General features: G+C 41.0%; 1 protein-coding gene across 1 annotated transcript; it reads right to left on the reverse strand.

Moving 5' to 3' along the window:
- Window positions 1–24,939: 24,939 nt before the first annotated feature.
- Window positions 24,940–51,182, reverse strand: ngfra (nerve growth factor receptor a (TNFR superfamily, member 16)). Its single transcript, XM_026362864.1, has 6 exons — window positions 50,783–51,182; window positions 48,042–48,204; window positions 40,412–40,774; window positions 33,589–33,829; window positions 32,463–32,686; window positions 24,940–28,013 (listed from the first exon to the last, which is right to left on the reverse strand). Exons 1-6 carry the CDS (start codon window positions 50,819–50,821, stop codon window positions 27,961–27,963), a joined length of 1,083 nt encoding a protein of 360 aa, XP_026218649.1. The 5' UTR covers window positions 50,822–51,182; the 3' UTR covers window positions 24,940–27,960.
- Between the last annotated feature and the right edge of the window lie 11,517 nt (window positions 51,183–62,699).

Consider the following 62,699-nt stretch of genomic DNA (forward strand, 5'->3'; position numbering starts at 1 on the left):
GCTGTGTCATGATTAGAAAGATTTGTGTCCCAGTAACACTGGCATATGGGAAGCATCAACGTCTCCAAGCTGTCACTTCCTTCCTCTTTATTTTCTCAGCCATGATGGAGAACTGATGGCCATGTCCATTCTTCAATGCCCTTGCCCATTAGAAAGGTCACCTCGGGTCATTATTGGAGCTGCCTGTGGAGCAGAGGTACACTTTAGGCCAATAGAAAGTCAGCAGGATGTGGACTGCAAATGTGAGAGGGAGTTTACCTGTATTTGTACTTGATCTTTACAAGGAAGGAAAGGCTCATTGGTAATGGCTTGTTTACACTGTTTGGAGAGCGCTGATCTTTTGATTCATGTAATTGGCTCTCGACTCAATCAATCAAGGTATCAATCAGCACTCTGTGGTTTAAGTAAACATATTAATTGTTTTAGAGTCCTGCTCTCCCGATGGTGCCCCAAAGAAAAGGTCAACAGCAACTCTGAGTGAGAAGATTGTGGAGAATCTCATCTAGAGGTAGTGTTTCCGTGAATAAACACACTAATTAGTTGAATAAGCACTGCAAGTATCATTCGAGGCAACATTGCAATAGAGAGGACAAAAATCCAGCTTGGTCGTTCTTCCATCACCGCAGGAAATGATAGGTTATAATAGCAATGCCTCCCGGATGACTCAGGAGCACAGTATCTGTTTCCATCAGTGAGAGGAGCGTTTACCCCGGCTCTCCTTGTGTGGTTTTCAGTTTTCAATGCAGAGACTAACTGTCTGTCTGCGCTGTGGTTGGTGGAAGTAGACTGAATCTTGTCACGGAAACTCAAGAGACGAAGAATAACTGTCATTGTAATTGTCATTATCTCATTTTGTTTTGATTCGGGTTTGATTCAGATGCCTGGTTTGGGGATTTTAAACGAAGGATAATATAAAGCAATTTTGGGGATGGGATGAGGTCACACCTTGCTATTATGACTTGGAAGAATTCACATTTAAGCAATTTGGACATCCACTATTACAGTTGTTTCTAAATTGAATTGCATGCTGTTCTTTTTGTTTCTTCTCAGTCGCGGTGTATGCGCCCTCCTGAAAGCTTTCACTGTCTCCAACCACTGAGGTTCATCTCAACCACTTAGATTATTTCTGTCTCTAGAGCCACAAATCAAATTTTAATCTACTTCTCTCACTTTGACTCTCTGTCACTGATGTTTGGCTGCACACTATATTTTTTGAATTCTTTAAACGAAGGGCAGCAAGCTCCTGGTGGTCTTTCACTCACCTAATTGCCATCCCTCCACCCCTTCTCCCCGCCCTTCTCCAACCTTTACTGCTGCACTATTCTTCCCATCGTCAGTGGATTTACAGCCCAATCACTGTTGCCATGGAATGCAGCATCTCATGTAACAATAAAACAAGTAGTTTTCATAATGGAGGTTCAGTCAGACCTTACAAGCGGAGCATAATGTTGCATGTCAGCAGCCTGCCAGCTCTGCTCGGTGTGGCCCGTTGAGCTACAGTTAGAAGGATTTGTCTCTGAAGTGTTACACTTATCCCTGCTCCAACTAGGTTGAAAGGACACCTTATAAAGTCAAGCTGAAGATTAAGTAGCTCCTGCATTCATTACAGTGCAGCGACAGGCAACTCCAGTCATTAGACTGAGCCCTGCACTACTGTAACCGCACAGAGGCTGGCTCAGCTCACACACACCTCCTAATGGCTTTACCAGAGCGGCCTCTGGCTGGCTCGAACTGTAATAAGAGGCTGGTATCTTTAAAATGAAACAGACACGCCATACCTCCAGCTGGGCACGATGTTGTACAGTACAGCCACACAAAACCAGGGGTCCGCGTTGGATTTAGTGAGCATATAATAGAGAACAGGTACTGTACTGGAGGGAAGTTTGGGGATTTTTTTTTAAAGACACAGCTCATGAGAACATAATCTTGGTAACCGTCCAGATATCCACTCCAGTGCTTTCAACCACATGCACGTACTTCACTCCCTTCTTCTCAGCTTCCCATGTCTCAAACATGGGCCGTCTTCATGCTCGGTTGCAAGGTTAAGAGTTCGATTTCAGCCTCCTTTTTGCCCTCACAACAGGAGTGGTGGAGTGGACAGCAGGCCTGTGCCACGGAGAGGGATTAAACACTGTCATCACCCTCTCCTCCTCCGGAGCTCAACACACTCTATCACATTGACAGCAGGTCCCCGTCTTTCTAAAATAAAGCCAAACACAGACTGCAAAGAGACAGGCAGGTAACTCCTCACTGATCCGCAACATATGTCGTCCTTTTTCCAACCTCAGTTTCCCCAACTATAGAGGATATAGTAATATTGGACTTTACTTTATTGGACTCTTTACTATGTCTGTGCATGGAAATCATTGACCTCTCATCAAACTACACCATAAATTAAAGGGTTCCCCTCCATATCACAGACAGAGATTTAATGGCCCTCTGAGCCCTTGAAAATGAACCCCAATATTAAAAATGTTTCTTTAAAGAGACTAAATTAAAATGTTTTGAACCACAGTAATGACCTTGGGTCTTTTCATGTGACTTGGTGGGTGCAAATATTTGAAGCCAGTCCTGAAACATGAGGAAATGAGCAGCCACACTTTTCACATCTTTAGTGCTTCACACCTTTTGCCTCATGTCAGGGAATCTTTCTCCAGCACATTTCCAGATTACTGTGGTATTAGTGTACAATAATTGCATGGTGGTTGCATGACAGGGACATTCACCATGTGTCCATCATATTGCTATTTAATTCAAAGAGATTTAAAGGCATCAAAAAAGCTTCACAGAAAATGCCTTTCATTCATTTTAATTAGAGGAAAAATACATCTGTTTGCTAGAATTAGAGTAAATAAGAGCACAAACTCTCAAGAGGGTATGTCCTAAATTCTTCAAGGAAAACCTGAATCCATACACACAGACTGATGGCAGTGGTGAGGAAGGTGGTCATGATTCGTGGTGCCCACAGATGAAGATTACCCACAAAGATTCTAGGAGGTTTATTTCAGTAAAAGTCATGGGGGTATTTTGGGGGGGAAGGGCAAAGCCTTATTTTGTCTGGGACCCAGAATCCTTAGCTACCAATCTGGCTGGTGGTCCATTTAAAATCATAAAATAAAATGTATTTCTGTGTGAATCCCCATCTTCCATCACATGCCCTCAGACGAATTCTCCTCCTAGCCTTTTGGATCTTCTCCCAGGTTTTTTTATTTTCCACGCTAAATCTATCTCTCTAAGTTGAAGAGGTTGATATTGGCAGGCTATAAAGACATGAGGTCAAGTCAAAAAGAGAAATGCAGATCTTGGATAGAAGCTTGTTTCATAATTTTAAATCTCAGGAGATGAGTAGGAGTACAGTTTATTTTTGACACAAGTGCATTGCAATGAGTGCAACATGTTCGATTGAGGTTTGGATCACTGGTCCTATAAGTTTGATGTTTTGGTTCAGGGAGTGAAGCAAAAGAAAAAAGTTAATGTGCAAAATTAATGTGGGAAATAGTGAAGAAGAATAAAAATCAGAGCTGTTTGTTCAACTTCTTTCACCTCTCTATTTTGATGTCACAGTTAGAGGTCTTCAAAAACCAACAGACTACTGGAGCAAATGCATCATACAGGTATTTAGTGGAATCAAACAAATGTTTAAATCAATTAAGTTAATTTAATTAAGTTAATTTAATGTGGATGTGTAAAGTTTTACTAATTTCAAGTTCATTCAATGTTGAATGGCCAGGTATAATTTAAGACTCATTTACAACTTACAAACATGAGTTGTTTGAAATGATTTGAATGAATGAACTCCTGATAGTTCGCTCAACCTAACAACTTTAAATGAGATTTTAAGAAACAAAACTGAATACCCAGCATGCATTGTTAAGTTGAGTTAATATCTTGTTTTAAATTGATGTGTTTTAAATTTAAATAACTCAAACATTTTCAGAACTCAAAAAGACATAAATACATGAACAGGAAGGAAGGCTGTACCTCTCAGAGAGCAAGTGCTGGTTTAGCCTTTAGCTGAGGTTTAACACAGTTGTAACCACTGGCTGCATGCTGACTTGTCTGCCCCTTTTATAAGGCAATTATATAAACTTAGCATTTAAAAGGGAAAACAATATGGTTTTAACTTAGTTTCTGCTCTGAGCTGGGTGTCTGGAAATTTCTGTGGCTCTCATAAAGTGGTCAAACACTGAAAGTTTTTTCTGAAGGACACAGGATTTTGACTTCGTGAAATGCATTTCAACATGCATTTTTCATTATGTTTTCTGCAGTGGCTGTCATTGGAAATCATACAACAACATTTGGTAACAGTTTACTTGATGTAAGCTGTACTTCTTTGTAAGCATTATTCAATTATTATTATTATTATTATTGTTCAATGGGACTGTTTTCTGAAAACATAATCATTGTTGATGTGTTTATAACAATATTTAAATTTCTATAGTAGTTAAAAGATTTGTCTTTTAATGCTGTGGTTACAGAAAACTTATATATCTATCAGTCATCTCTTGAGATGTAACTTGTTGTTTCTTGTCAAAGGGCTGCTTTAATTTTCTGTAAACCTCTGCCTCACTTTGGTTGATAAGGATTAGTTAGTATATTAATCAAGTTAGATAAAAAAAAAAAATTAAAAAAATAAATAAAAACAAATTCATGTGACTAGTCTACTAGCAGTAGGTTTTTTATTAATTAGTTTTTTTTACAACTTACTGCAATTAATTGAGTTAACGCTTGGAAATTCATTTATGAAGTGTTAATATTTCAAGTCAGAACAAAAAAAGCAAAAACGTTATTTTAAATTAAAAAATTATTTCTAAAACTTATTTGTTTACATTCAGTTACACAAACAATGGTAGATGATTCCATAAGGTTCATGAATGAGACTGTCTATTGCAGCTTTCTTCTTAACTTCGGCTTAGGGGCATTCGACTTTCTCAAATTAGGGAAAATGTCCACACACACACAAGCTGTGAGATCCACGAGGGACCGTCTTGCAATACTGTATGATCTCTGAGCACCACTTAAAGCAAAGTGACTGAATATTGTTAAAAGAGTGTTGGCACATTTACTTTGTGAGATTGATCAAGGCTGTCACAAGGCCATGGATAACTAGTATTGACCTCTTTGTTTTCTTCCTCTCTGCTGGCCCACTGTAATGGCACTGTAACTGATCCTGGTTGGCTGATATTGACCCCCTGTTGGACCGGCGCGCTCCTCCTTCTCCTCCCCTGCTAGATGCACTGCTTCTATTGATCTCATTCTTTAAGTGTTACCATAAATTCCCTCCCCATTAGTTTAAACTGGACAGCGTTTCGTCCACCCCATGATTCATCTGGACAATCCTCCACAGAGAAAGAGGAATCCTCTCTCCTTTGTAGGCCATTTTCTCCAGACTGCTGCTCCATCCTTGTACATTCCCTCCTCTTGTATTACCTCTTTATCAGCCACTCTCTCACTCACCCTCTCCATTGTTTAAGTGTTGTGCTTCCTGGATTCCAGCAGTACAAAGTGCTTCTACAGGAGATATTAAATTAACTCCTAATTCGGTTTTGATCCTTTTTATCTGCATTATTTTTCCGTTGGAAGTGTGGCCACTGTCTTTGTTATTGATATATGAAATATACTCAGTAAAAATGTATAATTCTTAAAGGGGAATATTTACACTTTACAGTAAATAACCCCCAACAGAAAACCTTTGCTATGAAACTGAAGTACTCCTCCTGAACAGGCTGTTTAATGGACTACAGATGAGTTTCAACAGTACACACAAGAGGTGGGTGACGTTGCATTTGCAAATACATTTTGTGGTTTGTGTGAGCTTGCACGGGTGCCAGGTATATATAGTGCTTGCCAAGTGGTTGATATATGTCTTTTCTTTCCTTTTATTATCAGGTTACCTTACACTATCTGGTGTTTGACAGGGCTGTCTTCTAAAATTGATTTAAAATTTTGCTTTAAATGAGGATTTGAAACACGCAGCAGTCAGCAACATGTGCACCAACCAAACACAACAGCAACACCGTCAGATATAGTTCTGTGCTAATATCACACACGTTGTCCCATCATTACACTCTCCTCTATCAGTCCCAGATCATCTGATCTATTATGTGATCGTGTTGCCCTGGGTTCAGTTCCCCAGGTGGGTGTTTTTGAAAATCTCCCTGAATTGAAGTGTTCAGAGATCTGAAGTGTGAAACTCCGTGTCCACAAATCATTTTTGGCTGCAGCCATATGTGGAGCTTTAAAATATAAAAAACGGTAATAATAATGTTGGTCTGGAGCCAACGGTGGAGCTGTTAGATGGATGTTTGTAAGAGCCCAATGGAGAGAGTATAAGTTTCAGTGGGCAGATGAAAATACAGCATTATTTCCAACAGAAGTTTTAGGGGAGCTTGTCAGCCCTTGGGAAAACAACCCTATATTCTTTGTATATTATTCTTTTATCCCTTTGTGAGGTCATTTTTCTTCTAAATCCTAAATGTTTAACATATTTGTACAGCGCTTACTGTGAGTCAATAAGCGTGATTGTGCATTTGTCACATGCATCTTCTGTACGTGTGTTTGTTTGCCGACATACATGAACTTGTGCATGTGGGCAGGAAAGGCTAAATTGGCTTCAAGAGATCAAAGTAGTAATTTAATCAGTCTTTCAAACACACGGCAATTTCTGCAGGGAGTTTTGATTAAAAAGCTTGTGCATCAGTGTAAAGAGCCTCACCCGTCTCTATGGCAGCGAGTTAGCTGATTAATACCCAGAGGACCCAGTAACCAACAGTCGGCCTATCACTACTGCTGCAGTGCTGTCCGAGAGGGTGAGCAGAGAGAGGCCGGAAAGGAAAGAGGGGCGAATAGAGACCTGAACCCGATGCATACACACGCACACGCAGCATTTGAATACCATATATAAACTTCAGTAGCCTGCTTGTATGTTCTTCTTCCAAAATATCTCCATGCAGTTTATTGCACACGTCCAGCTCATGAGGTTAAACCGAGCAGCAGATAAGCCACGGCAGATCCTACGGCTTAACAGGAAGCGACCGGCGCCTTGACTAGACTATTTATATACTAAGAGTTTCAGTTTTATTTCGTTTTTATATTCTGAATAGTCGCATGTACAGTGGTTAAGTAATGAATGGAAACACTCAAGATTTGGTTTAAGGAGTGTAAAAATGATATTTGTAATATTTTGTTTTACTGTATGTCTAATGTTTTATCTTATATCCAAAGTGTGCTATCTCTGAGGTATCTTACAAGAAAATAAAACCAAATTACTTGTTTCATTAAGATCAACATAATTTCAAGTTTCATTTGTGAACACACAGAGATAATTCAAGCTAAACAGTAGTGGTATTAAACCAGGGAAGAAAAAGGGAGTGCAAACAGACTATAGTATTTACTCTAAGAGCCAGTAAAATATCAGACACTCAAAAAACAAACTTTAAAAACTATTTCCTTGTCTTCAAGCTTATTTTCATCTTTTAACACTGGCACTTGAAATACTATAAATCCTTTCCTACACAACAGTCTAATCCATTCATAATAGAATAGATATCTTAGGGAATGATCACGTCCGGATTATTAAATAAAACTATCTTCAAATAAAATGAACTTAGTTTTTAGTTTAAAAAATTTCTAATAAAAAAATAAATAAAAAAGCTGCTGTCACACATTGTTTTGGGTGTAAAACAGAAATGTGTACCAGTTTTCACAGAAACTTAGAACATGCTGAGTGAGCTTATGAACCCCAAATAGCCTCCACCCAATGTTACATATCCATCTAATTAGGTCTATTAATCCAGTTCTCCGCCTTTGCTGCTACTCATGAGCCTTCTTCATTATCTCCCTGCTATACTGCTCATGGTCACTGTATTCGAGAGCCACTTGAACAGTCTCCAAGGTCAAGGAAGGTGTTTAATTCCTGATACAGAGTGACATCTTTAGTACGCTGTGGAAGGGGACAGTTGTTTGACTCACGCTACACAAATCCGAGGCTGTCAGCTTGCTGCGATGTGGTCCAGCAATTAAATTTCAATGACTATTTAATTTACCGGATTCTGCACCAAGGTGTTGGTGGATAAGGATAAGGTCGCATGGAGTCTAATGGAGTGTTGGTATATCCACTGCAATGTGTTTTAAGTGGGTTGTTTTTGCACAAGCAACTTGGCAGCAGTGGTAAAACTATATGCATTACCACAAGTGCAATGGAAAAACAATTTTTACATCTGCTAACAACTTGTGCAATAACTGTTATATTCAAAGTAATTTGTTAGCTGTCACTCTTGGCACCACACAAGAGGTGGAGATATAATCGTTTCACATCGCTGCATCAGCCAGACTAAACACTCCAGTATTTTTAGGAGGTTAATCAAGAAAATGTGGCATGGTGGTATGGTGACACAACCCACTGTAATATTGCTGTCAAGTCTGAAGAATTACTTTAAAGGATGAGATAAGAACACGTCATGTAACCTAACTATTTTATAGGATTTTATGCACTTGCACTACATTCATAGTCTTAATATGTATTTTATGGAGTGTTTTATTGACAACCATAAGGCTTCTGGTCCATTTGAAAGGATAAGATCTGACAATTTGCTCTGTTCCACGTGTACACATAGTGTAAATACACACACACACACACACACAGTCCATTGGCTGACCCTGTTCACCAACATCTCCATTAGCAAGAGCACGGTGCGATTTCATTACATCAGGCCTAATTGTGTTCATTACATCTCAGCGTGCTCTGTTAGAAACAGTGGCGTTGGGGCAGCTGGAGGAAACAGAAGATGAGATCGGCTGCAGGGACGCAGGGCAGAGGAGATGTCAAAGCTTTTATTCACTGGCTTTTAAAAAGCTCTCTATTCCACACCACTGCACCCCCGCCCCTATCTACAGACTGAGAACATGTCTGTGCTGAGAAAATAACCTCTGGCCCCAGTGCCGCCTCACAAACGAACCACACTGACTGACATGCATGGGTCTGTGCACCACAGGCCAAATAAGATATAATGTGTTTTTCTAAATTAGTGATACAGGAGAGTCCTAGTAGCATGTGCTTTTTATTCTGTTTATGTGAAATAAAATGTAATGCTCTAAAACTCGATAAAAGCTTACCAATAAATAGAGGAGTATTGAAAAGTGGGGTTTAGTTATAAGTTAAAAGAAGTGCAAACGCTCCTCAAACTCACATTTAACTGAACTTATTCACATAAATACCTTAAAAAATTGTAATATGTGTTTTTAGATCGTCTGACAGCTGGTGCTTAACAACTATTGCATAATCAGTTTAGACAGCTGCAAAATAACAGCAATAAGAGCCGGACTTGGTAGACACCTCATAGTTAAGTGGAGGATTGGCCCCACAAGGGGGATAAACGTTGTGGTATTTCTGGGCTCGTCTGTGGCCGACACCTGACATGGTTTGGTTTCTTTTCCCCCCAAACTGGAGCTGAAACACCTGCTGTGATTTTGTGGAGTCTTGTTCTCATGTCAGCTCATCCACCCACCCACAGCACCGCAGAGACTGACTGCTAAATTAATGTCGGAGAACTTTCAGAAGGGGCGTGACCTGTTGTCGGCGTGTGTTCGGATACATCTATACGCTGGCGTGTTCACCTTATGTGGTACTTTGTGTTCATGTGTACCAGTGTACCTTTGGAATGAAAGGAGTCTCAAATGAGATTTATGAAAACACCATTTGGCAGAGTTTAGACTTTAGTGACCTCCCGACTTTTTTCTGACACCACCAGCAGGTTTTCATTTATTTGCTGAACTATCCAATCTACGTGAGTGCCAGAAACTTTTGTGTACACACATTAATAGTTCTCACAGTGATAAATCCTAATGACTTTGATGATGATTTGACTTTATCTAGCACCATCATGAAGTTCACACTTAGAAAAATGTTATCTACCAGATGTAATGCAATGAATTCTGGCACAGACACTGATGTTCTCTGCTATTTTCAAAATAAACACAGTTTCCAATGCTTTGGTCGCCAAACACATCCAAAACTAATGACATTCCCATGAGCCTCAGTTGGATTTGTGCTGACAACTAATTACCACATGCTGAACTTAAGTTTTTGAACTTTTTAATTATGATACATACTAAACATTTGCATATTAGCAAATTATGTGTTTTCACTGTCTTACATCAGCATTTGACTCAAATGTCAAAGCACAGCCTTATAAGGCAGCTAGACCTCCAAAACAGTAGTTCTGGTCCAGATTTCTTTTATATCCTACACCTATGATTTACTAATCAGCAGCACCTGATCAACTCCTGCCTGCAGGAGAAAAGCAGGGAATCATTAAAAGATGAGGAACAGCTGTGGCTGAGAAACAGGAAAGAGGACAACGAAAGAAACGAATGGAGTAAGAGAGAGGATGAGATCGCCTCATAAACAACTAAAGCAGGTGAGTTTGTAAAAAATCTGAGGCTCCGACATGCACATATATTTATATACATATTTATATATACAGTGTCTATATAATAAAGATAACGGCTGAACATTCTACAACTGCAGCATCTGTTCTTTCCATTGGGCTCTTACAGTAAACATTTCTGTGTGCAGCCGTTTGTGGGATCACATACTGTTCCCTGATCTGCCGTAAAACAGGAATCTACCTCCAAACCAGTTGAAAGGCCTGTGGTTAGCCGATAGCTTTGATTGCACTGACTGCTAATCCAACGCCACAAATGTTTTCAACCAGATTTTGAGTTTACAGTTCGGAAACTATTTAATAGAAATTGCATCCAGGCAGGTTCAGCGTGTAGTACCTTTGAAGAGACGATCCAGGAGACTTTATGATGCTTAATTTGGTGTTAAACTGAGGCAATGATGAAACCATTACCGATTATTTTCACATTGTGTTTTAAATGTCCTATCGCTTGTAACTATGGTTGGATTAAGAATCCTTGTGGGTGTGCAATCAGGAAAAACACCTGACCTTTAACGACACAGTTCATTTCAGGTAATATGTTTGGTGGGTTTGATGCTCAAACCTTTCCCAATTGCATTTAACCTAGTTCTCTCTCTCTCACACAAGTGTGTAAACCTTGGACATGCTTCATACCTGGTGTGATTACAAAATCCTTTTTTTTTTTTTTTTTTTTTTTTTTTTTTAATCTTTAATTGTTATAAAACTGTAAAAGTTTTAAGTAATTGTGGGCAAACTAGTACGGGGAGTTTCTCACTAGTTAAATGCCCAACACCAGAATTTCCACTGAACTGTATCCAGAATATCTTAGTCAGGAGAACATAGTGGTACTCCGGTCCCTATATAGTTCTGCTATATCTGTATAATGTTTGGCTGATGGGTTAAAGTCAGTTCATGGACAGTTTTAATGGATAGAGGTGGAGGTAGAGATCAGCTTGCCCTATATCAAAGGCATCACTCAGAGAAGAGCATCTGCTGTATTTTGGAGCTGCAGAATACCACAGCTGTCATGAGAGCAGTGGACGCAGACACATTTGAACCCCACATGCTACATGTTGGAGCCTGGATGTTGGATGGAAAGAATAATATTGGTAAACCTGCAGCACTACGGTCAATCAAGAAGAACGGAATATATTTCAGTAGCAAGGTTTGTGGGTATATCAGCTTTTGTTTGGTCTGTGGCTTTAGTTTAAGTTTATTGTTCAAAATCCTCAATGACCTTCTTGTTTTGTTTTTTTTTTTTTTTTTATGTTTCCCAAATCCTAATTATAGAGCCACAGTAATGCAAACAGCTGAGTGATGCCAAACAGAAAGTGCAGTTTACATAACTAACGTGTTTAACTTTGCTATCACTGAGCTCATTATAGACAGAAATAGAGAGCTCTGTGCTGTACTGATGCTTTCATCCAAACCCATTAATGCACTATTTGCATTTATATGCAGCCTCACTATGGAGATGGCGAGCTATCTACAGTTGTGATGTATTTGAGTGATATTTTGAGAGGTGGCATTTATAATGAACATGTCCACTCTCCTGTATGGCCGTGCAGGCAGGAACTCAGGTCTTTGTTTTTGATCTTCCCTGAATGTCAGACGCATTAACTCACTTCTTTCAACAGATGCACTCGTAAATAAGTCCCTTAATTTGAAATGCTGTGGAGAAGGATTGTAAAAGCTTTGACTCCTTAGTGCATGAATCAACAAATCTCCATGCAGACACATTTAAAAGCCAGACTGCCAGATCATTGTCATGATGGTGTTGTGAATTAGAGATGCATTATGCTGCTCTTAGCACATAATGTTACTTTAGTTTATGTTGAATACAGTTTAATAAAGTTGAAATAGTGTTAAATACTTTGCAGCTGTTTAAAGCTAAAAAAAAATCTCCCTACCTTACACCCCTCTCGAGGTTTCGAGGTCTTACGTAGTCTGCAGTAACAGTACTCTTACAAATTTAAAGCATAGCACACTATGTAAGATGGGTCTGATAAAATTTGCTTATAGACTATATATTTCATCAGTGTTGAAAAAAGTTAGGTAGGTTAGAATGAATTAAATAGCACACGTAGCCTATAACAGTTCTCTAAACCTGGTTAATACAGGTTTGAACAAAAGAACCTGGTTCAGTTTAGAGAAGATTTATTGTTTTGGATTGAAATGTACATTTTGCCGAGGTCATCGTGTGGTTAAGGTTACATTTCAATTATCGACGGGGTCAACAATGTTGACTTTAAATTGGGGAAGGCACAGTGGTGTGGTGATTTAGCACTGTCCCCTCACAGCAAGAATGACCTGTGTTTGACTCCAGGGGTCGGCCGGGTACCTTTCTGTGTGGAGTTTGCATATTCCCCCCGTGTCTGTGGCTGCTAGAAAACGTAGTGGTAACATCACTGGTGGTTCGAATCCCGGCTGTGATCTACCTACTGTAGGGGCTATTAGGCAAGACATCCTTACTAAGCGTAAGGCTCTGTCTACCCTTGTAAGTCGGATAAAAGCATCTACTAAACTAAATGGAAAGGTAAATATGTCTTCTCTCCTCATGTCACTCTAAATTGTCAGTAGGTTCATAGGTGTGAATGTTGGTCTGTCTCTGTATGTCAGCCATGTGATAGACTGGCAACCTGTCACTCCCTTGACAGTGGTTGAGATAATGAATGGATAGAAATAAAAATCGTTACTTGAAGGCCAATTGATGCTTTTTGTGTCAGGGTCAAGAGTGTAATATGTTTTATTTGCCCAAGCCCATGCCAGATGCTGTGCTCCTCATGTAGCCTAAAATGTGAATCTTCATGGAGTGTCTGCACTCCAAGTACCGACTGTACATGCCCGGGTTACAAAAGCTATTCAATTTGTCCACCATAAGTACTGTTATTTCCCATCCCCTGTTCTACTGCTGATCTCTTCTTTGTGCTGCCAGGAGGTCACCATTGTGTTTTCTAGTGCAGGTGTGGAGCACATGCAAACTGTTGATACCAGTACAAACATACAATATGTATGCATTTCAATCTGAGGACAAGTGGAAACCTTGAATGGGCCTTGACCATACACATGTTGTTTTGGGGCATTTGCTCTCTCACACGACTGTGACATGGAATTTGCAAGTCAATAGAAGAAGTAACCAGCCCTGAAACACATGGCAGGTACCCCTAAAGTGCACATGAATGATATGGGCCAGCTTAAGGGGAAAGGTCAGAATATAGAAAACTGAAGAACTGAAACTGTCCAAGGTTCCTCAACATTTAATTATGAATACAAATTAAAATACAGTTACTGCTTTTGCTTAGTTTGACTTAGAGCTTCTTCAGTCTGACCTCGACAACCTTGTTTTAAATGAATTTCTGTTGCCCATGAAGTCCATTTTGTTGTCGGTGTCAGACTGTGTGCCAATACCACCAGTGTAATAAAGCTAACAAGTGCTCATTTAGTTACTCTCCTCACAGCACTTAGTACAATAATGCAGTTTTGATGAGACTCTCTAAGCACAACCTAACTATATATGTTTTGTGCTCTGAATAGGGCCTCTGGGTGTTTTATAATGTTTACTGTTATAATAGAGTGTCTATTATCTCCCCGCAGCCTGTCACACCCATTATTAGCTACAGACACAATGTTTGTCCAGTAGCCCAGGTCCTGCTATGTTCAAAGACAAAAAGATTCTAAGAGTCTGTCCTGAACCATTTGCCAAAGACACGGTTGCTCTGCTCTGGCTGTTAAGTATCAGCCAAGTGCTGCTGGAGAGGAGCGTGAGACCAGAGAGGAAGGGAGGGGAGGAAGGCTGGAGGCTAATATAATACAATTTAGTAGGAGCACTTCCATAAAGATGGTGAGTGGATCCACGTGGGCTGACTAACGACAAGCACAGCTGCATCTGCAAATTCGCCCAGTCTCTCAGCTGAGTAGAAAATGATTGTCTGGCCGCTGTTTAGTGCTCCTCAGGTTTGGGTTTGCTGGATGTGCCTTCTTGGCTTGTTAATTCTGTTTTTCTTTCTTTCTTTCTTTTCATTTTCAGATGATGTTTGGCATTAAGACCTCAAAAGCAAAGTAATATATTTATCCACTGCAGCGTCTGAGAGGTGGTTTCAAGATGGGGGGGAAAAAAGGTTTTCCATGGATATCACAGACGCTTAGCTTGCACAAACTGTGAGATATTTTCGTGATATCAGATGACAGTCTCATGAATGTGTTATGAAACAATAACTTCAGATAGTTTACTGTGGCAGTGCAGTTTCAAATCCCAAAATCGGATGCAGTGTCGTGCCTTTAAAGAAAACACCAACTTTCCATCTGTCAAAGAGAGTTTATGTTCAAGAGATCCCACAATAAGTGGTATTCTTTTACAGGGAATCGTAACTAAACAGACGTTCATTAATTCAGTTTATAGATGAACCTGTTCATGCAAAGTCAGTACGCTACACTGAAATCCATTACACCATGTCACTACTTCATTAGTTCTCAGGCTGTAACAACACAAGCTTTTTCTGATCAAACTGGGGGGTTCAGGGAGTCCCTGCAGGTTAATATTAGGTGGTGGTCAGCTGGGGGTCTTTAGTTTCACACCCTGAATTTTTACTCAGAGGCCTGAAGGGAAACTGGCAGAGCTGTTCAGGGATCCAGTGACGCGTTAGGAAAACACAGGGTGAAAAACGGATAGGAACACTAACGTCTCCAGACAGATGTGTTGATAAGCCCTCAGAAGGAAAGGCTTAGTGTGATGCTGTGTGAAGCAAGAGGAAGCAGTGGAGGTAAGAGAAAACGGGAATGGATGGAGCTGGAAAACAAAACAAAGAACAAATACAAGAAATAGAAGCGGAATCAAAATAATCTGCTCAGTTTTAGTAGCAGCTCAGTTTTACGTATTCTCTTTCAGACCATTCCTTCACCTGTCCCTCTAAATTAGCAGCTGTCACACCCCCTCACACTACAGTGCTGATTGATGACTTCACCTGGGACTTAACTTGAAACACTTTGTGTCAACCTTACAGACGGCCACACTCATGCTCTGTATTGTCTTCTCCTTTCAATACCTCGAATCTGTCATTACTCTGCTGCTTATTGTTAACTGATCTCTGGAAAAAATCAACCCTCCACCGTGTAGCATGTGGTGAACAGGCAGAAGCACTTCTTATTTAGTGTGTGTGTGTGTGTGTGTGTGTGTGTGTGTGTGTGTACATTTTAAATGCATGTCTCTATTAACGAAATAGTCCTATGTCTGACTCCCTGAGGTCTCAGCGAGGGAGAGGTTAGGACTGTGCAGTCCTGATACTTCTCAACACACCCATATCCTTGTGGTGTTGGTGAAGCTGCAGAGCTCTGATTGATGACTGCACATTTACTCCAGTACTCTGGGGTTCATTTATAGTATGTGGGTGTCCTCTGAGTGAAAACTCCAATTTCCTGCAAAGACACAAGGGTAAGGAACACGGAGGTGTTTTTCTTTGTAGTTTCCACTAATTTCCACTACACAATGAATCAGTTTTAGCTCCTTTCTGCATTGTCAACTTTCTCCTTGTAATGAATCCTGTGGCCTCATTTTTTTTTTAATCTCCACTTTATCTCTCATTAAGAAGAGTCAGCAATAAGAGATTGGTCAACAGAGGATTTAAGAGGGAAAATAAAGCTTTTTTTATAGCAATATATCGATGTGCCAAGTGCATTGTGAAATTCAGCATAGTTTTAGCATGGCTTTTCGGAACAATAAAAGGCACTGTGGTTAGTGTGTGGTTTTTCACAGGAGATGTAATTATCCATTAGATGTAGCAGATCTATTAGATGATCACTGAATGGTCAACTAAAATGCTTGTCTGGGAGTTTTGTTGTTCTGCTGCCCGTAATGACAGGTAATGAGTTTTCATACATGACCCACAGTAAGTGTAGGTAATGAACACCAAAGCAATTAACTGCACATCCAGTCTTCTTCTCAGGTGATTACTTATTAGTTTACATAGAGTTATGTATCGTTTTTGGAGCATTAATTCTCTATACACTGATGTGTTGGCTGTGCAGTTAAGACTAGTTATCTTTTGTCATGTGTTCTGGTTTGTTAGCAGGTTAGCATGGCAGCAGTCTGAGTTGGTGTCCAACACCTTATCAGTAAAGCCACAGATATTGGAAACATGTCATAATGTAGTTCTAGATATGTTTGCAGATCAACAACCCACGTGTAAATCGTCCATATACCACTCAAAGAGAACAGAGGTATGCAAAAAATATACAGAAAATATTAATAATTATTCATTTAGAATTGGTAAATTGTATATTTATTATAGTAACTTATTATTTAAATTACTATTTGTAACTCAATGAAAATGATCATGCAGTAATTTGCAGACCAGTTTTAAAGCCTGCATGCTCATTTTGAATTTGAGTTTCAGTTTCTAAAGAAGTGTCTCTCTTTCTTTTCAATTTGTGATGTATTTTGTACTAGCTAGGAAAAATAAATTTGATTGGACCACATCTTGGTCTACGTTTACCAACCACATATTCACTCTTCAGGTTTTTTTTTTTTTTAAATATTATTTTCACACATTTTATAAAACTATTAAAGCTGTTCAGTCATCTGTCCTTATTTGATGTTTTTACTCCGATCTCCAGCAGAACATGTACAGGACTTACATATGATTATGTCTCTATAAAATTTTCTCTCCGTTCAGCTACATGTCAGCAATAGTTGCCCGCTGGGTCCTGCAGCAGGACTTGTTTTGGTCAGATGACTGTGTTAATATAGGAAGTAAAATGAGATTTATGCTAATGCTGTGCTGCCTACCGTTTTGTTATATATTGTATTCCCCATGTCTGCATGGGTTTCTTCCCACAAAACATGCAGTGTGGATGAATTCTCCAAGTTGGGTTTGAATTTGAGTGTAAAAATGTTTATCTCCCATTCATGCTGGAATAGGCTGAACAAGAGCATTAGACTAATTCCAATATTGATCTGATAGTGGCACTGGATGAAGTTAGGGATCAGTTAAGTGATTACAATTCATCTGGAGGGGAACATGAATGTGTGAACTAAATGTCATGGGAGTGGGGAATTTTCTTTATCACAGACAACACATGCCTGAATGTATTCAGTAAAACAAAGCACTGGCTGGATGAAAGACAGTTGAGTATGGAAGATGTACACCTTAACACATTTTCTAAATCAGAAATCAAGTGGACATAACCAACTGATAAAGGCCTGAGGGTCATGTTAGGTTCCTCAAAGTCTTGTTGATGAGACATCTCGTAGCTTCATCTTCCTGCCTGTGCTATATTGTAAGACAGAATAAGGGAGCAGGAAAGACGTTGGAGAGATGTAATTTGCTTAATTACCGCTAGGCACAGGAAATTGAATGAGGCATGCTTATTGTTCCAGAGTTGCAATTGCATTAGGTTTATTAATTACTTTGATTATCCAATGTTGTTTTTAGTATAAATATTGGCATTTGAAAGTCTTTTTTTTTTTTTTTTTTTTTTTCTTCTCACATTTTAAAAAGTAAAGCCCCTGTATTTTCTTTATGCTTGGCTTTTCAGGTATTAAACATTGTTTGAGGGAGGAAAGTCACTGTCTGCCTCTAAAAATGATGAGTTCCCCCCAAATAGAATTTATCCAGTGCGGGGCAGAGAGAAATGGAAATAATTCCTTCCACCACGAGGCAGCCGTACTTTATTGTCTCAGCGTAATAGTCTGTGCCCCTAACATATGCAGGAGATAATGCGTTATCATAAAACTGATTTCTAGATCCATTCGCTGCACTGAGGTGTGCTGTGGAGCAGAGCAGGCTGTCGGTGCAGTTGTGGCCCCGAGGAAAATGCTTCACAGCACCCAAACTCCTCTCTGGCAGCCACCTATCTTTTCTATCTCTAAGAAACATCCTCTATCTTTCTTATCATACACTCCTACATATTTACAACTCCTTATTCATCAGCAATGCTCCAGCTGCTGACTCCCCCACACATCTTTTTCACCTTCTGACTCAACACACGGAGGGTGCCACCTTTCTTTGTTATGTATACACTGACTATTCAGTATTCATGTCGCGTAGGGCTGAAAACATCTGGGTACCTCGGCTGCACCCATTGGTCAAAAGTATATTTCTGACTGTATTGTTGCTGAGAGGAACAGAGTCCATTACAAGGTGAGAATGTCGAAGTAACGAGGAAAACATCATTGGTGCATCACTCGAAAGTCAGATTGTGTTTGTTCCCCAGTCAGTGTTCACTTTGTCAGTGATTCACTTCATGTAAGTGATATCAACAGTGCTCTATGAAGTCGAGATCAGTGTAGCAATGTAAGATCACCTTAACCCCACTTGCCCCACTTTCCTACATATCATTGCAAATGTCTTGTGTGATGCCTCTGATCAGCCTTTAGTACCCCGAGGTAGTTTACTCATCGTCGGCCATCAACCATGCTGCCAAGTGTGGTGGAGAAATCCATCTGTAAAGTATACTGAGGAAAGACCTAATTATTCAATGCAAATATTTGAATATATGTTTGGATATCCACATGTGCGAGCTGTTTATCTAATTGTCATATACAAAGATCCACCAGGATGAAACGGCAAGTTGATTAGAGGGGAGAAATCATGCCTTCCTGTAAGCAAACAGCAGAGAAGGTATGTCTCGTGCATATTAACACCGTCTGTGGGTTGGCCCATCATTTCTTTCTGCTTACCAACAAAAGTAAGTTCTTCACACATTAAACTAGATGTATTCAAGAGGCACAGATTAATTTTGTTGTATCAGAGAAACTAGGAAGAAGAAGAAAATAATATTCTCTGCAATAACTGGTTTGTTTTATAAATCTGGTGGTTTTGCAGTGTGTTCCAACCAGCGCCAACATATGGGTGTCAAAGATAAACACATAATGTAATGCTGTTATTGTGATTTGAATGAGTGCTACTCCGTATCAAAAAGAGAGTTTGTAGGGTAACTGTATCTTCTGTTAGACATTTACAATAAATCAAGTTTATTTGTGTTGCTCAATATCACATAAAACTTCTCAGTGAGTTTTACAGGCTCACAACAACGGAGATCTCCAGCCCAAATTATCCCAATTAGAAAACACAACTTGCTATTGTGATCTAACAATAGGATTAAGACCAATATTATTGCAGTAAATCCAGTATTAAGAAATCCAGATGGAAAATGATGCAGAGTATTGTCTCTCCAGGGTGTATTCAACTGTTTTATCTTTCTAAAAGTCCACAGGTTGAATTCTCATTTTAATTATAATTAAATCTTTCAAAGAAGCAAAAATTGTACAAACCCCATTTCCAAAAATAGGTTGGGACTTTTTCTAAAATGCAATTAAATCTAAAATCTGTGATCTGTCTGTTCGTTTTGAACCTTTATTCATCTGACAAATGTACAAAGAAAAGACCACATTTCAAAAACATTGCATGTCACACCTCTAATTCAGACTCCCTCCGTACAACCTCAAAAGGCTGGGGTGAAATCAAAATGCTGAAAAACATTTGTGATGTTTTGGACTGCAGCTTCAGTCAGCCAGTCCACATCTGCACACAATGTGAGTAGTCGTCCTGAAGGAGGATATTTTTGAATGCTGCTTTCCCACTCAGAGGAAGAAGGAATGAGCCTGTGAAGTTCTTTCAACAGGCTCCAAATGGTTGAACTCCATGTAATTTCAAAACACATAAAGTAAAATAAATATACAAGACGCAGGAGACTAGAACAATGCAAGCAAACACAGACAGTTGCAGAACAAACTGGGAACATGGGGCTATTTCTAACAAGATCTCCAAGATGTTATGTGTCAGCTTTACCTGTTTTTTTGATGTCTGCAGGCAGTAAAATTAGAGCTGGCTGCCAGTCTGCATACCAGCTCTGGATCATGTGTAGGACACATGAGGAAACCATCCGGCACAGCAGCAGTTAAATGAGCTAATCCACCTCTGGCCTCTCCCTGCATCCTACGTTGAAATAAAGGGACCACCCTGTCCCAGCTCAGTTTTTTTTTTTTTTTTGTACATGGACAAAGGAATTAAAGACGAACACGAGTCAAAAGATATATAACTGGAGCTGGAAGAAATAGACTTAAGAGGGATGGCGACCAGCTGTGGGAACCTCTAGCCCACCAAGTCAAACACACCCCACCACAAACCCTCACCAGTCAGATTTATTTTAATTTATCGCGTTGCACTTGTTGCTGTGGGACATCTAATGAAATCAGCTAGAAACAAAGAGGGGAAAAAAAAAAGACAGGGTGTTTTGTTTCTGTCTAGAAATATGAACCTTTGTGTAACACACAGTACCAGATTTATCATAAGCTCTGCACAAAACCATTAATCAAATTCATATATACACAGAGCCCTGCTACTATTTACACCTGTGTTAAAGGAAAGATATACTTGTAGCCAATTTTACAATTTAAAATTATGCTCTGGAAAAGACAGGTAATCATCCAGATGAATTATTTCTTAAGTAAACATCTCTTCTCTTGTCTGCAGAGTTAAATGTTGAATCCTCTATTTTTAGATTCACAAAAAAAGACAAACTCAAATATGTTTCTGCTCAGCTCTGATGCAGCAACTCAATAATTTTTCATGGAGGGATCTGGTTTGCTTTTTTCCTTCTCCGCTACGAAATAGGCAATATAGTTGATTAATGAAACATAAGAGTGAGACTCTGTGGGATTCGGTTTGCCCACATCCATGTGACCTTGTATCAAAATGGATTATTTTGGGTTATGGTTGTATTTTTCTTTTCTTATTCAACCTCTAAGAGAGAATAAAATAAAGCACAAGCAGTGTTGTAATGTATGCAACCTCCCCCTTATACGTAGAACACTTGATTTCTTGAATTGCTAAAATAAGGAAAGAAAGTGAAAGAGTGACGGTGAACGTGTTTCATTTTAATGAAACAACCAAATGGAATAACAAAAACAAAAACCACTGAGCCTCTGGTGAACCAAACATGAGTCAATATGTACCAGGAAAGATATAAAACTCCTTCGAACAGAACAGCAGATGCATTTTGGGGAATATTTAAGTCTATTTGAGTCTTTTTATCTTCAACAAAATAAAGAAACATTAATTAAAAAAGGAATACAAATTTGATAATGAATGTAAATGTAAATTTCAATTCCATTACTTCAGCACAACAACAGCTACAGAAATGTTTTGTTCTGTGTGGTTTGGCTGGGTATGATAAGGCACTCACAGCTTTTTGTTAAGGTTGGGGAAAATTGTGGTCAAGGTTGTATTTGATCATATTCTAAACCTACATTAGTAATATTACAGATATTTATGATAAATATTTTCACCTAATCTGCTGGCCACTAATAGAATAGCACAAATGTAATTTGCTAATTATATTTCTTTAAGAAAAGATTATACAGTTGTTTTTTACTTGGCATCCTGGGCTGGTAAACTTGTAACAAACTCATTTTGAGAAAACAGGAAGTGAAAAACCATCTCAGGCTGTCCTTTTACCCCTAAAAGATTTGGCAGTGTAAAGAGGATGCTACTTTGTCAGCTGCATATAAGGAAAGTACTTTTTTCATCAAGTCATCAGTTTTTGTGTTGTTGCTGGTTGATCTAAGCGCAATACAGCTGCCTTCTTCCATGAAACAGCAAGCCACAAGCTTTTCAGAGCCACCATTCAACATTGAACATCCAATGTTCGACAACCAAAAGATTTCTGAGGGAGCCTTGTTAATTGAATTCCTGTTTTTCACCATAAACAATCTGTCTTTGGGCCATAAAGCAACCAGAAACGGTGGTGCATACTGTGACTGCAGAAGGCGTTGATGGTAGTAGACAACCCTCTTGGCAATAGTTTGGTTACTTATAATTGTGGAAGACTGACTAAAACAATTATTTACTGGGTTTAAATTATCAATAAAAGTGTCTCTAAACATCGGTTCATCTTCTTATTGCTGATGGTGATTGCATGTTTCTTTGAGTTTAGTCAGTTACGTAGTCTAGTTTGAGTTTTATCTAACTGAGCATATTTTAAAACGTCTTCTCTTTTTCTAAAATATGCATGTCTGTTTCCTTTTATCTCTTTAAGATGTCCTTTTTGCCATTTCAGCTTAATTAATCTTGACAGAGGGGAAAACTTTGTTTGATTAGTGTCTCCATATAAGTGCTCCCTGCTGATCAAATTAAAATTCTGCCGTCTATCTGTCACCCACATCTCAGCCCGGTTTGCTGCATTGAGGCCCTCCTATAGAAACCTGTCAAGTAGAGAAAAACGCAGCACAGAAACATTTCACACTGCTTATTGTGTTTGGTTTTTACCAGAAGCACGTCTACAAACTCGGTCAAGTAAAAACTGAATTACTGTAGTTTAAAATGTGCTGTGTAGCCTCACAGTTGCAGAAACTACAGCTATCTGTGCCATATTTGGTGACACTCCTCCTCTTATATTTCCACTTATGTCAGTTTCTATGGGGAATTTATCACTGAGGATTCATCTTTGACACGTAGCAGAAAGAAACCCCCGCTGGACCCCAGAATATTTAAGTGGTGATAAGACAGGAGGGAACCACACTCTGGGTGAAATGGACCTTCACATATGGTCCTGCTTTTGACTGTGGTTTGGCTGTCTGTCCACCGCTGAGTGTTTTCTGGTTTCAGCATCTTATTTTCATTGGCTTGTGGTCATTTTCATAAATGCTTGTGGGTGTTTTTAAGAAAAGAGAAAATACTAAAACTACACTTCTTAATATGTTACCTATTATGGACATTTTGAGGTCTATGCAGTCAACTTTGTGAATCATTTTAATTAAAAATGTAAAATTTGGAGAAATATAAGTATTGGTTTTCTTCCCAAGAGTTAGCCACTGAACATGAAGCTAATGTCAGCAGCTGATTAGAAACTCTGTCCAAAGGTAACTAAATCTTCTACAACCATCGCTGATTATTTATTTCAAACAAAAGATCCTTGTAAGGTAAAATGACCTAATTGTCCTCTAAAGGTCTGGCCTCTGACTTGGCCACTCCAAAAGGTGGATTTTGTTTTTCTGAAGCCATATTGTTGTGTGTTTTGGGTCATTGTTCTGTAGCATCACCCAACTTCTTCAAGTTTCAGATGACGTATGAATGATGATGCATCAAAGCAGACCCAAATCATGATGTTTCCTCCACCATAATTTACAGTTGGGATGATGTTTTTATGATCATATGCTGTGACCTTTTTACACCATAGGTAGGGATGGGCTTTCCAAATGGTTCAATCTTAGTTTCATCAGTCTACAAAACATTTAGATAATGGTGCTGTGGAGTGTCAATGTGCTCTTTGACAAACTTCAGGCATGCAGCAATGTTCATTTTAATAAGCAGCGGCTTCCTTCAGGTCGTCCTGCCACTGACACCTTGCTTGTTTAATGTTTTACCTACTGTAGACTCAGTTGTTAGCAATGAACCTCATTAATGAATTTAATGAGCAATTTGTTGTGCACTTGGGGTCCTTTTGACAGTCCGCTGACTTCTTCATAGAGTAGAGATTGTTTGTAAACTGGTGAATTTCTTAAGTCTTTCATATTACTTTGTAACTCTTTTCTCTTTCTTAACCGTAAATCCTCTTAGTGGTGTATTCTTCTTGTGCGAAGCAAACTGCTCTTTAGCTACAAAGACAAACCGGGCATGTAATGCAATGACATCTCCGTTTATTGTACTATAGATGCTCATTTCAATTTGCACACATTTTTGTTTTTGTACATTTTATAGTGTATTTTTAATCTTGTATCAACTCTAAGAAATTCACATTTACACAATGCATTTTACATAAGTAGGTAAGTACAGGTGACATTCAGCTTTTTCAGAAGTAGATCCTGATCTATCTGTGTTGAGTTTTGTAGTAATAATGTTGCAGAGAATCACAGTGAACCTCCCCAAGGATTTCATGTTACTGCAAATTACATGTCCTCTAAAACAGAGGTACATAATGAAACTTACTGTACATTCAAAACATCTGCACAGCTGATTTCTATTGGTTAATGGTATGTGTGAGATTTAGAGTAGAAGACTTAGGTGACATGTAAATGATCATAATGCTACATGGCCCCTCTGGTTGCCACTATTTATAGCATGTTAACATAAAGTATGAGTTTACTGGCAACCTATTTTTATTGTAACCTCCTCTCTTTAGTGGTGCCAGGTTTATACAGTTTGTTTGCGTCTCCAAGGTCCATATATAGCTTTGATTTATATTTACTAAAACCTTCATTAGCTCTCAAAACATTAAAGAAATTCACATAAAAATGTAAAACAAGTGGCGAAAAAAATGCAAAAAAACAAAATGAAATAAAGTCAAACATCTGAACTTAAAGACCTGACACTGTACACAGGCACTTCAACTGTGGTACACTCTTTGAGTGCATTCATATTACATCTAATAAGTGCTACAAAATAACATATCAGTTAGAAAAAATACTGATTCCAAAAGTGTAAATACTATTCAGAATATAAACCAACATGGTAGTGTAAACACAAAAGCAATTTGCAACAGCAGAATAAGGGGAAAATTAAACCAGATACTTGAATGTGTCTTGCATATTTTTTTTTTAGTTATGTTCGAGTTGTACATTCTTACATGGTGTGTCTCACTTCACAAGCTGCTAGAGAAAGAGAATAAGCCAGTTCAGGGTGGATGAGTACGCTGCTGGAGGGCTGAATTTGGGCCTCAAGGGGAGACGGAGTCGAGCAGAACAGTTTTTCTTTTCTTTAAATCAACACTCATGGTCACTCAGACTGTAGCAGCGGCTGCTTTAATGTCACTGCCACAGCTAGGATCAGGATGAATCATACCAGCTCCCTCAATGGAGGAGTGAATCATACACTGTCGCTGTGCGTCCGTGTGTGTGTGTGTGTGTGTGTGGTCACATGTCCACACCACATGCCCACCAACAACTGAGGAGCAAAAGATTTTTATTTGTTTCCTTTCATAACACTTCAATGATGCAGAATGAATCATTAAAGAAGAGTAGAAAGTTTAATTGTCTTGAGGTGTTGGGGACCATGTGACTGATGTACAAGCAGCTTCTCACAGAATACAATGACTCACTCTCTTCCCTTCCAAGATTTGACCACTGAACTTTTCAAGCTCTGCTCAAGTAACATCATATTTAATAGGAATTCACTTTCTTGCTGAGAGTTAGATGAAATTGAGCACTAGGAGTTAGAATGGGACATAGAAATCCACTAGAAATCCTAGTATGTCATGGTTTACACTTACATTTTTGTATCAAACTTAGAAATATAAAATGCTAATTAGTCAGCTTTATAAGTGGCTAGGCAGAATTTTGTCCCCCTATGTCCTCATCAACTATCCTTCAGCAAGAAAGAAAATAAGCATGTTTCCCACAATGCCAGCATTCCTAAACCATGTCGCCAGTGTGAAAGCTTTCAGCTTTATCTTCTGCTTAATCTTCTCCTTCTATCGGCTGTTTTTACATCTGTTACTGTCTATCTACCTACTCTATCGTACTGTACAACTACAGAATCATCTCGACAATTTCAGTTCACAGAAATCCCGTACAGATCTCTAGAAACTCTTTAGCCGTACCACTACAAGAGGGACCCTGAGAAAGTACCTGCCACTGTAGGAGTGAACTTTAAAGCAGTGCAGTCAAACTCAGCTACAGTGTTCAGTATTCTTTCGCGTCTATCTATGTCAACTGCTTTTACAGTTACTGCAAGCAGTGGGTGGGGGCATCAAAAAATGCAGGATAAAAGGTGTTAGGTGCCACCCAGCCTTAGAAGTGAGCCGGACTAAGTACTATTATATCACCATGGGGATGTAGTAAATGTCAAGGGCCTCAGACTTGGGTGAGGGATCTGTAAAGCCAGGTTGAGGCTTCAAAGAGAGCTGCGTCGCCCCTCTGTTGTCCACAGCATTAATCTTGATGAGAGGTGGCTGAGCTTAGTGGAGCAGAGGGTAAATGAAGCTGAAACTGAAGCTGAGGTAATTACTACCTGCCTGTCAGGACGTCTCTCTAATGGGGCCTGTGTTGACGTGACCGCCAACAACCATGCATTAGTGGCTCAGCACTGTTTATCAGGCTCTATGAAGCAGACAGACTTGTATGCAAGACTGCAAATGCGAGTGAGAATGTGAAGATGGAGATGGTAAAAAAAAAAAAAAAAGAGTTTCCCTCAAAGGCGTGTCCCAATTTTCCACTCAGTGAGTGTAAATTATGACAGATGGGATTCCTTGTTACACACTTTTTTTTCCCATCAAAGCATCGATTTAACGAGCAGTTCTGTAACCTGGGTCACGCCACAGCTCAATTTTTGCTCATCATCCGGTATCGCTTCTCCTCAGAGATGTCAACTCATCGCAGTGAATCAGCAGAGCTCCACAGTCCTAAGATGTTTCTCTCATGTTGCACATCCAGGTTTCAAAGAAAAGCATGGAAACGCCCTGCTGAATCAGCCGTGCAACCCAAGCCACCAAATGAAAGTAATGCAACACAAACAGGAGACAAACATTTTGGTGAGTTATATTATAAGTGAAACACAATCTCTGGAGGTGCTGCGAAGGGGTCACACAGTGCAGAAAGAAGCATCTTGCTGAGGAAAAGGGTTGATAACCAAGGTAATGGATCGCCTTCCCAAATATGACTCACTTGCATTAGTCGGCACAGCCAATTTCCAACAATGACGCCAACAGCTTTACAAGACAACATGCAATGAAACGCGTCTGCGGTTAAATGATAAAGGAACAAACTTCAGAAGAAGTTGGAGTGACTCACAGCTCCCCCGCTGCTTTTTGTATCGCAGCTGACGGTAGGGGTCTAATAGAGTGAATCCCACGGAGAGAGAGACAGAGGATTTTCTGAGAGTGGGACTCCACAGAGGAAGATGGGAGACGAACAAGCCTGCCCTGGTCTTTTTGATTAAAAAGAAACGGGAGATAATGGAACACGTCTCTGCCTATTTACCTTTCAGGCACATACATTTTATGGCTAGTGGTCATGGAATGAGATGGGAAATGGGAAGCTTAGAAAGGGGCAGAGGATAAGCTGGCAGTTAGTGAGAATTATGTCGTATGTCCATATTAGTTACTAGAATAATATCTATGATTATGTATCTGCATTGACATTGGTACAGATAGTGGTCGGTATTGCCGTAGAGGTTTTGTCCAGGCACACTGATAGATAGAGTTGGCCTCTACACTCACTGGCCAGTTTATTATGGACACCTGTACAACCTAATGCCGTCCAATACAGCAGCTCTGCCATGAACTCTGCTTTTCCAAGGTTATTTTTCAGTTTTTAAATTGAACATTGTAAAAGATTTCATGACAGAGCTGCTGTATTTGATTGCATTTGATCGTACAGGCGTACCTAATAAAGTGGTCAGTGAGTGTATATGCAGGGATGAAAAGTCAGGCTGTGGCCCAAAGGTGCTGGGAGGTCCATGCAAGTCAAATCTTTGCTCTGTAGCCACATCAGATATGAATCAGTCAGTTTTACATTCTCTGTGTGGCCCAAAGGCTTTTCCTTTTTGGTCCACGGTTCAGGTCCTCGCTCTCTTCTCCCTGACTTTAGCATCCTATTATTCCTTCTTCAGACCTCAGGTGGAGGAGACTCAGGCTGTGGGCCACCGTCCACCCTCACCACTGCAGATAGAAAATAAGACAAAAATACGTCAGACACCGGGAGAAGACACACAAGTGATTTGTGGTGATATTTGAATCAGCAGCAGTTCATTTCTTAAAACATAATCCTTTTCCTTACTCACAAGAGATATGCATGTTCTCTAGTGTACCACCAAAAGATGTTCTGTGTTTTCCACTGAAAAGCTCACCTTCAGAAAATAGGAAGTCCTTTGATTAAGGACTCCTTGATTAATTCCTGATCCACACTCAAGTGTTTTTCATTAAATCCCCCCTCACAGACATTGTAGTTTCCCATCCAACAAAATACGCACATCCTGTATGTCCTTCAGCATAAAAAGAAAAACTCTAAAACCCCTGATAATCACATTTTTCCCTGCAGGGGGCCCTGTGGTGTCACACATTCATAGAAACCTGTTAAAGTGTAATCATTAGCTGGATGAGGACCGGAGACAAATGCTCTCTTTTCCCACAAACCTTTCAACCTACTGTCAATTGAGGGAAGCCATGGAAACGCTTCGGGTATGCAGGGGCGTTTCTGAGAGAACCCCGAGTGCAGTGGGTGTTTATCAGTGCATCATTTGGCCAGGGAACTTCAGTACAAGAGGGTTTATTCTAAAGCTGTAGGAGAAGGGGATTCTTTTGTCAGCATCCTCCCTCTCTCTTTATTAGTTTTCCCTTCCTGAAAACCCATCTTTACTGCAGGTTTTCCTGTAATAAAATTCACTGAGAGGACCATACTCTGCCTTAGTGCTCGCTGTTTCTTTCCACATTGGTGCTGTCCACAGCACGTCCCTCTCTTGCTTCCTGTTTAAACAGTCTACAGGAATCATCAGCGACACAGAACAGACAGACACTGACCAGTGCACAGTCATCTGCAACACACACAAGTTCAGGCCTACACGTAGAGTGTAGTGCACCTGCACTTTTGCATCAGTGCAGTTTTTGAACCAGCATTGCACCTCATTTTGGAGGTAGCAGTGATAATAGTAGCCACATGTATTATAGAATCTGAGCTATAGCAATACAAGCTGTAAATACAAGTTCAATCAGGACAACACCGGCATGTGAACTCTCAGTTTCAGCATTGTTAACTAGCCTCTTTCTTCTTCTTTTTTTTATTAATCAGCACATTCTGGCAATCTTGATTGGAAGCCAAGCCCAGGTAAACAGCTAAAGTTTGCTGATTGCGACTGAAATCGAGATGGCTTCATGGTAATCACAAGAACTCCCAGAGACAAGTTAAAAGACACTGGGGAAAATTGCACAACCTATTTTTATTTTTTTTTACTTTTCCGTCAAAACAATAAGTTATGGATGAATTAAGAGTTAATGGGCTCATGGGTACAGAGATGTCAAGTATTCTGTGAACTTGCATTGTCTTGGATAGTTATCGTGCCACAAGCAGTTAGTGGCAACTTTATCATCTCTTTTGTGTTTGTCTATCTTAAATGTGTTGCTAATACCTCACGATTCTAACCAGGGCCTTTTCAATCAGTGTTTGTGTCTTTGCATCATTATCCTAGTGCCCCTGTGAACTATCATCAGTCACATATAAAATACAATCCCACACTTGGCTAAGCACAGCTCAAATAGCTGGAAGTCCTCTTGCTTTAGAAACTGACCAAGCTCTCAGACTTGGAAGTGATTTTGGAGTAAGTGGCCAAAACATCTGTGTTCATCAACACTGCAACAAACCACAATCCCCACAAAATGATCCTTTTGTATCACCAAAACCTGATCCATTTGGTCCAGTAACATTTGTAAAAAGCCTATACTAGTAGGATATAAGTAAATAGTTTTGTCCTATTCACACGTACAGTGAGCCAGTCAGTCAGCTCATGGGAAGTCTCAGCCACATTCGTATTAAGCTGACTCTTTACTGTTGCCAGTTATGAGTCATACATTCATTCTCTAACAGCGAAATTGCATTAGCGATCCGTTATGTGACTCAGCTCTATAATTGCTGCTTGATAACTCTACAGACTGAGGGATGTATTCAGAATCACAAATGTTTAGTGAAATTAAACTGGAACTCCTTTATGTTGGATGGTTGTAATAAGGCCATTTTTCAAGATTATTTCTCTACTACATAGCTAAAATTGCTCCATGTTCAGTCAGTCCTGATTTGTAAAACTCGTAATCGAGATTTTTTATTTTTTTTTTTTTTGCATTTACCATGACTCCACTTTGATGAAATGATGATGATGATGGTTTTGACGGGCAGTAGTATTGACTACATTTCATACAGGCTGTGAGGTCAAACACAGGGCAGGGATGCACAGTTGGGCAATGTGAGTGAGAGCTTAGAGTCTTGTTTAAATTTTAAACACATCCAATGTGCATGATTCAGAGGGTGAAGCAGGCAGCTAAAAGGAGGAGTGGTGGGGGGGCAGGGAGGGGTGCTGCACAGATAGATGGTTCTTTTTAATGGAGATGAGTAGACAGGAATGAGGCCAAGCGCCCCTCATGTAGGAGCTCTCACCCCTCACCAGTGACTCATGCAAGGAATACCCTCTCTGAATGTTGTCATTCAAAACATGAGACATTTTCATTGCTCTGTTTCTCTTTTTAAAAGCTTACTTGACTTGTTTTTACTGGAGGTGTTCCCATTATTGTAGTCGCCAGTAAAATATGGTTCATTGGAAACAGGAAACTCCCTGCGATTATCATGGATTTATTGTGCATATCCTCACCACCTTGCGTATTATACCAGACCCAGTTGGTTATGGTACAATCGAGAACCCCCAGCATGCGAGCATTCGCTGCCTTTTTTTTAATGGTTTCCGCAGCCATAGACGGTGCTAATGCCAATTAGCACGTGCTAAACGGTGATGCTGGATCAAATTCTGAAAGGTAGTGAGACTGAGCCTGGAGCTGGAACCTGTCTCGTAACACCTGCTAATGAGCCAGGCTGTGAAGAAGTGACAGGGTTAAGGGGAGATCCTCTCCTCTCAATGAACCAATTCCGAGCTGGTAATCCAAAAGAAATTCCTTCTTTTCTTCGGCATGCAGCAGGCTTTTGTGTTCGTTGAGTGGAAGAATGCAAAGAGGGTCTCAAACAAAACACAAAAAAACAAAATAAGCTTTAGCCTCATTAGAATGTAATGCATATCCTAGAGGAGGCACAGTGGCATGGATTGTTCAAGGGAGGATTTGTCAGCTGTTTGGTTTGTGTGGCACATTGTTATCCCCATATAACCATATAAATCCTAGGGAGAGAAGCATGAATGAATAACAAGACCATGACCAGACTTGATCCTTCTTCTTCTCTCAGGTTTATGCACATATCAAGTAAGAAAACCGCTTTCATCTCTTGTGATGTATGTAAGTGCTGTTTAAGTACTGAAGGAAGGAACAGCTCTGCGCAGTACAGAGGTCACATCTCATTCATGCTGCACCTTTATTCTCCATTCGCTTGTTTAAAGGTTATTCCCTTTCTCCACCCACTCGTTGCATGGTTCCCCACCGTGCAGCTAGTTGTGTTTGTGCCCACATGTTTCAGAATCTATGTTTTAGTTTTCTTTTCTTAAGTTATCTGTATTTGTGAGGCAAGTGCAAATAACTGTAAAAAGCAGTACAACTTCACACTCCCTGGTGCTTTTCTCTCTCACTGCACTGCACAACTAGAAGTAAATGAAGTACATGGTAAATTGCTTTATAATAGATCAGTAAAGTGCATAATGCTGACTGGTTTTTATCCTAGCCAGACATAATATACTGTGTTCATCTTACAAAACCATTTTGATTTTGTCTGGCTTGACTGATGACGTGGTAAAATCTGTCCTACATCCCCCCTCCACCCAAATGACTTGATGAGTACCCACAGACAAATATTTATATAGAGTAGTAGTACAGGGCAGTAAAGGTAAATATTGAACAAGCATACAGTAAGCAGTCAGGTACCTGCCTTACACTTAACCATTTTGATCTAAACTGTGTCAAACTTCTGTCTGCACTGAATTTCTTATACACTATACTAGTGATCTAATGTTCAGTACCTGCCTCATATTTGTGTTACTGCAGTGCCTCGCAGTCCTAATCTCTACATTCCTGGAGTCTAATACATCACACATTCGTGCATCAGATTTAGCCTCGCCTACATGCTTTTGGCAGCTAGGTGTTAGTCCTGCTGCTAGGTGATATATTGTTTTTGATCTCAATATCCCCAAAATGTGTTTTTTGCTCTTTGCTCAGCTTGTGCAATGTAGTAACACCACTCTATACTATATCTCAGGGTACCTTGATGTAATTGATAATGACTTTCTTTGGCAGCTACAACTCCTCGGTGGGAAAGTGGAATGTATGCAGTGTTGAGTGAGGAGTGCCTTATGTATGAATATTTCTCTGATTAATAAAAAGTTATGAAGCAAGGCTTATCCCCAAGCCTTAATCCTATATTGATCATGTAAATATTGTTACTTCTGTTAATCAAACAACAAACAGTCATACCTATCTGTTCCTTTGTGTGTGAATGTGAGGGCTGAGCCTGGACCTCAGCCTGGGCCTGCTGCTGCTGCTGCTGCTGCTGCTGCTGCTGCTGCTCCTGCAGACTCTGACTGTCCACTGAGATGCCACTGTCACTGTGCAGCTTCTCTCCCTCCGGCGTCACCATCTGGTTGTTTGTAGCCGCGCGGTTATTAGCTGCCTGCTTGTTCTGCTTGCAGCTATTCCACCTGTGGAGAAGTAGCATGTCACAGGATATTATATACTGTAGTTGTTTGATCTTAAACATTCTGCAGGTGGGTTTCACTGCAGTTATGACGTGTAAGACTAAATCTGATGAGTAAAACCAGCATTTTAAATGTAGTAGGACAATAAGAGATACTGTAGTAGCATGAAAAATAACAATTATTTTAAAAAACCTTTTCTAATCCCAAACCAAGAAAATACAGAAATGTAAGGCTTTGCTGTTGGCCTAACAACAGAAAAGAAAAAAATGATCTAGTGTTGTTTTTCTTCAGAGGATGAATGACTCATAAATCGATTAAAATATTCATGAGCTATTGAGTGGTACAGTGCAGTAGACACCTCTAAGTGTTTACTAGTAAAATATTAGGTGCTGAAGAAATCCACATAATTTGCAGTCTGTTTATACATGACAAAGTCTACATGAGGAGTATTAGCCAGATGTGTGTGTGACACTGCTGATAAATCTGGCACTCGAATTTCCCCTAGTTGGCACTTTTCAAACAATCAATGTGTCTAATGAGCTTGTTTACTTGCTTCAAATGTGTTTTAGCCCCGGCTTGTTTCTGTTTTTCTGACTGCTTCCATGTGTGGATTTGTGTCGTGTGTTTTGTATGTGACCTCTAAACAAATGTGTGTGTCTGAGAGATTTTCTGAAAATGGGTCAGAGCCTTTCGATCATGGCATGACTGAATATTTTACCATCCACCATGCTGCCATTTTTTTAGCCTGGGGCCCAGTCTGTTAACACCACCCATCAGACCACCATCTCCATCACTGTTCATCCTCTCTGTCCTAGATTACATTGTGGCTGTGGTGTAAAACCCAATTGTGCTAATGTCTTTATCCACAGAGCAGCTTTTCATCTCTGGCTATTCCACCAACTGACCTCTTAAAAACAATATAAGCCACCAGGCCCACCACCACAGCAGCTAAGATGGAGCAGTAGATGGGGATGAGGTTTTCATTGAAGCCATGGCCTAGGAAGCGAGGAGAACCGGCGCTAGATGTGGTCGTCTCTCCACCAGGCAACGGGCTTTCAGAGGCATCTGGGAGAAAATAGTTGGTGAAGGAGGGTGGGGATGGACCCATCTCGGAGGTAGAGGTGATATCTGTGGGGAGGTTAGGATCTGAAAGGAAGGAAATGAGAGAAAGAAGCATTCGTAAGAAACATGAAGCTTTGCCATTCTAGCTGATCTGCTGTTTACTTTCCAATCTTCCCTAACAAGCACTCAAAACCACAAATGCCAACTTCTGATGTAAATAAGCGTGGATACCAAAGTTTTGCCGACATAACTGAAACACATTGCCGTCCATTGAACCAAGCTGCTAGCCTGGCAAAAAAGAAATAAATAAAAAGTAAATTCTATCACGATGAGACACTTTCACATCTTCTCTGAGATCCTGTTTGGTTGGTTGTAGTCAACAAGTCCCCAACCAGATGCCTGATATACTAAACATATGCAGCAGCTGTTTCTGATCGACAGATGGGTTCTGGCTGACTTGCTGTGAGCAGAAAGAAAAGGAATGTTCCCCGCCAAGGGGGGCAAATATCTGTCACCCACCAGCCCACCCCACACCAGCCTGGTCCCTGCATGCCAGGTCTCTTCTCACTACATCCCCATCTATGTGATCTCTGCACACTGCATGACATTAAGGTCATAAAGATCCATCTAGAACAAAGTGTAGGGCTTTATATATAAATAGGTCATCAGTGTAGCCTTTGCTGAGACCAGAGCAAGCAGGAAGGCTCTGTGCTACTGGGTGGGTCTGGTTTCTATCATAGCTAAGTCTGGAAAGAAGAGTCATTTTCAGAAATTGTCCTGTTTCCGCTTTCTTTGTGAGCTCCATTAATGATTCTATGTAATTTCCCATATAGAAGCAGCACTACGGCCACAGTCATGTGCATGTCTTGTCCTGTCAACACAGTGTATCCATCAAAGCTCTCCAGTAGTCCTGTCATTTTAGGTTTCTGTTCTGAAAAGTGCTTTAAGTAGCACTGCAGTAATTCTGTCAGCTGGTAGAAAGGCTCACAGAGTAGTGTGCAGATTATTCCCTCCCTCAGGGTATGGTATAGCAGGCCGTGGAGAGGGCCTGTCCGGCCAAAATCAAAACTCCTCGGAGCTCAGCAGCCTGGTGGGGATACAGAATGTGCAGCTTGATTTGGACCTGAGCCTGTAATCTCCCAGCAGAACCTGAAGCTGCTCCTCATTAGCTTCATACTGCCGCTCACAGGATTAACCCTGTGGAGACCCCTGCGGCGTCCGTCAAGGCCAAAGACTGGGAGAACATGTTTTTTTACACTGGGTATGACTGACATTTAGCTATGCTTATAGCTTTAGTATTATTCACACCAGGTTTTTCCCTACACCCCAAAACACTGGTGATAAATGGATTTTGGTTTGTGAAGCTCACAGCATCACAAAATGACGTTTGAATAATTAAACAGCGGCATGTCTCTCTAGAAACAATGTCCTGGATAACGTGAATAATCCACAGTTCTCGCAATGTCAACACTTTTTGTTACTACTTTGAACCAAAGACTTATAAAAACTGTATTGTGTGTGTTATTGTAACGCGGTCATAGTTTTGGCAATAACATGCTGTTGTTGAATTATTTAAATGTCATTTTCATTGCAAATTCCTCCACTCTGTTCTTGTGACAGAAGAAATCTGAGCCAGAAATCCAAAAACCTGGATAAATAATTCCAAGTTGTTTACAATGATATTATTATTATTGCATTACAAAATTGTCACCACTTTCTTTTACTATGTAGTATTCACCTACTTGTTTAACATGACTTAGTTTAGCATTATCATAAAAACTTCTTCTTGACAACCCAAAAAAAAGTAGTGTATCTGCTTAAATAAAAGGTTTGGGAAAGAAAATGAATTGATTGGTGTGAGCGTGTATGTGGTCAGGTGACTTTCAGTGGACCATCACAGCCTAATGCTGTCTTTACATATATTCTCCTTTCACTGACATGACAGATAGTCAAGTTTCTCCACATTGATTTGATGCATAATTTACGCACAGTTACTCCCTTTAATAGTCCAAAGGGACCGCGATGGGGAAACGTATGTGGGTGTATACGAAAAACTTCTGTTGGTTGTTAAGAGTTCACACTGGTGTGTGTGTGTGTGTGTGTGTGTGTGTGTGTGTGTGTGTGTGTGTGTGTGTGTGTGTGTGTGGTGATGACTGGGCATTCCTACCTCCCATAGGGTGGATTGGTTTACTGAAACAGTAGAAAATATCTTTCATGGACAGAGAAAAACGGCACATGTGCATGTCACAGTTAGAAACAGAAATAATGCAGAGGCCTATTTAAAGCGGCGCTATTGATTCAGATCTGTCTAAAAGGAGGGCGCATTCAGACGAGTGGAACACGGGTGTCTGTATTACTTGGATTTCATGACCTTTCCTGGGATGTAGTCAGGTTTCCTCGGCTTTGCCATACATCATTCGGCTAATGCAGAGCTGGCTAATGGTATTAGCAATGTAACACGAGCTTGCAAATAGAATAAATTGTGAATGGAAGGTGTGAAAGTGAGTGCAAGTGTGCAGACAGACTGATCTTGTATACTGTTTATCAAAGACGCTGCAATCCTTAAAGCCTTCCCCTTATCACACTGGGCTATTAGTCACCCTGTACTGCTGTAAGTGCCTTTCTTTGGTGCAATGACTGCTCTTTCTATGCAGACGCATACACACATCAATCACCCCTCAGGGTTCACTGTAAATTGCGTTTCTCAGTCTGAGCCAAGATGACAGCTCTCTTAAGACCCTGCTTCAGATAACACTCAACGTAGAGAACAACTAAAGCACAGAATACTACATCTTTATTGTAACTCCCCCTCTTTCTGTCTTTTTCTCCAGGCTGATGTAGAAAACCCTGTTGGCTGTAGACCAAAGGATAAAGGCTCCAGAGGCTAAATACCTCAGCTAGAGAAGAGTGGGAGCTTATAGGCGGCGGCACTGGGGCTTTAACGATTGCATTTTGGCTTCAGTAGGTTTAAAATACTCTTGGAACAAAATAAAACTAGCCTAAATTTTTATGAGCGTGGGGCTGAGTGTACAGTGAGATGTGTTTATTAGCAGGGTGTGGACGAGAAGGGGGAGAAAAAATTCAATTTTTATGAGCCATTGAGGTCTTTATGGTGAAGTTAACCCCTGGGGTCTTGTGTGGAAGTTGATGTCTTGGCTTCTGCCAGTTCAGGGTGGAGATGAGCAACTATCAGACTCAGCACATGTACAATGACCTCTTTATCAGTCGTCAAACACTCTCCCTCTGTCTCAGCTCGACCTCTATCTCAATCTTCCTGTGTTTGTCGCCTGGCGTGCACACATCCATCACGCACACACTCCAAATTATTCAACTGAGCACTCTGTCTCCTTCCAGGGAGGGTTAATAGGAAGAGCGGGGGGTGCAAACAGAGAGGTAGAGTGTTAGGAGAGAGTGAGGAGGCGGCGCAGATGAACAGAGGAGCTGCTGTAAAGTGCTCTGATTAGCAGGAGTAATTATACTGCAGCAGTGAAGGCGTTGAATGCGCACTGGGCACCTTCCACCACTCTGCTACTCGGGGGCCACTGTGGGAAGAGATAGAGGCAAGGACAAGGAGAAAAAGCAGGGATGTGATAATAAAGAGAGAAAAAAATAGCTTTTTTTCTCTTTTTCTAATCTTTTCTTTGCGTCTTGTTGAGGACAAACACTCAAACAGTCACTCAGCACTTCACATTTAATGCAAATCTACTCAACTGGAAACTAAAGAGCACCTTCAAAGAATAAGATGCAGTTTTCAGTTTCCGATCAAAGAGGTTCACATATGTGCGGTGTCCATAGCTTAATAAAAAAAAAAATGTTTACACAAGTTACAGAGCACTTGGCACAAAGAAGAGAGCGCATGTGGCGCTTTCGCCCGCTGTCAGTTGTATGTATTGATTTTGGATGCTCAGAAAATTGTTTGTGTGTCAGATGTGGAAGACTAAACTTACGAGTGTGTGTGTGTGCGCGTGTTCGTCCTGCAGTCAAGTGTGAGAGTGTGAGTGCTCATAGAGGTCACTCAGCGAAACCTGAGCATAAGCAGAAGAAATCCCAGGACGCATATCGACCCCTCAGCATAGAATACCAGCACAGCACATATGCTGCAGCTCTCCGTCTGTTCTCATCTCTATTTCTCTCTCTCTCCCTCTCTTTCTGTCCCTGTCATTGTATAGCGTAATTGACACTTGGTGACAGCTGGATATGTGATTGAGGATTTAGCGGATTTGAAAATACCCCTAATCATACAGTATGTTTTTTTACTACATGCAGAAGATTGGGAACGTCAGCAGGACACAAATTAAAGAACATTTTCCTTGCAAAAACAAAACAAAAAAACTAGATAGGATGAGAGCAGCAGTTTCCTGTTTGCTGCAGAACCAGATCCACAGTCATCCCAGACCACCATGGAAGGACTGAAATCATCATCGCCAACACATGTGAATGCATGCACATCACCCACAGACCCACTGGTGCTATATGACAGGGCTCTCCTTTCAACAGACATCCCATAAGGTCATTTATCATGCCATCTCCACTCACCACCATCACGGCTGCTACAGTACGACAGTGGCATTGCTCAGGACAAGGCAGGTCAAAGGTGAAACCAGCAGCATGGGTGGGCACTCAATGGGCAGCAAAAGGCTGCTTTGTGCCCTACTGTACATCAGATGTATCTAATGGATTTGCATCTGTTTTAGGATACATTAGCCTTAAGAACATCTCAGGCTAGACGTAGTTTCCTACAGCCCTGCTGAGAAACTTCTGAACTCTTGACTTGACTACTTTAGCGTACATTTTAAACCAGTTAAGATGTATGTATAGGAGTATGCGTTAAGTTAAACAGGCCGGCTCTTGTCCTGCACCATCAGCTCTCCCATCGGTGCTATTATCGTCTATTAAAAGAGGAATTTACACCATGTGTTGCTACAATAAGGTGTTGATAGAGATTGCGAGATCCATTTACCTGGTCGGTGTGAAATCCCCAAGAACCCACACAGGGCAGTTCCTTCAAGAAGAAAATATTGCTGCTCAAATCCCTACATTCATATCAAAGGCTGTCATCAAGATGTTCATTTAAAATGATAATGCATACGGGAGATCAATAAAAAACACTGCATTAGCAAGTGCTTCAGCTATTAAGAGCTTTCTTCAAAGCATTTAATCATTCCACAATGGAAGTGCCTGTTTGGTCACAGTTTACATAAAAACCCGCATAGTAGGAGATGAGCTTTTCCCAGGAACAAAGCAGAACCACAAACCTCTTCTGGAGTCAGCGTCCACTGCTGGGAAAAGGTTATTTAGTTGTGAGTATTGAATGTCTAGCCTTACTTTACAGTCCTCACTTCCTCTGATATTGCTTTAAAGATAGGTAACAGATTTGTGTAAAGGAAACAGAACATTTCCGCTCAAGACAAATTTCAGTCCTCATCCCCCTGATGCAGACGATTTCATGCCTTGTCCGATCTGAGGGAATTTACAGCTTCCTTGCTTTTGAGCTGCCTTTACCATGGCACACAAGTAGCTTGACTCTACTTCTTGAACGCTGCCTTATGCTTTGTGGGGAAGCAGGTTACTTATTGCCTCTATGTTGACACTGCAGTAGTCTGTGACCTTTCCATACTGAAGCTTTCAACTTTTTGCCGTTTGAACATCCGACCGGCACTGACCCCTGACTTTGCCTGTTTGCACAGACACACGTGGAAGTCACCCCTGGTATCTGGTTCAATTACAATTAAGACACAAATGATGTTTCTATCGCAGGCAAGTGTGCAGTTTGTGGTCTGATACTAGTCTCATCAAGTACGGTCTTACATTCATCACTGTAATGCTTTGGTAATCCAAAACTGTTTTAGGCTCTATTGGATTTACTGTGAATCGGTGGATAGGTTGGTAATCTTGTTTGTGTGTGGGGGCAGAAGTAACATAAGAGTTATATCATCAAGAAAGCATCATACTTCTTTTCTAGTTCAGGTTGGATCTTGATTCATTCACTTCGCTCATCCACACGTGGCTTTGGGGTCTGTCTAGCTCCAACTTGCAGAGTAGTCCGTGAAGTTGAACAGATCGTGTTCCCACTCCAAATAAAACCACTTCATAATTTGTTCATTGCCAGACCACATCCTCTCACAGGTCTCACTGCAATTGTTTTGGTTTGCACCCAAGTATGTAAATAATATCACTGTATTAAGATTTGCCTAAAACAAACCAGATTCAACCGAGTCAGATTCAACTGGGAACCAAACAGTGCAGTTTTAAAAACACCAGTAAAGTAAACCTCTGGTGGCTTGACATGCAAACAAAAGCAGACAAGACAATGACTGTGTTTGTGATTTTAGCATAAATTCAACAGTTCAACAATTGACATGACCCATCTGCTGAATATGGGAACTGACAAGATAAACACAGATGCATGTCATACTTGTACGAACATGCTTTACTTTTGAATACTTTTGGACTGGAGTAAATGTAGTAAACACTCACAAACATTGTTTTAATTCATGTTGTTTTTTAACTACTCAGTTAATGAAATTACTAATTGTGTAAAGTTTAGTTTAAATTCTCATTCTTCAACAAAACTGACTTCAGGTGTCAATATGAAATAGAGCACAGCTAAAAACAACTTAACTGACCGACATGTGGGAAAGTGACCTGAACATGTGGCAGACTTACTATGACAGACAGAGTCACTGGTCGGCGTGCACACATCCAGCTGTATCTCAGTGTCCTCGTCACAGATGGTGCAGGGCAGGCAGGGTTCGAGGTAGCTTTCCCGGTCAGAGTAGGTATCGTCCACACACTCCTCACACACTGTGTCATGATTGTGCTCACAGTGAGCCAATACGCCCTGTCCCACAGGGCACAGTGTGCAGGGCTCGCAACGGCCCAACATAGGGCTGAAGAAGTAGTTGTAGTTGCAGACACAGATGGCATCATTGGAGTCAGTGCAGGGAGTCTCCAGCCGCATCAGGCCGGTGCACTGAGTGCACGGTCTGCACTGCTCTGTGAGGCTATAGTTCTCCGAGAAGGTCTCACCTGCAGATGAGAGGACAGGTCGAAGAGATGACACAGAAAAGCAGGGGGGAGGAAAGGAAAGGTAGAGACGACAAAGTTAAGGAGGTTAGCAAATGGAGATAGCAGGAAATATGAGGAGATAACCAGGGATTTAAACAGTGAGTCTAATGGCATTATTCATGTTTACTGCACATTCATTAGAGCGGAGGACACATTGATCCACTGGGTTCTTAGTGAGCTCCGGGACAAGAAAGGTGCTCTTGTCGAAGAGAGAATCAAAAGCCCTCTGTGCTCATTACGATATCGATCATGATGTGTTTGTGCAGTGCTGAGTAAACTGCTTTAATCTCAGTCATATACGTAGTGAAGTGCAGATACATTAACACATAAACTGATGCACCAGTGATAAAGGCTCTCTCTGCTAGCGATCAGGCATTTACACTAGATGCTTTGGGGAGTGTTAAAAAAGAATCACTGAGTCATTCTGGCAAAACTTAAGCAATTCAGACATGCTTCAATTGGATTTATGCTAAATGTTTGCCAATACATGTTAATTGATCTAAACTCATTGTGATGGAAATTTGCATTAATGAAGACTCAAAATCAAGAGAAATAACTTTCACGGTTTATTCAGTACCTTCAACATATAACTGTTTCACACAAAAAGAAACTTTTTTTTTTAGATGTTATTAGTTCCTGATGCTCACAGTTTGAAGAGGCACCGTCTTAACATGCTTTCGCCACATTTTGACACCCTTCAATAGTCTCATTGCTTAAAATAATTGACGTGATTTAGTATTTCTGAAACCCTTCACAATGAACGTTCAATGAACTGATGGGTGTTATTATCACTAAAACAGGTGGAGCCACACTGTCATTTGTAAATCACAAATTGTAAGTCACAACAGTTTAACTTTTCAACAAATCAGTGTCATTGTTCGTAATGGAGGGAAACATGTCAACATAAGAAGGAGAGCGTCCATGCAACACATTCCTATGATCATTTGGAGAGTAATCACAAGGTTGATATGTTAAATGGTGTCAAATAAATTGTGTGCTCACATATTCACAATGACAATGCTAACATGCTGATGTTTACCATATATAATGCTTACCATTAGTTTAGTGTGTTAGCATGTTAACATTCACTAGTATGTGTTAATCTACTGAGAATGTCATTAGTTTTACAAAAAAAAAATACTTATTCGGCCTAATGACGGCAGCAAATGATACATTTAGGGGATCAACCATGTTATTACAGTTAATTCCAGAGCAGTTTGCTAAAAACACACTGTCCTTATGGTTGAACTAGCGATAAACATGATAATTCATCTATCATCCCAGTGCAGTCTTTCCAACAGCTGTTTAGAAGTATTTCAGAAAAAGAAGCAGTGAACTAATAGACATTTGAGTGAAAGTGAAAGTATAGCATGTTTGTTCTGGTTCACTACAATAAAACCTCAGATGAGCTGCACAAATGCATTTCTACACATTACTAAATAATGCCTTAAATATGAGTGAATGTGTCCAAAAGATTCTGTTTAAGGATTGTGAACAAAAATGATAACAAAGCACATCTGCGTGATTGAGAATTGTGTTAAATAGAAAGGCGTAAGAGTCGTACCGAGTCATTGCCTGCTGCTTTTCAATTACTTCAAACACACTCTTACTGTGCGGGAACGTTTGTGTCAGGAGGATTCAGGAGAATTTGCTGTAGTGATGACCTCAAATTAGTTTGTTCTTACACTTCCTTATAGCTCCTATGGGCACAAAGTAATCTATTAATATTGCATGTTCATATAGAATTATTTTCAGATATAATTGGATGCCTGCTAAATTATGCATTCAGAGAGATAGGGGCTGTGTGTGTGAGTGTGTGTCCTACAAATGTGTTTCAATGGTTCAACGAGACGGGAGTGGAGTAGAGAGATTCAGATTCACTACAGAGGCAGCTTCGCTGTTCTCCAAATCCCATTTAACTTTTTTGCGGCATGCTGAACATGAGAGCGTGTGTGTTGTTTAATCCCTGCTGAATACAGAAAACATTGGCAGCTGGAATTTCAGCGTGTATCGAGGATTATTTCATAACATGCAATTATGACACAACATTCGTGTTAAAAAAGTTCAGTACACTGATTAATTAACACCAGAGGTGTGTTATTTTACTCTACGCTCTTTGTCATACTGCACTGTAAAATAAATCATGTGGGCCTGGGAGGAACTTTAAATAAAACCAAATGACTGTGTGAATGTGTGGGACCTTTTGCGCAACTGTTATCTGGATGTGCATATGTCTAAGTGCGTATCTTCCATGAGAACTGCTTAGTGGGTGTTGTGTTGAGCAACAGAATACTGTCAGTGTGAAAAGCCCCGAAGCAACATCCCAGCGCTCGCCTCTGCGTTACAAAACGGCTCTGGCATGTAAACATTGGCACACTAAACACCTTGTAAACAGCACCTAAGAAGCAGGCGACAAAGGCTGTCACATTGTAAAGGTAGACTGAGTGGAGCAGACGGAGGTAATGATATAAAGACGGGCGGGGAGCAGGAAGACGGATGAAAAAGCTCTGCAGGAGCGGCCCGCTCGATTTCGCAGGAATCTCTGGACTGTATGACTCAATCGAAAGCAGTGTTTGAGTGTGGGCTGGTGCTCCAAGTCCAAACCAAGAGTGAAACACATGATTTAGTGATCAAAGCGTAGAAGAAGTGCTGATGTACGACTGGGAGCGGAAGGGTCAGAGGAAATGGGGCAGAAGGGGGATGTAAGTTAGTCCAGATTCAAACACCGTCATTTCCAGTCTTTTATTCTTTACATTTCTGTCATCAAGCCTGGTTTTTATAACTGTCTGGAAGCAGAGGTGATACAGGAGAGTGACACTGACGGAGCGATCTAGACCTAGAGAAACTACAGACCTTAGAGGTAACGGCTTATTTGAGTTGGAGAGCTTGGAGCCTTTGTTTTCTTTGCAGTCGGGCTCAACCGGTGTAGTTCTCCTCCTCATTCATTTCAATTATCCCACCGCGCACAGCCTTCCTCGCTAATTTTAACTTGCATGCATGAGCCTCCTTGCAGTCCCTGTATGTAAACATGTCTAAACGCGACCATATGCACCAACAGGCACAGGAGAAGACTGTGTGTGTGTGTGTGTGTGGGTGGTTTGTGCGTGTCTAATTTATGAATTCCTCTTCAGGCTAAAAAAAAGAGAGAGTGAGTTCATCAGGAATCATGTCAGAAGTGTCTGCTTTAATAAAATATGATCTCCTTTTTAATTGCTCCCAGCCGAGCAATGATCAGTACTTTGCATGTAGCATTTGCACGTTCAGCAGTAAAAATAGTTGTTGGTGTGTAGCAGGGAGTGAGTGACTTGAAATGTGTCACTTCGCCCGGTGGAGACCCCTGCCCCACCACCCCCTCCCTTCAAACACTCATGTGTTTCAACCCCCATTAGTGTCATCAATAATGTAGCTTTGGAGGGTATTGAAACTGCCTGAGGATCGCCACAATCAGCATTTTAAGCGTGTGCTTTTAGCAAAGCAGGACATTTCTCTCCCTCAGCGTCCACGTCTCAGCTGAGACACCATTTTCTTCCCTCCTGACACTTCGCTGACCGCGGATAAATTATGAACATTAGGAAAGTTGTGCGACGGCTTTATTTATCTTTTCAGGCGTGAGACGTTTCAGCGTGTCACCATGCTTCGTTGACCCTTTTAGCTTCCTTCCAGATTTGAAACAGGTGTTTCAGGATGTTGCCAAAGCTATTATTAGAAGACCACAGCAGGCAATCTGTAATTTATCAATCAACGTTTGTGCTTGCATCCTGTGATATTAAACCTTTCTTCAGGGTGCCATGCAAGGAAGAGGGTGCCAGAGGAAAATCTCCATTTCCCCATGTCTTCATCCCTCTTTATCCAAAGTTGGGACCGAGTCCCGATGCTCCTCACCAGACGAGGATGTGATTCTACTTTCCTTCCTCCTTTTAATCCCCAGTGAGCCCTGGTTCAGTGCGGCTCTTCTTAAATACTACATCAACTCACGAGGCTCTGCTTTCTTTTTTTTTTTCCTCCTTAATCTTGAGATGGTTTGCAGTGCAAGTTTTTCTCAATGGTCCACTAAGTGAGGCAGGTCCAGTTGCTTTGTCTCCCATGACAGCAGGGAAAAGCGGAGGAGACTGATTAATATTTCAACACTGCTGATGCTGGCACTCATCCCAAGTCAGGGTTGGGGGCTATGGAAGATCAGGAGGGGAGTTACACACTGAGAGGAAGTGGAGAATTAAGGGGGGTGAATGTGGTAAATAAAGGTTCACCCATATTTACCATGGAACAGGAAGGGGATGTGTTTACTCTTTAATAATTCATTTCTGCACTTTTAAAAATATATCTGCACCTTTTTTTCGTTTCACCGTGTAACTTCCAAGCATTTTATCCACAGAAATAAAAAACTATATTGAAAACAGTGAAATGCATTTGCACCGGAAATTGAGTGTAACCTCCAGTGTGTTAGTTGAGCTTAATTATAAAGTGTTTATCAGCAGTGAATACCGTTCCTGTACTGTAGAGCAAGGTAATTGTTCGCCGTTAGAGGCACAATAGGCTTTTCAATATGCTTTAATTAGCTGGATCAAATGAGGAAAGATGCATTGATGTAACAGTATGCATGATGAATGAGCAGATCGTGCCCTTTGGTACCGACTCTCTCGTACCATTTTATGCACTGAACCCAGACAATGAGTCACAGAAACGGGGAGGAGGGGTTGGCGGGGGATGCTCGCTGAGAAAAGCGTGCACAGGAAAGAATAGAGGAGACACGACAGGAGTTGGTGGGATTTGCTGGTGCGGATGAGCAGGGGATGAGGCAGCGAACAAAAAAATATAGCAGAATTACAGCTTTACAGGGGCTAGCCTCTTCACGTCATCTGCCAGCAGCAGCAGCAGCAGGAATATGATGTGACTATGTGAATATGATAATTCATGCACCTCTACACAACCAATTTCCTGCTCTTGTCTTACATATGCAATGATTGATTATCACTATTAATTAATATGCTCACTATCTAACTATGTGGATGGGAGTTTTCCCAACATTTACACATGGAAGTCCACTTTATTTCTCTTCTATTTTTGCACTGAGAGATTTTTTTTTTTTTTGTCAATTTAATGCTTCTACCCTTTCAAACATTGATTTTCTTTGACAGGATTAGTTTATTTGTCACAGTAGTCTTTTTTTTTTTTTTTTTTTTTTTTTTTCTGTGGGACTGTTGAGCCCCAGATGTGGACAACTGCCTCCCTACCCCTACACCCAATGTTGCTGTTGCTTTTGCTTGTTGAGTTCCTCAAGTCAGCAAAAAAACTTTAAAGGGGTTATATCAGCCAGACGTCAGATTGCTAACGACACAACACAGAGATTAGCATCTGTCGTGCAAAGAAGTTCATAAGTTCATGGATAATAATCAGAGTATTAATTTTGGACAAAAGGCATTCCTGCCTGTCTGCAAACATTCATTCAGACGTTCATCACTTCCCCCATAATGACTGATCCGTTTGATATTACTGGTTTGCACTAGACAAGGCTTCAGAGATAAAAGACTTATGTTTACGCATGTTGTTCAAATGAATGATTAATGCAGCCTATCAAAGTTTAACAGAGTTGCACTCCAACAGCACAGAGCAAAACAAATCAGCATGGCTAATTTTGTCCAACGTCGAGTCTCAAACCGCCACGATTAGCGGGCTTTAAAGGTAAGAAAGGTTAACAGCACAAAGATTCAAACCAGCAAAGGTTACCGACACTCAACTAGATCCTCCTGAACAGTACAGCCACGGCTGTACGCTACAGTAGGTGTAAATAGAGCTGCGTAAAAGCCCTCCGAATACATTTGTTTGCAGTGTTGAGTCGTCTTCTCCTGCGAGATGTTGCGGTGTTGGCACATCTCCCAGCTCTGGTCTGTAGAGCGAGTGCTAATGATTCACAGCCCGAGCAGAGCTGTGGGCGAACACATTTGGACCCACTTACGAGCATCAAACATATGAATTCTTGCCTTATTTCTCGGGACACTTGGTAAAGCAGTCACTTCATACAAATGAGAAAATTGGATGATGGCAGTTTGTCTTGGCTTCAGCAATCTTCTTGTCTTGAGTTCACAGGCCAAGCTGCCATTAAAGGCACAGAAAATGAATGTGGCTGTATGTAGGATAATTAGTAAGTGCAGAAACTTTGTATTCGTTGAGTGCGCTGGTGACAACATACAATATTACAGCTGTGCAGCATGTGTATAGATTTAATTTAGATTTAGATTTTGACAGGTTGGAGGAAGTGAAGTCTGCGAGTTTTAACATTTTGGTGTGAGAATGCTCTTGTCCCATCTATTAAGGGGTTGGGTCACATATTTTGACCTCACTACGAGTATATTTAATTAGAACCATATTGTACCATAAAATTAAAAGTGCAGACAGTGGAATCTGTGGACGTTAATTTTCTGGGCTTTGAACATCATAAATGATGGTGGCAGCACAAACTTTAGAGGCAGATTTATCACAACATCAGAACAAAACGCTAAGAACTGGTGGGACCAAGTTATAACACACTATTTATAAAGTCTCATAAATTTTATGTTTCTCTTCGAGGAAGGGGGAAAAATCAAGTGAGCTCATTAGATTTGACTTGGTTTCTGTGATTTTACCAAATACATTTTTTATGCCGTTGCATTTGTCTGTCTGTCTGTTTGTTGTCGCCTTTAAGAAGAAAAATAATTATTTAATCCGGTGAGATTAAATGTTTTGCCAAGAGTGTCACAGCTGCACTGTGAATGTGTAAATGAAGTAACATCACAGTTGTAACCAAGAGCTTTAGTAGTAATTAATAAGTAACTAAGTTAATTAGACGCCTTTAATAAAAACAACTTTTAGGAAAATCACTAAATGCTGTAAACACTTGTGAATTTCTTGCTTTATTTAATCAAGTCTCTATTTAAAAGTGTTAATACATTTTTAACAAGTGAATTATAGTCCACAAGCTTCACACGCCTACTTACAAGGTGAGTAAAAAGGATTTTTAAGACAGTTTATACTTCTGGCTTTTTACTAATAAAGCATTGGTAAATATTTTATAACCACTAATAAAGCCATTTTTAGAAGTTAGGAACCAAAAGCTGCCTTATTAGAAAGTTGAACCAGTATTTTCTCTCTTCTTGGATCAGACAGCCGTTTTCAGCTCGTTTGAATCCAGTTTTATCACTTCTGCTCACATGCTCGTGTAAATTAGGTGCATGCACTGAAAATCTTCACTCACTGTCCAAACACTGGGCACAGACTGTCTGTGTGGCGCCGCATTTCTTCACCACTCCCTCTCCAGGTGGGCACTCCTCGCAGCATTCTCCGGCGTCTGTGAACTGCCCAGATTCGCAGGCGACCCCCGCCGTCGGCTCCATCTTGGACGCAAACGCTGACACCACCTGGCACACGGGGACAGCAGTACAGTACGTCAGAGTGGCTCGCACATCGCAGCAAGCTTCAACAGATGTACAAACACACACACACACACACACACACAGCACAGGGCCACTAAACATACACAGCAAAACAATTTGATGAAAATCATTGCCAGGCATCCAGCATGCTCCTTAAATCCAACCACTATCAGAGATTCATCATAAATCATTTTGTTCCCACCTATATTAGGCACACTTTGAACAAATCAGTCGTCTGAACTGCCTTAATAGCTCCCCCGAAGGCACATCAGCTCTAATAGTGAGCTCATGACATGCACTGGATGAGGCAGGAACCATAAAATCATACGTGCACGACATTATTCACATGCCCGTCCTGATTAGTGTCTAAAGGTGAGAGTAGCTGTGAACGTGAACTCCTGCTCCTGATCACCACGGACACACAAACACACACTAACTCTGACGTCACAGCGGCACGCTCGAATCCTCCCCTTAGAATAATTTTGCATCAGAATCTAAATGTGAAATGCTCAGAGAAAGATCTGGTGCTCATGCAACATATACTTATTGCTTAAGGTGACACAGTTGTTTCTCCTTCTTCCCCTTCATCACACATATAATTCCCCACATAATTTGTGTTACGTATCTTCACATGTTCTTTTGCTCCTCTTCTTCTTCTCACCTTCACTCTCTGCTTCTTCTCCTGTTGCACTTTCTCACTGTCCCCACTGATATGAATGCCATGCAGCCATACTGGCAGAAGAACTGAGGCATTTTTTCACCGCTGTGTAACAAGTGCGGTACAACAACGGCAAAGGAAAAGAATTCATACGCAGAGATTTCAGAACAAAAAATAAATAAAAAGATTACCCTCAATCGCTTTTATGTCCTGTGGCTTTTATTATGCAACAAGCGAGAGCTCATTTCCACTTAGCTCACATTTGCTGATGCATCAATTCAATCTTTTCTGTCTTTCTTTCTTTCATTCCTCCCTCCCCTCACTTCCCTCTCTGCTGCCCCTGCTTTCATTCAGAAACAGATGTACCGAGCAGCCGGCAGCTCTGCCTCTGTCTCTCTCTCTCTTTCTCTCTCTCCTCTTGCTCAACATTTCCCCCTCTCTGCCGTTTCACTTCTTGCACTCAAGGTGCAGCTTCTTCTCCAGGACTTTACAACCTGTTATCACGACACCGCCGCCACAAGCGCCAGGCTTGACTTGATAAATCATCGGGCATTCCTGCCTGCAAAAATGAAGTTTGGATTCAGCCCAAAACAACATAAGAGTTTCCTCTGGTATCTGCATAGTAAGGAATCATGCCACCCCCCCCGACTGCTGCCTCAACTCCCTTTCCTGTTCCATCCCTGGAATATCATTCAGCTCCAGCACAGATTACTGGCAAATTCAGTGGGAAATTCGTTCACTAACACACAGTGACCCAGCTGCGATGTGCTTGGTTTCCACTCTGCCCAATTTCATGGTCAATTTGAGACTTTATTTTTGAATTTAATTCCACCAAAGAGCACCCAACCGCCACCACCCTTTAAACCAGCTGTCATAACAGTGTGTCCCCTCACAATCTGGGCTGTTCGCATTGATGACTGAGCTGCAGCCCAATTAGACCAGCTGCTGTGGACATACCAGGGAGCTGCGAGGATCTCATCTGTGTGCTGCGTGTTTCATCACTGCTGTAGTGAACTTTTTTTTTTTTTAATTATCAGAATCAGGAGCATTAATGTCACAATCAGCTAAATAATTACTGACTGTGTATAATGGATAAGAATTCAGTGAATCAATTTACTTCCCATTAGCTGCTGCGTCTTTATCTCTTGTGATTTAAAGACTCAAACATCCCAAAATTAAACAGAGAAGCAGAAATGAATTGCTGTAACTCATTAATGGTATTAGTCTGAGCCTGTCAGCAGACTGCTCCTTGACGTCTGGATGCAGCCCAACCTGAAGCAGAAATCTCGATTTTCCAGACACTAATCCTAGAAGCACTGTCTAACCTTTCCTCCCTGGATGGAAACCAAGAGAGTGAGTGCGTGCATGTGTGCCTGCCTGTGAGTGTGTGTGTGTGTGTGTGCATACGTGAGCACACACACACATGCATGCATGTAGGTGTGTGTGTGTGTGTGTGTGAGGAGCTGCAGTGGTCTACACAGCGGGAGCTGGATAACACATGCAAATCAGTTGGTGTATGTCTAAATGCAACACCTGCATGTTTAGTAATAATTAAAAAAAAGAGCATTGGTCCTTTACTGTTGCACAGAGGGAAACACCACAACAATACAGTCCACAGTAAATCCACTGCTGAGATAAAGCAGCAATATTACAGCTGTAAGACAGAGGATCACCAGTGCCACAGGGGAAAAACTCACTACAAAAGTCTCAGCATGACTGATATAAGAGGATGGTAGCAACACAGGCTCAATATTAACTCTGATACTATTAGACCATACAGAAACATCCCAGTGCATAAAGTGCACAGGGTCACTGCAGCCTCATCTCCAGTTCCCATGAAGTGCTGAAACAGTATAATGAGAATATTTCAGCAGAGGAACAGTGGGAACAGTCCAGGCTACTCACCAGAGCGCACACAATCCCCAGCAGTAAGGTGGTAGTCATCCTGCGTTGCTCGCTTGCTGGAGTCACATAAAAGAGATCTTGTGCAGAAAAAAAAAAAAAAAGGCAGCGCTATGTGGAGGATGAGAGACGTTCAGCAGGAGTGCTCATGTTTTTTATTCCAGCGGCTTATTTTATTATTATTATTATTAATTATTCTTATTCTTTATGAATCACGCTCCTGTCCGGGACCTCTGGGCTGGAGTCAGATGCGACAGCCGGTGTATCTTCCCCTCAACAGCAGCACTACTGCGCACACACAGCCTCCCCAACACACGGAGAGAGGAAGAAGAGCAGGAGGAGCAGGAGGAGGAGGAGGAGGAGGAGGAGGAGAGCGTCCTGTCCGGAGTGCTGCTCAGCTGCAAGTGCACTGCGGAGGAGGCGAGAGAAAAGAGGAGAGGGACACTTTATTACCCCTGGTACTTCTGCAGTAAGACAACCTGCTCCTCTCTCTCTCTCTCTCTCTCTCTCTCTCTCTCTCTCTCTCTCTCTCTCTCTCTCTCTCTTTCACATCACGTGAGATATTAATCGCAAAAAGTGACATAAAATCAGCTGCGTTTACGGTAAAGAAACAACCTCAATGTCTGACACATGCACACAAACATCACGCCTCCTCTCCGTGTATGTTACCTTCTCTACTTGTAATATGACATTCACAATGATCCAATTAAGGGATCTTCATAATAATTAATTAATTCTACAACATGCTGCACAGTGTGAGAACTGGCCTGCAGTTTGTCTGACTGACACACACATCACTTCATGTGATGTTCAGTTGTTGCTGACACTGTACAAAGGCTGCGTGAGACTGGAGTTTGTGGCATTGTTGCGCTGGTTTGCATTATCTTGAAGAGTGTTTCTAATATGTTTGCTCCTCCACATATGCAAATGAGAAATGCACCATATTAGAAACACCTTTTTTTATTTGATGCTCTCCAAAATATGACCACCACAAAGCCCCACAGCCCAGAAACATCCCTGGGAACTGGGTCACCACAAAACAACTACAAAATCAGTTTCTGTATCTGAGGAAGTCAAATTTTTTTTTATCTAACTTTGTGACTGTGAAGTTTTTGCATTCAAAGTAATTTGCCAGTTTGGCAATTTAAGTGACAACAAGTCGAAATATGGTCCCATGAGTCAACTTACAGAGCAGTGTGCATGATCTGTAGCTACCACAAGAGGGCGACGATCAGATTAGTGAGATGATGTAAGATGATGTAAATGAGGTTTCCTACCCCCCAAAGAAAAAGCTTCAGTGAGACAATCATTTCGGATGATGTCTACATACATATGAATGTATGAAACTACTGCAAAGAGGAACAGTGGCACCACTGAACATCTCCATCTGATGAGATCAGTAGAAGACACATCCATGTAAAATGGGACTATTTCAATGTAAACATGTGAGACAGTAACTAAGAGTAGAACTATTGTAATAGAAAAACTGCTGTACTTACAACCTTGACGCCAAATATAATCATTTATTCACTGTTAATGTGTGGTGTCCGAAATGGATTTGATTTTATGAAACTGTTAGGTGCCGCCCGCTGTGTCACAGGATAGTTTTTTGTCGAGATGGTACTAAATTTGGTGAGACCACTTCAAAACCACTAATGCACATCTAAGCATGGTAATTGTGTTTGATACTCATTGAGGTACTTAGTCTTTACACTTAAGGAAAACCAGTGTTGATGGATATTGATCCGAACACGGTGGTGATGAAGCAGTTATGTAGTCACCTAAAAAGTGACTGCTTTGCCTGCGTCGAAGCCCTCCTGATGTCTTCTTCCGTGATCCTCTTGACTTGTTTCCATTCCATTTCCACCTTCTCCACACCGACCCTCAGCGCAGGAGGCTGTGGAGGCTCGACTGTGGAGGCAGACGTTCCTGAAGCAGCAGCCGCAAGAAGATTTAGTTACACCGTTGAGATCCGAACGCTCTCCAGTATTGATCTTGGGACACATCAATTTTCCCACTTCCTACATCCTCCTTTGAGATAAGCCCAGCAGCACCTCTGACTAGCCCCGATTCTGATGACTCTGACGGCTGTCTTCTCAATCAATGCCGTGTTTCTTTGATATTGTATTCGCATGTTGAGTCGTTTGACTCCAGGACTTATTGTCCATCATCACTACAGTCTCGGCAAAGCCGCCGTCTCACCCCCGGAGACGCAGCTATAAAAATACTTGTAGTAATTAACATTAACAGCCATGTTGTTGTTGTTTGTGTGTGTGCGTGAGATTTGAACAACACTGTAACGGAGATGTTTTACAACTCTATGAAATGTATCCATCCAACAGCCAGAAATAGAAAAATGTCCTCCGAATGAGAACTGTATTAGCAGGCGGGTGTTATGGATATATGGATACGTGCTGACATGGCCCTTGGTTGGATACATGTTTTGTTTTGTCTTTTCCAGTAATGTATCACATTTCCAGCCACATGATGGGTCAGCAAAAGGAAATGTCATGTCACTCTGCAAGGTCACCAATAAAATACAGTCTTGATGAATGACTTGGTGCCAGGGAGAAGTCGTTCTGATGGAGGCAGCACATGAATTCATTTACTGTGTAAGACATTTTTAACACTAACAAAAGCAAATCCCACCTACCTAAATGCCTGCAGTGGCAATAGTTATAAAGCAAACAGCTGGTGAAAGTTACTGTATGTTTAAGTGAGATACGAGGGACAGTCAGTGTCTTTGGAGTTCAGTTCATTCAGTCCACATCATCATGTGGCGCTGCTCACATGATGTGTGCCACCTCTATCTGCTTCTGTCTGGGACACGCTTTTCACCTATTGTGCGGCATCAGCCAGCCTTAAGGCGAGAGCATCTGGTGCAGGCCTTCGTCTGCAGAGCCTGCCACATGTGCTAATAAATAGTGTGCGGAGCGGAGGCCGCACCCACACACCTGTTGTCGGTCCTGTCACTGCAGTCAGCCATTGGCTGCATGCGAAATCTCACCACTAAACACTCCCCCCCCCCACATTAAAGTACACATTTAAACTACAGAACACACATTTCCTAATACCTTTTGGTAGAAATAGGCTTCAAATCTTATTAAGGAGAGGCGCTGTTGATCAGAGGGGTTAGAAAGATGTTCCATATTTTAATTAACTCTGTACTATATTTAACCTGTGAGAGGTTTAATAAATAAAAACGGATTAGACAGGTCCAACTTTGGTCTGGTCAAACTCTAATGTGTTGAGTTTTAGGTTGTTTTTTTTCTGCAGCCATGTGTGAATAGAATAGATTAAAAGTGATCCACATGATCACATCTTGGCTGCTGTTCACAAATTATGTCCAGGTTAACACCACTTTATTAAAAAATGTGACTTCAGCTGTGAAGGAAATAACCAGAGGAATGGAGCTCGTCTCATCTTATAAAATACAGATGTTTTGCTCTTCGGGCTGGACTCCAGTCCAGTCAAGACAACAGGCTCGTCCCGCTGCGGTTGAAAGACAGCGTGACCCTGATATGATGGTGAAAAAGATGAGGTGATATCTTATCTTTGTGTTATTGCGGTGACAGATTGGGGCTGAAATAAGAGTTGGACAGCCACTGTATAAAGTTACGGCCCAGCATGAGTCGAGAGCCCTGCTCTTCGGGAGGTGTACCGAGTCAAGAGGGTGGACACCACATGTTTAAAACAGATTGCCAGGCCCGGGATAGGACATCACCTGTGACTGGTTACACATCTAAAAACAAGAATTATGGTTCCCGTTCAACACAGAGGAGGAGACGCGTTCACCCTTCACAAATCGTTTGCAAGTAGAAACTACAAACAGTACATGTTGAAAGCTGGAGTCGAGCCAGAGCTGTAGGAGAACGTACACTTTTCTCCTGGCAGGCTGTCTTTACGCTGTCATATTCATGGCTGGGAAGTTTTCCCCCTGGTTAGTTTTAACTCTGAAAAATTGTCTTTGTCCTGAAAGTTAAGCTCAAATATCAGAGGTTCAAAGAGAAATATAAAACTGTCTTTTTTAAGCAGATGATTCCCACCAGAATCATTCAGAAAGCCTTGTTACAGCATTATTATGGGAAACAGAGAGCTTTTCTCACTAAACTATCCTCATATATCACATATATTTATGTAAAACAGATACAGCAAATGCCAGCTGCACTTTCTGAAACTTCCTGATTTGTTTTTGGACCAAAACTGTCTCAGTCAATGGTATTCAAATTTTGGTCAATGACATGGTAGTAGCGGTTTCTCCTTCCTGTGGTTTCCCTGCAATGAAACGACACGATATGTAATTTACTTTGCACAAATATTCAGGGGGTGTTGCACGTTCTAAGAGAAACGGCACGGCTTTTGTACCAGCATAAATTAACGCCCCTGCTTGTTACAGCATGTGAGTGATGAATGGCTTCCACTGCAGGATCCACTGAACAGGACGGAGCCCTACTTTTCCTTCTGTTGCTTTCACGAGGTCTGTTTTTGTGTTTGTGGGATGAACTGTACCTCTGGGTAGTATGCATCAATGACTCATGTTTACTATGGATTTTTACAAAGCCAGAGTTTTCAGGGTACGTTCAAGAGCAATTTATTGGAAACACAGCTCAACACACACATTTCATATCTCATCCATAGGGCTCGCATGTTCAGCGCATTATTCTCAGACAGACGTATACTTTGAATGCACATTCACTGGCGAAGGAGCGGGAGAGCTGACCTGCAGCCAACAGCAAGGCAGACATCAGAGAAGCATCAGAGAAGTTAAATCAACAACATAACAGTTTGCAATGCATTACAGAAAGTCCTGAGCATCTTACAACAAGCAAACATGGAATGAATCAGCAACTAAATGCTAAATAACTGAAACCAGCGAGCAGCCCCCCTGATTAAGTCAAGTCACAGCTAAAATTGTTGGCTTCTCTATATAATCGTGTATGGTCATGACCTTACTGTGAAAAGGGCCTTGAGATGTTTTTTGTTTTGATTTGGCACTACATAAATGAAACAGAATTGAATTGAATTAACTTTCATGATCCTCTGGAACCTCTAATCCCATCGTGGGATTGACAACAACCTTGTAATATGGTAACCCCAACTTTTATGACCTCCTCAGATTTAATTGTAACAGTCTAGTTGAGTTTGTTCTTCATCACTTCACAGTTTCAGTCTGTCCAATGACCAACTCAATACCCCTGTGTTACAATTACAATTAGCAAATGTTATCATGCCAACATGTTTAACATAGGTGATGAATATCACAGTTCTGTTCATTCATTCATTCCTGATTTTTTTAACATTCACGAAATCTCCCGTCATCTCTAATCTTGCTGCAAACCCCCAGGATCAGCACTAGAGAGTCAAACAAATGTGTACTAGTGGCCAAACCCCGCTCCTGCAGATGTGCAATATCTTATAAGTTAATGCATTTTTCAGAGCATCATTCAAGCAACTGGGTCTTTTATATTTATCCATATTTGAGCCGCTCAGTCCAGTACCATTTGTGCTGTTCACAATTATTTGAGTTGTTATTTGAGGTCTGTTTACTGCGCTGTAACTGGACACAGTTAAACATTAGCATAATGCTTCATCAGCCCACGTAGTGACATAAGCATTCAGCCTCACAAAGATGCTTGCGTAACTCTTAGCATTGTTGTGTCAAAAGTTTCATTTCACAAGCATGATAGTTTTTCTGGTCCATGTGGCCGTTATTAAGTCCATGGGTCATTTCTCAGCTTGATACGATAAAACCGCCAATGCGAGGCTGGACGAGCTCGTTAAAAATATGGTTTTAATGATCTAAAATTTAATATCTCTATGTAGCTTTCCAGTCAGAGCAAGAAGCGCATTTAATCTCACAGGACTGCACGCCAGGTGCAACACATGTGGCATCCAACTGATATGAAATGTGATGTTTATTAAAAAAGAAAAAAAGAAATAAAATCCCTTTTCTGACTGTGCAAAAAGCATTATTTCCAATGTGAAGCTGCTCAGTGAGATTACACCCTTAGAAACAACCATATAGACCATTAATAGCCTATATTTTCTGGCAGAGGGGTCAGTCACATGATGTCACAGAAGTGCAATCAATTAATCAACTAATTGTGTTGATGGGACAAGACGAGACAAGTGCCAAAAAAATAAAATGCACAAAGAATACTAAGGAAATTGATTCAATAAGAGTCAGTGTTATATTGAGATGGTTCAGTGGGTTTATAGTGATGCAACGTACAAGCAAAATGACATTCCTAGACACAAAAAAGAAAAAAACGTCTTGCTCTAGTAGTGCTCTTTCTGTTTCTGCCTCCACATGGCAGGTGGTCGGAGCATGTTCTCCTCCAAGATCCCCTGCTGTCACTACGTGGGGAGGTAGCAGCACGAAAGCAGCAGGTTGTAAAACGGGTGACCCCTCCTAACAGACGACCCTGGCGTACCTGGAAACCAGAGGATGTGAGATACAGGTTGTATTTACACAGGTGATGCTCAGAAAAGTGTTTACAAGTTGTATTGACACTGCAGAAATGTCCATCTGCAACAAGCTATTTTTGTGTTTTTTTTCATTGTACAAGTGGAAAAAGATTCAGATTTTCCATTGCAGCTTTAGAGACAAGTAACAAGAAACAAATGTGCTGATAATTATATTAGTGTCAGAACAATTACTTTGGATTCTGGTGAATAACTGACACAAATTGATTTTTATTAGGAAAAAGCGAAGTGACCTCATTTCACTTTCAGGGAAATAAGACTTGGTGCAATGGTTTTTTGACCATGCAGACAATTTGGACTTACAGTAATGATCTGAAAGTTAGAGAATAGGCAGTTTCATGAAGTGCTTTGGCTTCTACTAAAAAGGATTACTTGTTCTATCGCATTGTATTGGAGCAAGTGCAAACATGTCTGATAGAGATTGATATCCTGAGCACACAAAACTGAAACTGCACTTGAGTGATTTTTACACCACAGGTGGTTCTTAGATGAAAAGGAGGAAGAAGGAAGTGAACTTTGCTGTATCAGACTATAAATCAAAAGACATCGTCTATTAAACGCTGCATAAAAAATTACTGGACTGCCTTTTTTGTTGCTCCTTCAGTTGATCTTTTTTACACCTATCGGAGACGATAGCTTGATCATTTTGTAGCGCTTAAAATTACAATAAGGACGCACTGATGAAATAAATGATTTTACCATTGTGTGAGAACACACTTTCTCTTCCCTGCGGTGAAGTGAAGCACCGCGTCAGACAAAACCATTCATGACTGAGAGAAGTAGTTCTTATCTCCTTTCTTACCTGAGTTGCTCCATCCTCGTCACGGTGATGCTGCAGCTAACCACTGTAATCAGCCAAATGGATGAGCTGCCTTACTCAGCATGACAGTGATGGAATATTGATGGCTCCGTGTGATTTTAAAGCTTGATGTCTATCAAAACATTATTCCTTGCTCTTCAAGAATGCATCAAGCGCCTCGGTAGATAAATGTGCTGTTTGTTTGGCACCTATCTAGAGAAGATTTTGTTTTGATGCACAAATTGTGATTCAAATATATTCAAATTCGAGAATTGCAATTATATTCTTGGTATTTGCACAAATAGAAGCAAGAACACAGCCACATAATGCCCCTGCAGACAGAGACATTTACATTTCACACGTTTTTGCTTCACATAGGCGTGACATCGAGGGATCAAAGAGACTTAATGTCCTTGAGAAGGGCAGGACATTGTTGTTTTCAGCTTCCTTTTGGTTTCTGTCAACATACTGGGATCATATATTTCTCATATACAAGGCTATGATGTGGAGGGAGATAAGAGACACGAGGAGATAATTAAAAACAAAGTTAAAGAGGTGTCAAAAGCAGGGAGATGCTTGTAAAACACGTGAGCTGCTGCTCAACTGCGAGCAACTCGAGGATGAGCATTGCCGTCAGGCACAGAGATGAGAGTAATAGCATTAGCTGGTTGGAAAGTATTGAATAGCAATCACAGATAACCTGATCCTCTTCCTCTACCTTCCTCCAAGCATCCTTTACTTCCACAGTGTGCCCTTCCTTAGTGACGGCCGTCCACAGACAGCTCAGTGCAATCAAATACAACCTTAAATAATGGCTTTAATTCAGATGTTTAACCATGCATGCATGCAACAACATGTAAGCCTAATAAATAGATGGATGTGTGTGTGTGTGCGTGTGTGTTTGTAAGATGTTGTTTCTGCCCCATCATGCTTTTCACCTCTTTAGCGCCATGACCTCGTGTGGGTCGGTCATGTTCACTCAACCAGTCTACACGGCTGGCTACTAATGTTGTGGAAATCCTCCGCGCAGAGACAAAATAAACCCTTGCAGCTTGTGTGTGACTATGTATTTACACTAATTCTCACCTCTATACATAACATCTGTATTTATTCACCTATTTTTGGTTCCCATTATCTTATTTTTCCAGTATCATTAACCCCCAGTGACCTCTTTCCATCCATTTATATTGTTGCCATTCAATCCACAGGGGCCAGGCTCTTCCACTCAACCATACATTTTCTTCCTCTAGTGAAAGACCGATGGCTGCAGTATCACATAGCTGCAGACAATTAAAGCCAGTCATCCAAATCTAATATTAAACTCTGTGTCAATGCCTGACTTAATTCATGGGACCTGCAATGTATAAAACAACTTCTTTAAGTGGGGAAATGTGACACGGCACGTAACTTACAGCCTCTTACTGCATCTAGAGTCCCTGAAGTGCTTCCCAGAGCGTTTGCTTTGCAACACCTTGAAATGAAGCAATGTCCACCTACAGCTCCCATATTTAGGTTCGAGTGTATTTCAACCATGTGCACAGATAGTGGTTTTTTTGTACCAACAGAGCTGCTTAGATTCTCTATGATATATATTTGAGTGCTACTGACATATCGCAGTGATAAAATGCTGAGACAGCATTCTGCCTCTTTGGCCGTCACTGGGAACTAAATGTCTGAAGGTGAAATCGACTTCAGGGTCAAACCACAAACCCAGTAAGCCGTCATTGATTTACAGGGGGCTCTCTTCTCATCCCTGGCTGTAATAGCTCTTGTAATAGCCACTTGTGAAGCAGATGGTGTCTAGATTTTTCACATACAACCGTGTTGCTTTTCCTCTTTTGTGGTCTCTCCAGCCTCGGGGGTTAATGATTTAACGAGTGAGACCTTTCGAGAAACAGACACAAATTCAAAATGGTGCTGGAATTCGTGCGCTGGTGTGCAGTTATTTTCCTTAATTGTTTCCTGAACTTTGCCCTTGAGGTTTTCCCTGACCCGGCATATCCTGATGGGGAGCAATGACAGGCTTGGATTTGGGAAGATGGAAGAGCAGTGTGTGTGTGTGTGTGTGTGTGTGTGTGTGTGTGTGTGTGTTAGGCCAGGTGGCAGCCATGCCAAATGTACCTCATTTACTTCTGACAAGCACTCCTCCATCACCTCCACACTTGGAGCCTGGACTTGTTCAGACTATTCCTGAACCATTACAGTAAAATTGTTCCCACAAGCTAAATGTGACATTGTAATGGGATCTTAACTGAGCCAGAAGCTCCCACATTAATGTCCCCTGTTGTCTTGATTGATAATAGTTGGTATTGAAGTTAATGACTTCAGACTTGAATTTCAGTGGGATTTAACATCGCGAAAGTAAGAAACTGATTTGGCTGCAATGAGGCCGAACGTACTTGAGACTTTGAAGATTTGATTTGATTTACGTCCGTCCTTTCATCTAACCCCTTTCTCTACTGCAAGGTAGGGCAGACATCTTTCTGTCCAGCTCATCCTGCAGGAAAAAGCATTCTCGGATCCCAAAGACTCGACCGGAGACTTTAAATCAAATGTCAAGTTTCTTCTGACCTGATAAAACCCTAAAACTGTGGATGATATATAAAACAGCAACATGTGGACTTTTTGGTTGTACAAGTAATCTGTTGACCCAAAGTTTTGGCTGAGTTACATGTGGAGAAAGAAATAAAAAGCTATTTTACTTTTATGTCACTTTAGACACATGTGGTCATTTTTAGTTTGTGGTGATTAAAAAGTGCAGCTGTAGATTTGAGATTTGCACATTTTGAAATGCCAGTCCCAAACAGAAAGACTTGGACTTGGCTCCTATAAAAGGTTTAGCATGCTTCAGTTGAACTGCATCATACAAAATGTAATCTTGACACGTGTAAAGTGTATCTGTTCCAAATTTATACACACTCAAAAGTGCAGTGATTCAAGCTCCGCCGATGTTACATATCAAAGTGTTTACAGGTCTTGAGGAGTATCGCTATTTACTCTGTGTAATAAAACTTGTATAAAGCCCTTTGTGGCTCCACAGGGACCCGTGTGAGATCTGATAAATTGCCTCGAGTGATGTAATGGATTTTTTTTTTTATTGTCCATTGTGAGTCTGACTGTGTTATTAGAGGGCTATTCTACAGTAAATCAGTGAAGTCATCACCTGATCCTTTACTTTACTCTCAGTTTTAGCTTTGAATACTCGTGAAATCTGTATCATTTGTGAGGTCCTGATACAGACTTCCTGTATAAGGTGGGAAGGGTAGAAAGGTTCAGCCCTCCTGCTGAGGTACAGTGGTCAACACTGTACCGTGTCTCAGACATTGCACCCAGGAGACATCATCGTATCAGAGCATGAAGGGGAGTGGAGGATGGATGATTCCTGTACACCAGGTCTAAATCATGCTTCTCTTCCTCCTGCTCCCAGCCTCTGCCCATCTCACTGCCTAAGCTTTCTTTTCTCCACCTGGAAAAATAGAAGGCAGTGAAACGTGATACAAGGAGGAGGTTCGGGTGGAGTGAGGGGGGGGGGGGGGGTCGTGCCGGTCGCTGCGCTGTCCTCCTAATGGAGATGGATGTGGGCACAGAATTGTCTCCTGAGCAGCCTCCACAATGGAGGAAGAGAGAGGGGCGATTCATTTCTCCTGCTCTTTTTTTGCTGGGCTGCGGGACTCCTTTAATGAGAGGGGAGGGCTGAGCACTCACGACTTGGTTTTAGAGAGGGATGGAAGGACTGCGGAGAGAAAGGGGGGTGACAGAGAGAGAAGGCATGTGGGCAGATGAGAAAAGGGAGAACGGATAGGGAGAAAATGAACAGAGGAGACGAGTGGAGGAATGACATGTTGACAACAGTGGAAGATGGAGAATAAGACAGCAGGGAGATGGTAGTGAAGGTATCCTGGTGTTCAGAAAGGTATTCTGTAAAGACAGAAGGCACCCAGATGAAAACTGGCAGAGATAAATAAACCATTATTGCCTACAAATCACTCCTTTGCTATTATGTTTCCAGCAAATCCATCCTTGAAATGTCTCCATCTCTTTTTTTGTATCCCCACAGTTGATGTTTCTCGTCTTCTGTCACCATTATCACAGCTTTTTGACTGGAAGCCAAGGTTGTAGATTACAAGAAACCAACACCGTGAATGGTACGAAGCAGGTAAAGGAAGCCTGGCTTGTAGAAATCTATTCAAAACTACGCGTCAGATTGTGTCCCCATTAACATGATAATGAAGTGAAACAACTTTCAGTGGATTTGTATACCACCATAAATAACTCATCTTGTAATACAGCATCTGTCTAAAGCAGTATTACACTTTTTTATGCTTATGTTCCTGGCAGCATGTAAGCATCCTTCCTCCCAGCGTTAGAAGGCCACTAGTGCCAACAGTAAGTCTTGAAAAGTCAAATGGTTGGCGATAATCAATATTTTTGACTATTTATGACTTGCTGTCTGTTTTTATTTTACTTTAAAGACAAACTTTGACGTAATGTGCTATAATTGTGGTGCATTTTCATTTTCATTTTTCCTAAAGCCCAAAATTCAACCTCCTGAACTGCAGTGAGTCAGAAGTATGAAGCATCACAATGCAGGCAGATTGCGTTCAGTTCCCTGACGTCACCTTTGCATGATATCTG

The sequence above is a fragment of the Anabas testudineus genome, chromosome 8 (genome assembly GCF_900324465.2).
Source record: "Anabas testudineus chromosome 8, fAnaTes1.2, whole genome shotgun sequence".
Lineage (NCBI taxonomy): Eukaryota > Metazoa > Chordata > Actinopteri > Anabantiformes > Anabantidae > Anabas > Anabas testudineus.

Coding starts and splice junctions, on each gene's coding strand:
- ngfra (XM_026362864.1), bottom strand. CDS start 50,821: ATGACTACCACCTTACTGCTGGGGATTGTGTGCGCTCTG. Junction 33,830..40,411: donor CAGTGACTCTGTCTGTCATA/GTAAGTCTGCCA, acceptor CCTTCCTTTCAG/ATCCTAACCTCCCCACAGAT. Junction 32,687..33,588: donor GCTTATATTGTTTTTAAGAG/GTCAGTTGGTGG, acceptor ACTTCTCCACAG/GTGGAATAGCTGCAAGCAGA.